The sequence below is a fragment of the Nerophis ophidion genome, linkage group LG21 (assembly GCF_033978795.1).
Source record: "Nerophis ophidion isolate RoL-2023_Sa linkage group LG21, RoL_Noph_v1.0, whole genome shotgun sequence".
NCBI lineage: Eukaryota > Metazoa > Chordata > Actinopteri > Syngnathiformes > Syngnathidae > Nerophis > Nerophis ophidion.
The window spans coordinates 12450945-12523033 of NC_084631.1; the positions used below are offsets into that span (position 1 = coordinate 12450945).

At 45.9% G+C, this 72089-nt stretch overlaps 1 long non-coding RNA gene across 1 annotated transcript; it reads left to right on the plus strand.

Annotated features, from left to right (window-relative positions):
• Positions 1–22058: 22058 nt before the first annotated feature.
• LOC133539447 (uncharacterized) lies at positions 22059–54411 on the plus strand. Its single transcript, XR_009803384.1, has 3 exons — positions 22059–22265; positions 53965–54113; positions 54215–54411. It is a non-coding gene; the product is annotated as an uncharacterized LOC133539447 (long non-coding RNA).
• Positions 54412–72089: the final 17678 nt, after the last annotated feature.

The window sequence follows — 72089 nt, forward strand, 5'->3', positions numbered from 1 at the left end:
TGAGATATTGCGAAAAAAGCAATGAAAATGTATTCAAATATAACTTCTAAACAACACATCCGAATTGGCTAATAATGCCTAGAGATAGTTATATTTGTTAGTTTTACTAGAAAAAAATATATTCCGTAAGGTGTGCTAAGACACGAGTTATTTTTATATTCAATATAACAGTATAACTGTCATACTAAATGTAAAAGGTGTATTAACATAACTCCAAAACCAAACATAAAATCTGTCTAATAAAGCCTGTAATATTGAATTTTTGTGAGTTTAACCAGAATCAGGTATTTTGGAAAGGTTCACAAATACAAAAATTAGGTTTTAATCACTATGACAGTGTACAATAACACTCAATATGACAGTTGTTGAACTATAACATAGCTATAAAAATACACAAGCAAAATTTCTAATAATGCCTGAAGAAAAGTATCTTTGTGAGTTTTACTGCAAAAAAACAAAACAAAAAAAAACATTTGGTAAGGTTTGCAAAAACAAAGAGTTATTTTTTTTTCACAATTTGACAGTAATGTAATTAGAATCCTAAAATAAAGCGAAAAAAAAGCAATACAAATGTATTCCATTATAATTCCTATTCCAAACGTGCAAAATGTCTAAAAATGCCTGTGATATTGAATCCATGTGAATTGTATTAGTTTTTCTATGGTTTGCAAACACAAAAAATAAGTTTTACCAAATATGACTGTATATTGATAATTAATGTTATTTTTACTAGATACAGTTGTTTTTCTATGGTTTGCAAATACAAAATTTAGGTTTTACTCGATATGACTGTATACTGTAACACTCAATATGACAGTTATTAAAACAAAACTTCTAAACTACACATGAAAATGGCTAATAATACCTGAAATAATACATCTATGGGAGTTTTACTCGAAACATGTGGTTTTTTAAATCTCGCAAATGCAAAAAGTAGTGTTTTACTCAATATGACAATAATGTTCTTAGAATCCTGAGATAATGCAAAAAAAGCAATAAAAATGTATTCAAACATAACTTCTGAAGTACATACATGCAAAATGGCTAATAATTCCAAGATATATTTATCTTTGTACTAAAAATATATATATTTAGTAAGTTTTGCAAAGACACATGTTAGTTTTTTTATTCAATATAACAGTATAACTATCATACCAAATATGAAAGGTTTATAAACATAACTCCAAAACCAAACGTAAAATCTGTCTAATAAAGCCTGTTATATTGAATTTTTGGGAGTTTTACCAGAATCAGGTATTCTGTAAAGGTTTTACTCACCATGAAAGTATACGGTCACACTCAATATGACATTTTTTGAAACGTAACTCCAAAAATAAACATGCAAAATGTCTAATAATGCCCGAATAAATGTATCTTTGTGAGTTTTATGGGAAAATAACATTTGGCAAGGTTTGCAAAAACAAAATGTAATTTTTTTACCCAATTTGACAGTAATGTACTTACCATCCTGAGATAATGCGAAAAATGCAATAAAATGTATTCCAACATAATTCCTAATCCAAACGTGCAAAATGTCTAAAAATGCCAGTGACATTGAATCCATGTGAGTTTTACTAGAAACAGTTTTTTGTTTTTTTTTTGGTTTGCAAATACCAAAATTAGGTTTCACTCACTATGACAGCTGAGACAGGCGCCAGCGCCCCCCGCAACCCCAAAAGGGAATAAGCGGTAGGAAATGGATGGATGGCACTATGACAGTAAGGCTCTTTGAGCTGCCACCTTACCGTGGTAGAGGAGTTTGCGTGTCCCAATGATCATAGGGGCTATGTTGTCCAGGGGCTTTCATGCCCTTTGGTAGGGTCTCCAAAGACAAACAGGTACTAGGTGAGGGATCAGACAAAGATCAGCTCGAAAACTTCTATGGATACACAACAAAATGGACTCAGATTTCCCTCGCCCGGACTCGGGTCACCGGGGCCCCCCTCTGGAGCCAGGTCCAGAGTTGGGGCACGATGGCGAGTGCCTGGTGGCCTGGCCTGTTCCCATGGTGCCCCTGCTGGGCACAGCCCGAAGAGGCAACGTAGGTCATCCCTCCAATGGGATTCACCACTCATAGGATGGGCCATAGAGGTTGGGTGCATTGTGAGCTGGGCGGAAGCTGAAGGCAGGGCACTTGGCGGTCCGATCTTCGGCTACATAAGCTAGCTCTTCGGATGTGGAATGTCACCTCACTGGGGGGAAAAGGATTCAGAGCTAGTGCGAGAGGTAGAGAAGTTCCGGCGCACAGCAAGGGCTCTGGAACCAGTTCTCTCTCTCGAGAGAGACTGGACTCTCTTTCACTCTGGCGTTGCCGGCAGTGAGTGTTGACGGGCTGTGGTGGCAACCCGTGTTGCCCCCCGGCTCAATCAATCAATCAATCAATCAATGTTTATTTATATAGCCCCAAATCACAAATGTATCAAAGGACTGCACAAATCATTACGACTACAACATCCTCGGAAGAACCCACAAAAGGGCAAGGAAAACTCACACCCAGTGGGCAGGGAGAATTTACATGCAGTGGGACGCCAGTGACAATGCTGACTATGAGAAACCTTGGAGAGGACCTCAGATGTGGGCAACCCCCCCCCCCCCTATAGGGGACCGAAAGCAATGGATGTCGAGCGGGTCCAACATGATACTGTGAAAGTTCAATCCATAGTGGCTCCAACACAGCCGCGAGAGTTCAGTTCAAGCGGATCCAAGACAGCACGTTGGAGTTCAACCCAGTGGACGAGAGGATAGCTTCCCTCGCCTTCGGTTGGTGGGGACGGGTCCTGACTGTTGTTTGTGCTCACGCACCAAACAGCAGTTCAGAGTACCCACCCTTTTTGGATACACTCGAAGAAGTACTGGAAAGTGCTCACCCAGGTGAATCCCCTGTCCTACTGGGGGACTTCAATGCTCATGTTGGCAACGACAGTGAAACCTGGAGAGACATTATTGGGAAGAATGGCCGCCCTGATCTGAACCCGAGTGGTGTTTTGTTATTGGACTTTTGTGCTCGTCACAGATTGTCCATAACAAACACCATGTTCAAACATAAGGGTGTCAATATGTGCACTTTGCACTAGGACACTCTAGGCCGCAGTTCCATTATCGACTTTGTAGTTGTGTCATCGGATTTACGGCCTCATGTTTTGGACATTCGGGTGAAGAGAGGGGCGGATCTTTGTACCGATCACCACCTGGTGGTGAGTTGAGTGCAATGGTGCGGGAGGATGCTGGACCGACCTGGCAGGCCCAAACGCATTGTGAGGGTCTGCTGAGAACGTCTGGCAGAGTTTCCTGTCTGAGAAAGTTTCAATTTCCACCTCAAGAAGAACTTTGAACATGTCATGAGGGAAGTGCTGGACGTTGAAACCGAGTGGACCATGTTCCGCACCTCTATTTTTGAGACAGCCGATTGGAGCTGTTGCCACAAGGTAAATGGTGCTTTTTGTGGCGGTTACCCCGTTGGCGGACACCAGCAGTATGTGATGCTGTCAAGCTAAATAGGGAGTCCTATGGGGTTCTTTGGGCTCATAGGACTCCGGAGGCAGTGGACGGGTACCGACAGGCCAAGCGGTGTGCAGCTTCAGCGGTCGCGGAGGCAAAAACTCGGACATGGGAGGAGTTCGGGGAAGCCATGGAAAACGACTTCCGAATGGCTTTTAAAGTGATTCTGGAATACCGTCCTCAGGAAGGGGAAGCAGTGCACTGTCAACACCGTGTATAGTGCGGATGGTGTTCTGCTGACCTCGACTGCGGATATTGTGGATTAGGTGGAAGGAATACTTCGAAGACTTCCTCAATCCCAAGTAGTGCCTGGGGAATCTGTGGTGGACTCTCCTATTTCTGGGGCTGGGGTTGCCGAGGTAGTTAAAAAGCTCCTCGGTGGCAAGGCCCCGGGGGTGGATGAGATCCGCACGGAGTTCCTTAAGGCTCTGGATGCTGTGGGGCTGTCTTGGTATAAAAGACTCTGCAGCATCGCGTGGACATCGGGGGGCGGTACCTCTGGATTTGCAGACCTGGGTGGTGGTACATTTCTTTAAGAAATGGGACCGGAGGGTGTTTTCCAACTATCGTGGGATCACACTCCTCAGCCTTCCCGGTAAGGTTTATTCAGGTGTACTGGAGAGGAGGCTACGCCGGATAGTCGAACCTTGGATTCAGGAGGAACAGTGTTGTTTTCGTCCTGGTCGTGGAACTGTGGACCAGCTCTATACTCTCGGCAGGGTTCTGGAGGGTCCATTGGAGTTTGCTCATACTTGTGCTTTGTGCAATTGGAGAAGGCATTCGACCGTGTCCCTCGGGAAGTCCTGTGGGGAGTGCTCAGAGAGTATGGGGTATTGGACTGTCTGATTGTGGCGGTTCGCTCCCTGTACGATCAGAGTCAGAGCTTGGTCCGCATTGCCGGCAGTAAGTCGGACACGTTTCCAGTGAGGGTTGGACTCCGCCAAGGCTGTCCTTTGTCACCGATTCTGTTTATAACTTTTATGGATAGAATTTCTAGGCACAGTCAAGGTGTTGAGGGGTTCCCATTTGGTGGCTGCAGGATTAGGTCTCTGCTTTTTGCAGATGATATGGTCTTGATGGCGTCATTTGGCGTCATCTTCAGCTCTGACTGGATCGGTTCGCAGCCGAGAGTGAAGCGACCGGAATGAGATACAGCACCTCCAAGTCCAAGTCCATGGTTCTTGCCCGGAAAAGGGTGGAGTGCCATCTCCGGGTTGGGGAGGAGACCCTGCCCCAAGTGAAGGAGTTCAAGTACCTGAGAGTCTTGTTCACGAGTGAGGGAAGAGTTGATCGTGAGATTGACGGGCAGATGGGTGCGGGGTCTTCAGTAATGCGGACGCTGTATCGATATGTTGTGGTGAAGAAGGAGCTGGGCCGGAAGGCAAAGCTCTTAATTTACCGGTCGATTTACGTTCCCATCATCACTTATGGTCATGAGCGTTGGGTCAGGACCGAAAGGACAAGATCACTGGTACAAGCGGCCGAAATGAGTTTCCTCTTTTGGGTGGCGGGGCGCTCCCTTAGAGAAAGGGTAAGAAGCTCTTTCATCCGGGAGTAACTTAAAGTAAAGCCTCTGCTCCTCCACATCGAGAGGAACCAGATGAGGTGGTTCGAGCATCTGGTCAGCATGCCACCTGAACGCCTCCCTAGGGAGGTGTTTAGGGAACGTCCAACCGGTAGGAGGCCACGGGGAAAACCCAGGACACGTTGGGAAGACTTTGTCCCCCAGATGCCTGGGAACGCCTCGGGATCCCCCAGGAAGAGCTGGACAAAGTGGCTGGGCTTCCCTGCTTAGGCTGCTGCCCCCGCAACACGACCTCGGATAAGCGTAAGAAGATGGATGGATGGTTGGATGCTTTTGTTCGCATTTTCTCAGGATTCGAAGAACATTATTGCAATATTGAGTAAAAAACTACTTTTTGCATTTGCAAGATCTTAAAAAACATATGTTTCGAGTAAAACTCCCAATGATGTTGTGTATTTGTTCTTTTCCTGTCTTCTCCATTTTGCGTTTGTGTTAATTCTCCTCTATCCATTAGTTACAACGAGGCACACCTGCGACTACTCACGACCAGGCACTATATAAGTTCATCACAGTCAGCTGCTCCTCGCCAGTTAATTTGTCACCTGTGCTCTCCATGTGCTAATGCCTGACGCACTTCTTCGAACTCGGTACGTGCTCTTTCTTTTTTAGCACCATCCCTTACCTTTCGCTTTTTGCTCCCTAGTGCCTCAATAATTGAGAGTCCTCTTTCTTTTAGTATCTCCATGGGTTACACTTCTGCCCCATCGCCTTTGGTTATCCTTTTGTACTAATTAAAGACAATCTAATTTTTGTGACTCCACCTCGCCTCTCGTCTCTGTATCCTGGGGTCCAGTCCTTGTTCAACATACAACATACTAACCGGCCCCGATTATGGACTTCCCAGAGACTGACCCAATCAAAGCGGCACTTCAACAGCAAGCGAGCAGACTCGGACAACAGGAGGAAAACTTCAGCGCGCTCGGCGCATGCTTCACCTCCATGACGGAACGCCAAGACGCCCGTCTGGATGCACTAAAGAGACAATTAAGCAGTGTACTGACCGCTCTGCAGGCAATGACACCCCCCACAGCCGATCCAGAGGCCCAGCGAAGACTTCTTTGCCCAGCAGAAGTTCCGCTGCCAGACAGCCCCCCAGCCGCAGCTTGTCCACCTCTATCCAGGCCCGAGCGTTTCTCAGGCGAGTCAGGTGAAGTGCTCCCTTTCCTCACTCAGTGTGAAATCCATTTCGAATTTTCACCCGCATCCTTTCTCTCAGAAAGAGCCCGCGTGGCATTTGTAATGTCTCATTTGAGTAGGAGAGCCGCAGCTTGGGCAACCGCCGAGTGGACACGCCAATCACCGGTGTGCTCCTCATACGCTGCTTTTTCCAAGGCCATGAGAAGTATCTTTCTACGTGAGTTGCCAGGACGCGAAGCAGCACGCTCCTTACTCCGCTTACAGCAAGGACAACGCAGCGTCACAGATTTTGCAATTCATTTCCGTAGACTAGCGGTGGAGAGCAGATGGCCCACTTCCGCATTAACGGACATTTTTGCGTTCGGATCCGGAAGCAAATGATTCCACTCAAAACTCCCGACAACCTGGAAGAAGTCATCGCCTTGTCAGTAGAGAAAGAGAATCGCCTTGTGGATTGGGAGAGCGAGAGGTTCCGTCGCCAAAGGGGACGCACGTCGAGGTACAGTGAGAATGGCCGTGGAATCCACCAAGCAACATGTGGGCCGATACCCAGTGTCGACTCTGGATCGATATCACGGGAAGACGAGCCAATGCAACTAGGTGGTAATCGCCTCACACATGAAGAAAGTGATCAGCGCATTTAACTCCATCTCCGTTCTTGTATTGCGGAGCAGCGGAACATAACGCCAAGCACTGTCCTCACCTTCTTGTCCATCGTCGTGCTCGGGTTCCTTCACCTCATCGTTCGCCAGCGTCACCATCACACCGCTCCCTAGCCCAGCTTCCCCGCCACACCTCTGCTTCAAATCCGCCAGCTTCCGACCCTGCTCCTCTACTACCACCTACAGGTCAGACTTTTGCTAGACTCCAACTCTCGGGCATGCTCACTTGGGACAAGGAAAAACATTTGGACATTAAGGCTCTTATTGACTCTGGAGTTCATAACAGTTTTATCGATGAATCCTTTGTAAATCAGTTTTCTATACCCATTGTTAAATTGCACAGACCTAGAGTAGTACGGTCCCTCGACCGAGGTCATTTGGCGAGCGTAACCCACCAGACTGAGTTATTATCACTTAAATTATCTGGCAACCATTTTGAGTCAATCCGTTTTCTTGTCATTCCCTCTCGTTCGGCTCCCGTCGTGCTAAAGCTTACCTGTCTAGCGTAACACAATCCACATATTGATTGGGTCAAAACAACTATCATTAATTGTTTTTTTTCTTGCCATACGCACTGCCTACTGTCCGTTTGTCCACGCTAAGGTCCCAAACGCGTCGTCACGCAGGAAGTCATTGACTTGTCGGTCATGCCCGCTGCGTACCACGACTATAAAAAGGTCTTTAGGAAAGACCGCGCGTTGTCATTACCTCTTCACCGTCCCTATGATTGCTGCATTAATCTGCTCCCTGGTGCCTCACTCCCTTCATCACGTCTCTATAATATTTCTAAACATGAAAAAGATGCTCCAGAGGAATATATCTCGACTTCACTCTCATCTGGCCTCATCCGTCCCTCCCGCTCGCCTTTAGCCGCCGGGTTTTTCTTTGTGGAGAAGAAGGATAAAACACTCCGCCCGTGCATGGATTATCGCGCACTCAATTTGATAACTGTAAAGAATAAGTATCCAGTCCCGCTGCTCAACTCCACATTTAACCCACTACACTCTGCTAGACACTTCACCAAACTGGACCTCCGCAACGCATATCATTTAGTCAGAATAAGGCAAGGAGACGAATGGAAGACCGCATTTACCACTCCTCTTTGAGTACCTGGTCATGCCTTTTGGCCTCACCAATGCGCCGGCGTTTTTTCAAAGTCTTTTTAACGACGTTTTGCGCGACATGCTTGACTGTTTTGTGGTCATCTACTTGGACGATATCCTAGTTTCCCCCCCCATTCCCGAACTACATGTCCAGCACGTGCGGTTGGTTCTCCAACACCTTCTTAAAAATCGCCTTTACGTCAAAGCCGAGAAATACATGTTTCAGGCGGAGTCCGTCCCATTCCTAGGCTACATTGTGGAGAAGGGTCAGCTCCGAGTGGATCCGGCTAAGATCCAGTCGGTTGTTGACTGGCCCACTCCCATTTCCAGAAAACACCTCAAAGGATTTATTGGATTTGCTAACTTTTATCGCCGGTTTATTCGCAATTTTAGTCAGGTTGCTGAACCATTAACCAGACTCACGTCTACTAAGCTCCCCGTTTTATGGACCCCTGAGGGTCAGAAGTCATTTGACAGACTCAAACTATTGTTTACGCCGGCACCTGTTCTTGTCCATCCTAACATTTCCTCTCAATTTTAAGTCGAGGTTGACGCGTCCGACTCCGGCGTTGGTGCTGTTCTCTCCCAGCGCTCCACCTCCGACCAGAGGTTGCATCCTTGTGCCTTCTTCTCACGTCGTCTCACCCCAGCGAAATGCAACTATGACATCGGCAATAGAGAGTTACTCGCCGTCGTCATCGCACTTCAAGAATGGAGACACTGGCTGGAGGGCTCGGAGACCCCATTCGTGGTATATACGGATCACAAGAATTCGCACTGCCCAGCCACTCATCCCTAGACAAGCTAGGTGGTCACTATTCCTAACCCGGTTCAACTTCAACCTACCTCCCGGGCTCCCAGAATGGTATACCAGATGCACTATTTAGGACAGGGGTAGGGAACCTATGGCTCTTACCTGACATTGCTTGACACGATAAGTAATGAATAATTCCGCTTTAATGCAACAATCCGTTTTCTATCGCACCTGTCCAAGATGTCGCAAGTATTATATTTATTATTGGTTAACTTTAAAATAACAATTTTATTAAGAAAGAACAAGAGGCTTTTTATATTCTAAAAATGTAGGTCTTACTTAAAGATGCACACATTTAGTTGTATTCAGTCTTAATAAATATTATATGGCTCACGGAAATACATTTTGAAATATTTGGCATTCATGGCTCTCATAGCCAAAAAAGTTCCCGACCCCTGATCTAGGATGTACGCCTGCCCCGAGGAAGAAGTAAGGACTGAAACCATCATCCCCCCCATCACAGGTACTGGGGGCGCTACAGTGGGACATCGAGGGGCAAGTTACTGTAGCACTCAAGAACGTTCCTCCTCCCAAGAGCTTTCCTGAGGGCGCTTGTTCGTCATCCCTGAACTCCGGCCGGAGGTGCTGAACTGGGCCCCCAGCTCCAAAGTCGCCTGCCACCCAGGTATTACCCGAACGGCTACTGTTGTGTATTTGTTATTTTCCTGTCTTCTCCGTATTGCCTTTGTGTTAAGTCCATTAATTCCAACGAGGCACACCTGTGACTACTCACTACCAGGCACTATATAAGTTCATCACAGTCAGCTGCTCCTCGCCGGCTAATTCGTCACCTGTGCTCTCCATGTGCTCATGCCTGACACACTTCTTCGAACTCGGTACGTGCTCTTTCTTTATTAGCACCATTCCTTACCTCTCGCTTTGTGCTCCCTAGTGCCTCAATAATTGAGAGAAGTTTTTCCGTTGGAACCTTTTGCTGACCGACAAGAGTCCTACGTCTGTTAGTATCTCCATGGGTTGCACTTCCGCCCCATCACTTTAGTTCTCCTTTTGTACTAATTAAAGAAAATCAAATTTTTGTGACTCTACCTCACCTCCCGTCTCTGCATCTCGGGGTCCAGTCCTTGTTCAACATACAACAAAAGGTACATTATTTGATGTACCTTTCATGTATCTGTTTCGAGTAAACTTCCCACAGATGCATTATTTCAGGCATTATCAGCCATTTTTCATGTGTGCTTTAGAAGTTATGTTTAAATAACTGTCATATTAGGGACGTGCAGAAACCGAGGGTCCCTGGTTCAAATCCCACCTAGTACGTACCTCGTCACGTCCGTTGTGTCCTGAGCAAGACACTTCACCCTTGCTCCTGATGGGTGCTGGTTAGCGCCTTGCATGGCAGCTCCCTCCATCAGTGTGTGAATGTGTGTGTGAATGGGTAAATGTGGAAGTAGTGTCAAAGCGCTTTGAGTACCTTGAAGGTAGAAAAGTGCTATACAAGTACAACCCATTTATTTATTTATTACATTGAGTGTTACAGTATACAGTCATACTGAGTAAAACCTATTTTTTGTATTTGCAGACAATGGAAGAACAACTGTTTCTAGTAAAACTCACATGGATTCAATATCACAGGCAGTTTTAGACATTTTGCACGTTTGGATTAGGAATTATGTTGGAATACATTTTAATGCTTTTTTCACAATATCTCAGGATTCCAAGTACATTACTATCAAATTGAGTAAAACATTATTTTTTGTTTTTGCAAACCTTACCAAATGTTTTTTTTTTCCAGTGAAACTCACAAAGATACATTTCTTCAAGCATTATTAGACATTTTAAATGTGTATTTCTGGAGTTATGTTTCAAAAACTGTCATATTGAGTGTGACCGTATACTGTCATAGAGAGTAAAACCTAATTTTTGTATTTGTTAACCTTTCCATAATACCTGATTCTATTAAAATTCACATAAATTCAATATTACAGGCTTTTTTTAGACAGATTTGATTTTTGGTTTTTGAGTTATGTTTATAAACCTTTCATATTTATTATGACAATTATACTGTTATATTGAAATAAAAAAACTAACTTGTGTCTTTGCAAACCTTACAAAAGTTCATTTTACTAGTACAACTACCGAAGATAAATATCTCCGGGCCATCCATCCATCCATCTTCTTCCGCTTATCCGAGGTCGGGTCACGGGGGCAGCAGCCTAAGCGGGGAAGCCCAGCCTTCCCTCTCCCCAGCCACTTCGTCCAGCTCTTCCCGGGGGATCCAGAGGCGTTCCCAGGCCAGCCGGGAGACATAGTCCCAACATGTCCTGGGTCTTCCCCGTGGCTTCCTACCGGTTGGACGTGCCCTAAACACCTCCCTAGCAAGGCATTCGGGTGGCATCCTGACCAGATGCCCAAACCACCTCATCTGGCTCCTCTCGACGTGGAGGAGCAGTGGCTTTATTTTGAGTTCCTCCCGGATGACAGAGCTTCTCACCCTATCTCTAAGGGAGAGCCCCGCAACCTGGCGGAGGAAACTCATTTCGGCCGTTTGTACCCGTGAGAGCTGAAGATCCCGGCCAGATGAAGCCATCAGGACGACATTATCTGCAAAAAGCAGAGACCTAACCCCCCGGCCACCAAACCGCCTTCACTGCGCCTAGAAATTCTGTCCATAAAAGTTATGAACAGAATCGGTGACAAAGGACGGCCTTGGCGGAGTCCAACCCTCACTGGAAATGTGTTCGACTTGTTGCGGGCAACATTATTAATATTGCTAATACTAATAATTTGATAAAAAACACCTTAAAACAGCCCACTACCTATAATATAGTTTTTTCAAATATAATATCATTGTCCCTCAAAACGTTATTAGTTAATGAGGTTTTCAGAGACAACAATCTTAACGTTGTCGGTCTCAGCGAAACTTGGCTTAAACCAGACGACTTTTTTGCGCTAAATGAGGCATCTTCTCCTAACTACACTAATGCGCATATTGCCCATCCCCCTAAAAGGGGTGGAGGGGTCGCACTAATATAAAATGAAAACTTTAACCTTAGTCCTAACATAAATAATAACTATAAATTGTTTGAGGTGCTTACTATGAGGTCTGTCACACCGCCGCCTCTATACCTGGCTGTTATCTACCACCCCCCAGGGCCCTATTTGGACTTTATCAATGAATTCTCAGAGTTTGTTGCTGATCTAGTGACACATGCCAATAATATAATTATAATGGGGGACTTGTCATGACCTGTTACCCGGATCATGGCATGATTTATGTTTGGTAGTTTTTCTCTGTTAGTCTGTTTCCTGTGTGCTCCCTCTTTTCCCGTTCACTGTCGGTTTCCATGGGCACTAATTCTCCTCACCCGTCTTAGTTTTGCAATTAGTGTTCCCACCAGGTGTTTTGGTTGATCACCTCCCTTTATAGTGTGCTGTCACCCAGCAATACTTGCTGGGTCAATGTTTACTGAAGGCAACATTTATGTTCTCCTGTTTCTTCTCCTTGCAATACTACTCCTGCTTGCTTCCTGCGTTGCTGAGGAACACAACAATCGAAGCCATGCACCCTCGAAGACGTAACAGATTGACCCAGCCAGAAGAAGTGTTCCTCTCCGACAAGGAGAAGCAAGACATCCTCCGGGAGCTACGAGCGGACGCCCGGCCATGGGAGTGCGAAGACGAGGCGGAGCTGTCCGAAGAGGTTCTTCCTCCAAACGCTATGGTGGCATGGGGACAACTTCTGGTGAAGTTAGCAGACGCAGAGAACCGCTTCCTTCCCCACTCGCAAGCCACCCCGACGTTCTCCTCAGCGCTTTGCCCACCGCATTGTGACGTCACACCACCTGGGAGGCGAGGGCTCCAGTGGCGGCCCGGCGCCGCGCATTAGCACGCGCAGAAGAGGTGCAGGACTTTTCCCCCAGCATGGACTGCCAGGCTCTTCCCAGGCGGCTTCTCCTCCCCGTCACCTGCTGGCAATTGTCCAGAAGGGCGCGAGCGGCGCAAACGCACAAGGCCAGCTCCCAGGCTTCTGAGAGCCCACCCGCCCGTGCCCTCTACTACCGCCGAAGTCGCACAAATGCTCCCCCCACCAGCTGCATTTAGCATCTGGAATCTGCTTCCTGAGGGGGGGCAGGGCTAGTAGCGTGCCAGCGGGACGAGCAGACCTCCTCCCACTGAGGTTGCTGCCCGCCTCTCCTCCAGCGGGGGCGTTGTCGGCTTCACTTCCTGCTCAAGTGCCACAAAGCAAGTCGGACCCGCCAGAAATGTACAGTGCAGAGTGGATGGACATATGGTACCAGGGGGTGCTGAAGGAGCTGGAGAGGGAGGAACAATCCTGTCCAGTCATGCACCCACCTACCGCTCTAGCCCCGCCCATCATGTCAGATGAGACGCCTACTCCCCAGACTCCACCCATCACGACAGACTCTCCACCTGCCACTCTGACACAACCATCAACCCTGGTGGGCCTGCAAATGCCATCCTCTCTACCTCCTGCTCCAGCACTGCCAAGCAAGAAGAATCCTGAAAATTACAGTGCAGAGTGGAGGGGCGAACGGTACAAAGGGGTGCTGAAGGAGCTGGAGTGGGAGGGACAGTCCTGTCCAGTCATGCACCCACCTACCGCTCTGACTCTGCCCATGCCAGCAGAAGAGCCACCTGCCTTGCCTCTGACTCCACCCACGCCGGCAAAAGAGCCGCCTGCCTCACCTCTAGCTCCGCCCAAGCCAACAGACGAGCTGTCTGATCCGCCTCTGGAGCCGCCCACGCCAACAGACGAGCCGTCTGCTCCGCCTCTGACTCCGCCCATGCCAATAGAGGAGCTGCCTCTGGCTCCGCCGATGCCGACAGACGAGCCGTCTGCTCCGCCCACGCCAACAGTTGAGCCGTCTGCTCCGCCTCTGGCTCTGCCCACGCCGACAGACGAGCCGTCTGCTCCGCCTCTGGCTCCACCCACGCCGACAGACGAGCCATCTCTGGTTCTGCCCACGCCGACAGACGAGCTGCCTGCTCCGCCTCTAGCTCCACCTACGCCGACACCTGCTCAAAGGCTTGTTCCCACACCAGCACCTCCTCAAAGGCTGGAGCCCACACCAGCACTTGGTCAAAGGCTGGAACCCACACCAGCACCTCCTTGTGTCCGGCGGGACCACACCACAGCGCCGCTCACCTCCTCGTGTCCAGCAGGCCGAACCACGGCGCTTCCCACTTCCTCATCCCTGGACTACTCATGGGCGCCTTTGGCGCCAACAGCAGCGACGCCCAGGACTTGGGTGCAGGACTCAAAGACAGCTGAGGTTCTGGCGCCAGTCCCGTCCACCTCCTCAACGGACGCTGACATGGCTGTTCCGAGGTCGCCCGCCTCGACCATTGCGGCGGAAATCTACTCGCCGCCGCCACCTGGCTTGTCCCCGGTGGCTTCGGGGACACATGGCCTGGCGGCCCACCGCCAAGTCCTCCCTCCGCCCTCCCTTGACTTTGGACTTATTCCGTTATTTTTTTCTGGGGGGGAGGCATTTTAGTTTGGGACGTCTGGAACCCGCCCCTTAAGGGGGGGGGGGGGGGTGGGGGGTTGGGGGGGGGGGTTATGTCATGACCTGTTACCCGGGTCATGGCATGATTTATGTTTGGTAGTTTTTCTATGTTAGTCTGTTTCCTGTGTGCACCCTCTTTTCCTGTTTACTGTCGGTTTACATGGGCACTAATTCTCCTCAACTGTCTTAGTTTTGCAATTAGTTTTCCCACCAGGTGTTTTGGTTCATCACCTCCCTTTATAGTGTGCTGTCTTAGTTTTGCAATTAGTTTTCCCACCAGGTGTTTTGGTTCATCACCTCCCTTTATAGTGTGCTGTCTTAGTTTTGCAATTAGTTTTCCCACCAGGTGTTTTGGTTCATCACCTCCCTTTATAGTGTGCTGTCACCCAGCAATAGTTGCTGGGTCAATGTTTGCTGAAGGCAACATTTACGTTCTCGTGTTTCTTCTCCTTGCAATACTACTCCTGCTTGCTTCCTGCGTTGCAGAGGAACACAACAATCGAAGCCATGCGCCCTTGAAGACGTAACAGGACTTTAATATCCATATGAATACCCCATTGGACCCACCGTGCGTGGCGCTCCAGACTATAATTGCTAGCTGTGGTCTTACAAAAATACTCAATGAACACACGCATCGCAACGGTAATACGATAGACCTAGTGCTTTTCAGGGTTTCCAAAGTTATGATACTCCCGTATACTAAAGTAATGTCCGATCATTACCTTAAAAAATTTGAGGTTCAGATTCATTTTCGGCAAGCTAATAATAATAATAACTGCTATAGCGGCCGCAACATTAATGCTGCCACAACGACAGCTCTTGCTGACCTACTGGCACCATTCCCAAAGTATATGGGCTCTATTGATAACTTCACTAACAACTTTAACGACGCCCTGCGCGAAACCATTGATAGTATAGCACCGGTGAAGTTAAAAAAGGCTCCAAAAAGGACCCCATGGTTTACAGAAGAAACTAGAGCTCAAACATTATTATGTAGAAAGCTGGAACGCAAATGGCGCATGACTAAACTTGAGGTGCACCATCAAGCATGGAGTGAAAGTTTAATAACTTATAAACGCATGCTTACCTTAGCTAAATATTACTCAAATTTCATCCACCTTAATAAAAACAATCCTAAATTTTTGTGTAGTACGGTATCATCACTAACCCAACAAGGGACTCCTTCCAGTAGCTCCACCCACTCTGCAGAAGACTTTCTGAAATTCTTTAATAAGAAAATTAAAGTCATTAAAAAGGAGATTAAAGACAATGCGTTCCAGCTACAACTGGGTTTTATTAACACAGATACGACTGTATATACGGCGGATACTGTCCTCCAAAATAGTCTCTCTCGTTTTGAGGAAATAACATTAGAAGAAATGTTACAACGTGTAAATGGAATAAAACAAACAACATGTTTACTTGACCCACTTCCTGGGAAACTTATCAAGGAGCTCTTTGTATTATTAGGTCCATCAGTGCTAGATTTTATAAACTTATGACTTTCCTCTGGCACTGTTCCCCTTGCATTCTAAAAAGACCTAACCTCGATCCTGACCTCATAGTAAACTACCACATTCCCTTTATTTCAAAAATCCTCGAAAAAATTGTTGCAGAGCAGCCAAATGAACACTTAGCGTCCAACGATCCATGTGAAACCTTTCAAAACGGTTTCAAGGCAAATCATTCTACGGAGACAACCCTCGCAAAAATGACTAATGATCTATTGCCAACGATGGATTCTGATGCGTCATCAATATTGCTGCCCCTCCATCTTAGCGCTGCTTTTGATACTGTCGATCATAATATTTTATTAGAGCGTATCAAAACACAAATTGGTATTTCAGACTTAGCCCTGTCTTGGTTTAACTCCTATCTTACTGACAGGATGCAGTGCGTCTCCCATAACAATGTGACCTCGGACTATGTTAAGGTAACGTGTGGTCCTTGGCCCTGCACTCTTCAGCATCTACATGCTGCCGCTAGGTGACATCATACGCAAATACTGTGTTAGCTTTCACTGTTATGCTGATAACACCCAACTCTACATGCCCCTAAAGCTGACCAACATGCCGGATTGTAGTCAGCTGGAAGCGTGTCTTAATGAAATTAAACAATGGATGTCCGCTAACTTTTTGCAACTCAACGCCAAAGAAACGGAAATGCTGATTATCGGTCCTGCTAGACACAGACCTCTATTTAATAATACAACTTTAACATTTGACAACCAAACAATTAAACAAGGCGACTCTGTAAAGGTAGAGGAGTTTGCGTGTCCCAATGATCCTAGGAGCTATGTTGTCCGGGGGCATAAAGCCCCCTGGTAGGGTCTCCCAAGGCAAACAGGTTCTAGGTGAGGGATCAGACAAAGAGCAGCTCGAAGACCTTTATGAAGAAGAAACATCATGGACCCAGATTTCCCTCGCCCGGACGCGGGTCACCGGGGCCCCCCTCTGGAGCCAGGCCCGGAGGTGGGGCACGATGGCGAGCGCCTGGTGGCCGGGCCTGTTCCCATGGGGCCCGGCCGGGCACAGCCCGAAGAGGCAACGTGGGTCACCCCTCCAATGGGCTCACCACCCATAGCAGGGGCCATAGAGGTCGGGTGCATTGTGAGCTGGGCGACAGCCGAAGGCAGGGCACTTGGCGGTCCGATCCTCGGCTACAGAAGCTAGCTCTTGGGACGTGGAACGTCATGTCACTGGGGGGGAAAGAGCCTGAGCTAGTGCGCGAAGTCGAGAAATTCCGGCTGGATATAGTCGGACTCACTTCGACGCACAGCAAGGGCTCTGGAACCACTTCTCTCGAGAGGGATTGGACCCTCTTCCACTCTGGCGTTGCCGGCAGTGAGAGGCGACGGGCTGGGGTGGTAATTCTTGTTTCCCCCCGGCTCAAAGCCTGTACGTTGGAGTTCAACCCGGTGGACGAAAGGGTAGCCTCCCTCCGCCTTCGGGTGGGGGGACGGGTCCTGACTGTTGTTTGTGCTTATGCACCAAACAGCAGTTCAGAGTACCCACCCTTTTTGGGAACGCTCGAGGGAGTACTGGAAAGTGCCCCCCCGGGTGATTCCCTTGTCCTACTGGGAGACTTCAACGCTCACGTTGGCAACGACAGTGAAACCTGGAGAGGCGTGATTGGGAAGAATGGCCGCACGGATCTGAACCCGAGTGGTGTTTTGTTATTGGACTTTTGTGCTCGTCACAGTTTGTCCATAACAAACACCATGTTCAAACATAAGGGTGTCCATATGTGCACTTGGCACCAGGACACCCTAGGCCGCAGTTCCATGATCGACTTTGTAGTTGTGTCATCGGATTTGCGGCCTCATGTTATGGACACTCGGGTGAAGAGAGGGGCGGAGCTTTCTACCGATCACCACCTGGTGGTGAGTTGGCTGCGATGGTGGGGGAGGATGCCGGACAGACCTGGGAGGCCCAAACGCATTGTGAGGGTCTGCTGGGAACGTCTGGCAGAGTCCCCTGTCAGACAAAGTTTCAATTCCCACCTCCGGAAGAACTTTGAACATGTCACGAGAGAGGTGCTGGACATTGAGTCCGAGTGGACCATGTTCCGCACCTCTATTGTCGAGGCGGCAGATCGGAGCTGTGGCCGCAAGGTAATTGGTGCCTGTCGGGGCGGCAATCCTAAAACCCCTTGGTGGACACCAGCGGTGAGGGATGCCGTCAAGCTGAAGAAGGAGTCCTATCGGGTCCTTTTGGCTCATAGGAGAGGAGGCTACGTCGGATAGTTGAACCTCGGATTTAGGAGGAACAGTGTGGTTTTCGTCCTGGTCGTGGAACTGTGGACCAGCTCTATTCTCTCGGCAGGGTTCTTGAGGGTGCATGGGAGTTTGCCCAACCAGTCTACATGTGCTTTGTGGACTTGGAGAAGGCATTCGACCGTGTCCCTCGGGAAGTCCTGTGGGGAGTGCTCAGAGAGTATGGGGTATCGGACTGTCTTATTGTGGCGGTCCGTTCCCTGTACGATCAGTGCCAGAGCTTGGTCCGCATTGCCGGCAGTAAGTCGAACACATTTCCAGTGAGGGTTGGACTCCGCCAAGGCTGTCCTTTGTCACTGATTCTGTTCATAACTTTTATGGACAGAATTTCTAGGCGCAGTCAAGGCGTTGAGGGGTTCCGGTTTGGTAACCGCAGGATTAGGTCTCTGCTTTTTGCAGATGATGTGGTCCTGATGGCTTCATCTGACCGGGATCTTCAGCTCTCGCTGGATCGGTTCGCAGTCGAGTGTGAAGCGACCGGAATGAGATACAGCACCTCCAAGTCCGAGTCCATGGTTCTCGCCCGGAAAAGAGTGGAGTGCCATCTCCGGGTTGGGGAGGAGACCCTGCCCCAAGTGGAGGAGTTCAAGTACCTAGGAGTCTTGTTCACGAGTGAGGGAAGAGTGGATCGTGAGATCGACAGGCGGATCGGTGCGGCGTCTTCAGTAATGCGGACGTTGTACCGGTCCGTTGTGGTGAAGAAGGAGCTGAGCCGGAAGGCAAAGCTCTCAATTTACCGGTCGATCTACGTTCCCATCCTCACCTATGGTCATGAGCTTTGGGTCATGACCGAAAGGATAAGATCACGGGTACAAGCGGCCGAAATGAGTTTCCTCCGCCGTGTGGCGGGGCTCTCCCTTAGAGATAGGGTGAGAAGCTCTGCCATCCGGGAGGAACTCAAAGTAAAGCCGCTGCTCCTCCACATCGAGAGGAGCCAGATGAGGTGGTTCGGGCATCTGGTCAGGATGCCACCCGAACGCCTCCCTAGGGAGGTGTTTAGGGCACGTCCAACCGGTAGGAGGCCACGGGGAAGACCCAGGACACGTTGGGAAGACTATGTCTCCCGGCTGGCCTGGGAACGCCTCGGGATCCCCCGGGAAGAGCTAGACGAAGTGGCTGGGGAGAGGGAAGTCTGGGTTTCCCTGCTTAGGCTGTTGCCCCCGCGACCCGACCTCGGATAAGCGGAAGATGATGGATGGATGGATGGAGTCTGTAAAGACTCTGGGTATTATCTTCGACCCAACTCTCTCCTTTGAGTCACACATTAAAAGCGTTACTAAAACGGCCTTCTTTCATCTCCGTAATATTCCTAAAATTCGCTCCATTTTGTCCACTAACGACACTGAGATCATTTTCCATGCGTTTGTTACGTCTCGCCTCGATTACTGTAACATATTATTTTCGAGTCTCCCATTAAAATATTACAGTTGGTACAAAATGCGGCTGCTAGACTTTTGACAAGAACAAGAAAGTTTGATCATATTACGCCTATACTGGCTCACCTGCACTGGCTTCCTGTGCACTTAAAATGTGAATATTAAGGTTTTACTACTTATGTATAAAATACTACACGGTGTAGCTCCAGCCTATCTTGCCGATTGTATTGTACCATATGTCCCGGCAAGAAATCTGCGTTCAAATCACTTTAGTGATTCCTAAAGGCCAAAAAAAGTCTGCGGGCTAAAGAACGTTTTCCGTTCGGGCTCCAGTACTCTAGAATGCCCTCCCGGTAACAGTTCGAGATGCCACCTCAGTAGTAGCATTTAAGTCTCACCTTAAAACTCATTTGTATACTCTAGCCTTTAAATAGAGCCCCTTTTTAGACCAGTTGATCTGTGGTTTCTTTTCTTTTTCTCCTCTGTTCCACTCTCCCTTGTGGAAGGGGTCCGGTCCGGTGGCCATGGATGAAGTACTGGCAGTCCAGATTCGGGACCCAGGATGGACCGCTCGTCCAGAGTCGGGACCCAGGATGGACAGCTCGCCTGTGTGTCGGCTGGGGACACATCTGCGCTGTTGATCCGCCTCCACTTGGGATGGTTTCCTACTGGCTCCACTGTGGACGGGACTCTTGCTGCTGTATTGGATCCGCTTTGGACTGGACTCTCACAGTTGTGTTGGATCCACTATGGATTGAACTTTCACAGTATCATGTTAGGTCCTCTCCAAGGTTTCTCATAATCATCATTGTCACCAAAGTCTCGCTGGGTGTGAGTTTTCCTTGTCCTTATGTGGGCCCTATCGAGGATGTTGTAGTGGTTTGTGTTGTGGTTTGTGCAGCCTTTTGAGACACTAGTGATTTAGGGCTATATAAATAATCATTGATTGATGTTTAAACATAACTTATAAACCACACATAAACATTGCAAAAACACAAAGTAATGTTTTACTCAATTTGAGAGTAGAACCCTGAGATAATGCGAAAAAAGCAATAAAAATGTATTCCAACTGTGACGGACTCCCAGCCGTCCTCGTGTGGGTTGTGGTGACACTGGACACACGACTCATTGTAGCAGGTTTGACTCACATTTATTGGTTCAAACAACCTTAATTCGGGCAAGTCGGGCGCACCCATTTCTAGTGCGCCGGTTCCTATTCCTGGTCGCGCTGCACCTTTCGGTGCTCGCCTGCTGCGTCTGTGGCGGGGACTCATCTTGGTGTGATCTCTATGTCGGGCTTGTGGTCGGGCTGCCGTGGTTTCCATCCCTGTCTCTCTCTCCCAATCTTGCCCCCTTCGCCTCTCTTAAAGTCTAGGAGTAGATGCGCAGATTGTGAGCAGGTGTGTGTCTTACGCACCTGACTCTGATTGCTGTTCTCCTGCCGCTCCGCGTGCGTCACGCCTCTCCTCGCTGCCGCATGCCCCGCCTCCTGGCCTCCATCTTGGTCCAGAACGCCTCTGTCCGCCCGCTGTCAGCCCGTTGGCTGCATCTTTTCACAGACCTCCCCCGCCAGTTTGAGACCGGGCCCCAGTCCGGCCGAGCATACTCCCCCCCACCTTTTCTTCCAGGAGTGGGAAAAAAATTGCTGCGGCCCTCTGATTCCTTTGTCTTTCTTTTCTTTGTCTTCCGTGGGTCTTTCCATGTCCTATTCGTCCTCTTCTTCCTTTTCTTGCATTTCTCCAAGAATTTCTATCTCCTTGTCCTCTGTGAGTCTTTCCTTGTCCTCTTGGTCCTCTTCTTTCTTTTCTTGCATTTCTCAAAGAATGTCTTTCTCCTTGTCTTCTGAGTACTTCCTTGTCCTCTTCGTCCTTTTCTTGCATTTCTCCAAGAATGTCTTTCTCCTTGTCCTCTGTGAGTCTTTCCTTGTCCTATTCGACCTCTTCTTCCTTTTCTTGCATTTCTCCAATAATTTCTTTCTCAATTTCTTGAGCTTTTCCAACCTCATCTTCATCCTCAATTTCTTCCTCTTCCTGTTCGTCTTCATCATTTTCCAGCAATTCTTCAATTATTTCTTCTTTTTCAATTGCTTGAGTTACTTCTTCTCGTTTAAGTTTTTTTCTGTCCTCTTTGCCTTCTCCGTTCTCTACTTGTATTTCTCCAAGTAATTCTTCTTTTCTCTCAATTTCTGGAGGTTCTTCGACTTTGTCTTCATCTTTAATTTCTTCTTCATTTTCATCATCTTCATCTTCTTTATCTTCCAGAATTTCTTCAATTATTTTCTTCTTCATTTTCTTCTTTAACATACATTTTATCATCATCGTCATCTTCATCATCGTCGTAATTTCATCCTCAACATAAACTTCATCATCAACGTAGATTTCACCATTAAAGTAAACTTCATTCTCAACGTAAATTTCTTCATCAAAAACTTCTTCATAGTCTTCTTACCGTAATCTTCATTAACATAAATATCTTCAATGTATAATTCTTCTTCCGGGGGGCACTCGTTCTCCTTATTTTTGGCCAACAGCTCGCTCTGGTGGTTGGTCGCCGCTAATGTCGCCTCTCCAGTCCCGCCTCCCAGTAGATGGCCTCGACACCGGCGTTCTTGGCTTCTTCTTTTGTCGTCTCCAAAAAAGCTAGCATCATCTGGGTTTCCTGATTTTTTTTCTCAAGCAGCCTGGTGTAACTTGCCACGAGAGCCCAGATGACATCATCGTCCTCCGCTTCCAATAGTGTCTTTTGTTGGGCGCCAATGTGACGGACTGCCAGCCATCCTCGTGTGGTTTGGGGTGACACTGGACACATGACACATCGTAGCAGGTTTGATTCACATTTTTTGGTTCGAACAACCTTTCTTCGGGCCAGTCGGGCGCGCCCATTTCTAGTGCGCCGGTTCCTCTTCCTGGTCGCGCTGCACCTTTCGGTGCTCGCCTGCTGCGTCGGTGGCGGGGACTCAACTTGGTGTGATCTCTGGCTCATGGTCGGGCTGCCGTGGTTTCCTTCCCTGTCCCTCTATCCCGATCGTGCCCCCTTCACCTGTTCTTAAAGTCTAGGAGCAGATTGTAAGCAGGTGTGTGTCTTACGCACCTGACTCCGATTGCCGTTCCGCTGCCGCTCTGCGTGCGTCACGCCTCTCCTCGCCGCCGCCTGCCCCGCCTCCTGGCCTCCATCTTGGTCCAGAACGCCTCTGTACGCCCGCTGTCGGCCCGTCGGCTGCTTCTCTCCGCACCAACATAATTTCTAATCAAGACGTGCAAAATGTCTAAATATGCCTGATATTGATTCCATGATTGATTCCATGATTCCAAAAGTAGTTTTTTATTCAATATGACAATAATGTTCTTAGAATCATGAGACAATGCGAAAAAAAAACTATAAAAATGTATTCAAACATGACTTCTAGACTACACATGCAAAATGGCTAATAATGCCTGGAGATATTAATTTTTGTTAGTTTTACTAGAAAAATAATCTTTTGTAAGGTTTGCAAAGAAACAAGTCATTATTTTTTTTATTCAATATAAAATTATAATTGTCATACTAAATAGCAAAGGTTTGTAAACATAACCAAACATAAAACCTGTCTAAAAAAAGCCTGTAATATTGAATTTATGTGAATTCGACCAGAATCAGGTATTTTGGAAAAGTTCACAAATACAAAAATTAGGTTTTACTCATTATGACAGTATATGGTCACACTCAATATGAGAGTTTTTGAAACATAACTCCAAAAATACACTTGCAAAATGTCTAATATTACCTGAAAAAATATATCTTTGTGAGTTTTACTGGGAAAAAAAAATAAAAAATTGGTGAGGTTTGCAAAAACAAAAAGTAGTTTTTTACTCAATTTGACAGTAATGTACTTAGAATCCTGAGATAATGCGAAAAAAGCAATGAAAATGTAATCCAAACGTACAAAATGTCTAAAAAAGACTGTGATATTGAATCCATGGGAGCTTTACTAGAACCAGTTGTTTTTCTATGGTTTGCAAATACAAAAAATAGGTTTTACTCAATATGAATGTATATTGTAACACTCAATATGACAATTATTTTAACATAACCCCTGGACCACACATGAAAAATGGCTAATAATGCCTTAAATAATGTATCTTTGGAAGTTTTACTCAAAAAATATGCTTTTTAAAATCTTGCAAATGCAAAAAGTAGTTTTTTATTCAATATGACAGTAATGTTCTTAGAATCCTGAGATAATGCGAAAAAAGCAATAAAAATGTAATGAAACAGAACTTCTAAACAACAAATGCAAAATGGCTAATAATGCCTTGAGATATTTATCTTTGTTAGTTGTCCTGGAAAAAATATATTTTGTAAGGTTTGCAAAGACACAAATTAGTTTTTTTTATTCAATATAACAGTATAATCGTCATACTAAATATGAAAGGTTTATAAACATAACTCCAAAACCAAACATAAAATCTGTCTAAAAAAAGCCTGTAATATTGAATTTATGTGAATTTTACCAGAATCAGGTATTTTGGAAAGGTTTACAAATACAAAAATTAGGTATTACTCACTATGACGGTATACGGTCACACTCAATATGACAGTTTTTGAAACATAACTCCAAAAAATACACATGCAAAATGTCTAATAATGCCTGAAGAAATGTATCTTTGTGAGTTTTACTGGAAAAAAACATTCGGTAAAGTATTTTTTTACACAATTTGACAGGAATGTACTTACAATCCTGAGATACTGTGAAAAAAGCAATACAATTGTATTTTAACATAATTCCTAATCCAAACGTGCAAAATGTCTAAAAATGCCTGTGATATTGAATCCATGTGACTTTTACTAGAAACAGCTGTTTTTCTGTGGTTTTCAAATACAAACATTTTGTTTTACTCAATATGACTGTATACTGTAACACTCAATATCAGAATCAGAATCAGAAAAGTTTTTAATGCCATTGTTTGAGAATGGGTTCACAAACTAGGAATTTTACCTGGCGCCATTTTGCAACATAAAAGACATATAACACAGAATAGAATAACATGAGCTGTAATTGAGCTATCAGATCCTGGTATTGTTCACGTGTCTGATGGCCTAGGGGAAAAACTGTTTAGGTGGCGGCAGGTGTGGGTCTGGATAGACCGTAGTCTCCTGCCTGAGGGAAGAGGGGAGAATATTTTGTGTCCAGGGTGAGAAGAGTCAGCTGTGATCCGACCCACACGCCTCCTGGTCCTGGAGGAGAACAGGTCCTGGAGGGGTGGGAGTTTGCAGCTAATCACCTTCTTAGCAGCATGTACCATGCGCTGCAGTCGATGCTTGTCCCGGACTGTGGCGCCGGGGAAACACACAGTGATGGAGGAGGTGAGGATGGACTCGATGACTGCTGAGTAGAACTGCACCAGCATCTTAGTCAGGCACTTTCGGTTTTTTCAGCTGCCGCAGGAAGTACATCCTCTGCTGGGCCTTCTTCATGAGGGAGCTGATGGTCGGCTCCCACTGATGGTAGTACCCAGGAAACGGATGGAGTCCACAATGGAGACGGGGGTGGGAGAGTCAATCAGGATGAGGGGCGATGGTGGGGCTGTGACTTTCCTGAAGTCCATGATCATCTCCACTTTTTTCTGGGCGTTCTGCTCCAGGTTATTGAGGCTGCACCAGGAAGCCAGCCAGTCCACCTTTCTCCTGTAGACAGACTCGTCGCCACCCGAAATGAGCCTGATGAGAGTAGTGTCATCCGCAAACTTGAGCAGCTTCACCGACTGGTGACTGGAGGTGCAGCAGTTTGTATAAAGGGAGAAGAGCCAGGGGGAAAGTGCACAGCCCTGAGGAGTACCAATGTTAGTGGTTCGACTGTCTGAGACAATCTTCCCCAGCCGCACCTGCTGTCTTCTGTCTGTCAGGAAGTCATTAATCCAACTGCAGAGGGAGTCGGGCACGCTGAGCTGGTAAAGCTTGTCTCGTAGCAGTCCAGGGAGGATGGTATTGAAGGCAGAGCTGAAGTCCACAAACAGGATCCTCGCGTAGGTTCCTGGGGAGTCCAGATGCTCCAGGATGAAGTGGAGGGCCAGGTTCACTGCATCATCCACAGACCTGTTGGCTCTGTAGGCGAACTCCAGTGGGTCCAGGTGGGGGGCGGTGATGTCTTTGAGGTGGGGCAGGATCAAGCGCTCAAAGGACTTCATGACCACAGACGTCAGCGCCACCATCCTGTAGTCATTAAGTCCTGTGATCCGAGCTTTCTTGGGGGCAGGGACGATGGTGGTGGTCTTGAAACAGGACGGCACACGGCACAGCTCCAGAGAGGTGTTAAAAATGTCAGTGAAGACAGGAGCCAGCTGATCCGCACAGTGTCTCAAGGTGGAGGGGGAGACACCATCAGGCCCGGGGGCCTTCCGCGTGTTCAGCTTCAAGAACTGCCGGCGTACATCCTCCTCTTGGATTGAGAGGGCCTTTGGTGAAGTCCTATGATGTTCTTGGAGTCCTATAATATCCTTGGAGTCCTTTAAGTCCTTTAATGTAGTGCTGGAGTTGGTGGTGGTGGTAGTGGTGGAGGGGGGGGGGGACTTTGCGGTTATAGTTCGTAAGAGCCCTTAATCCTCTCCACACGGCTGCAGAGTCATTGGAGCGGAACTGTTCCTGTAGACAGTTAGAGTACACAGATTTAGCTTTCTCCACTTCCCTGTTGAAGTGGTACTTGGCTTTTCTGTAGGTACTCTGGTCCCCGCTCCTCCACGCAGTGTCCTTTTTCTTGAGCAGTTGTCAAAGCTTGGGTGTGAACCAGGGCTTGTCGTTGTTGTAACAAGCTCTGGTGCGCGTTGGAATTATGCGCGCCTCATTGAATTGTACGTATGAGGTCACAGTGTCCGTATACTCGTCCAGATTGTCTGTGGCCGCTCCAATTGCCTCCCAGTCTGTCGTCTCCAAACATGCGCGCATCTCATCCACAGCTTCAGCGGTGACACACTTAATGGTCTTAATAACAGGTTTTGTCAGTTTCAGTCTCTGTTTGTATGAAGGGATTAAGTGCACCATCACGTGATCTGATAGTCCAAGGGTAGCATGCGGGACTGCATGATATGCCTTGCTTACTGTGGTGTATCCAAAATGTTCTCCTCTTTGGTCGGGCATTTAATACATTGTCTATACTTGGGTAATTCCTGGCTCAGATTTCCCTTGTTAAAGTCACCAAGCACGATAAGAAGGGAGTCCAGAAAAGACCGTTTCACGTGTAAAATCTGCTGAGCGTCACGCACGCACGTCCGCGCTGGGCGGTATGTAGGCAGCCACCAGAATGAATGAAACAATCTCAAGCGGTGAATAAAAGGGCTTACAGTGAATGAAAAGATATTCCAGAGCAGGAGAGCAGTGTTGGGATATCAGCGTCACGTCTGTACACCATTTGTTGTTGATAAAGAAGCAGACTCCACCGCCTCTTCTTTTGCCTCAGAGCCGTGCATCTTGGTCCGCGCAGAAAAGATGAAAGCCCTCCAGTTGAACCACGATGTCCGGAACACTCGCGCTCAACCATGTTTCCGTGAAGCATGAAGCACAAGATGAGGAAAAGTCCTTGTTTCTTCTCATCAGCAACGCTAGCTCGTCCATCTTATTGGCAAGTGAGCAAACGTTGGAGAAATAGATGCCAGGCAAGGGCGTGCGTAATCCTCGTCTGCGGGGACGGACGAGGGCGCCCGCTCTCTTTCCTCTTCGGTGTGGTTTCCCTCTTTTGATCAAACAGTGGACCAAATCCGCAGCTGGCGCTAAGATGTCCGGTAATAAAACGTAGGGGTGATAGATCTGATGTTCAGTAGCTCCACGTGTGTAGGAGCACGCGGACAAACAATTTTCGCAAAAAAATAAACAAAACAGAGCGCACGAGAGCACCGAGGCAACCTTGATCGGCGCCATGATGATGACATGACATGACAGTTATTTAAACATAACTTCTACACTACAGATGAAAAATGGCTAATGTTGCCTGGAATAATCCATCTTTGGGAGTTTTACTCAAAACATATGCTTTTTTAAATCTTGCAAATGCAAAAAGTCGTTTTTTTACTCAATATGACTATAATAGTCTTAGAATCCTGAGATAATGCGAAGAAGTTTATAAAACTATATTCAAACATAACTTCTAAACAACACATGCAAAAGGGCATATAATGCCTAAAGATATTTATCTTTGTTAGTTGTACTAGTAAAATGATGGTTTGCAAGGTTTGCAAAGACACAAGTTAGTTGTTTTTATTCAATATAACAGTTTAATAGTCATACTAAATATGAAAGGTTTATAAACAAAACTCCAAAATCAAACATAAAATCTGTCTAAAAAGCCTGTAATATTGAATTTATGTGAATTTTACCAGAATCAGGTATTTTGGAAAGGTTCACAAATACAAAAACTAGGTTTTACTCATTATGACAGTATACGGTCACACTCAATATAACAGTTTTTGAAGCATAACTCCAAAAATACACATGCAAAATGTGTAATAATGCCAGAAAAAATGTATCTTTGTGAGTTTTACTGGGAAAAAAAAAAAAACATTAGGTAAGGTTTGCAAAAAACAAAAAGTAATTGTTTTACCCAATTTGACAGGAATGTACTTAGCATCCTGAGATAATGCGGAAAAAAAGCAATAAAAATGTATTCCAACATAATTCCTAATCCAAACGTGCAAAATGTCTAAAAATGCCTGTGATATTGAATCCATGTAAGTTTAACTAGAAACAATTGTTTTTATATGGTTTGCAAATACAATATTTAGGTTTTACTCAATATGACTGTATACTGTAACACTCAATATGACAGTTATTTAAACATAACTTCTAAACCACAAATGAAAATGGCTAATAATGCCTGAAATAAGGCATCGTTGGGAGTTTTACTCCAAACAAATGCTTCTTCAAATATTGCAAATGCAAAAAGTAGTTTTTTACTCAATATGACAATAATGTTCTTAGAATCCCGAGATAATGCAAAAAAAACCCAATAAAAATGTATTCAATCATAACTTTTAAAATACACAAAATGGCTTATAATATCTATATTAATCTTTGTTAGTTGTACTAGTAAAATGATCTTTTATAAGGTTTTAAAAGAGAGAAGTTAGTTTATTTTATTCAATATAACAGTACAATTGTCATACTAAATATGAAAAGTTGATAAACATAACTCCAAAACCAAACATACAATCTGTCGAAAAAAGCCTGTAATATTGAATTTATGTGAGTTTTACCAGAATCAGGTATTTTGGAAAGGATCACAAATACAAAATGTAGGTTTTACTCACTATGACAGTATACCATCACAGTCAATATGACAGTTTTTGAAACAGAACTCCAAAAATACGCATGGACAATGTCTAATAATGCCTCAAGAAATTTATTTTTGAGAGTTTTACTAAAAAAAAACATTTCGTATGGTTTGCAAAAACAAAAAGTAGTGTTTTACTCACTTTGACAGTAATGTACTTAGAATCCTGAGATAATGCAAAAAAAGTAATAAAAATGTATTCCAACATAATTCCTAATCCAAATGTGTAAAATGTCTAAAAATGCCTGTGATATTGAATCCATGTGAGTTTAACTCAAAACAGTTGTTTTCTATGGTTTGCAAGTACAAAAATTAGGTTTTACTCAATATGACTGCATACTGTAACACTTAATATGACAGTTTTTTAAACATAACTTCTAAACCACAGATTAAAAACGGCTAAACATTAATGAAATAATGCATCTTTGAAAGTTTTACTCGAAACAAATGCTTGTTTAAATCTTGCAAATTCAAAAAGTAATTTTTAATTCAATATGACAATGATAATCTTAGAATCCTGAGATAATGCGAAAAGAGCAATACAAATGTATTCCAAGATAATTTACTATCCAAACGTGCAAAATGTCTAAAAATACCAGTGATATTGAACCCTTGTGAGTTTTAAAAGAGACAGTTGTTTTTCTATGGTTTGCAAATTTAAAAATTAGGTTTTACTCAATATGACTCTATACTGTAACACTCAATATTACAGTTATTTAAACATAACTTCTAAACCACACATGAAAAACGGCTAATAATGCCTGAAATAATGCATCTGTGGGAGTTTCAATCGAAACATATGCTTTTTTAGATCTTGCAAATGCAAAAAGTATTTTTTTACTCAATATGACAATAATTTTCTTAGAATCCTGAGATAATGCGAAAAAAGTAATGAAAAATGTATTCAAACATAACTTCTAAACTACACGTGCAAAATGGCTAATAATGCCTAGAGATATTTATCTTTGTTAGTTTTACTAGAAAAAATGATATTTTGTAAGGTTTCCAAAGACACAAGTTATTTTTTTTTTAACTAAAATTAACTGTCATGTTTTAAGTAATTAATAACTGTCATATTGAGTGTTACAGTATAGAGTCAAATTGAGTAAAACATATTTTTTGTACTTGTAAACCATAGAAAGAAAACTGTTTCTTGTAAAACTACAGGCATTTTTAGATATTTTGCACGTTTGGATTAGGAATTATTTTAAAATACATTTTAATTGCTTTTTTCGCAATATCTCAGGATTGTAAGTACACTCCTGTGAAATAAGAGGAAAACATTTATTTTTGCTTTTGCTAACTTTACCAAATGTTTTTTTTTTTTTTTTAGTAAAACTCTCAAAGATATATTTCTTCAGGCATTATTAGACATTTTGCATCTGTTTTTTTGGAGTTATTTTTCAAAAACCTAATTTTTGTATTTGTGAACCTTTCCAAACTACTTGATTCTGGTTAAAACTCACATAATTTCAATATTACAGGCTTTTTTAGACAGATTTTATGTTTCGTTTTGGAGTTATGTTTATAAACCTTTCATATTCAGTATGATAATTATACTGTTATATTGTATAAACAAAAACAAACTTGTGTCTTTGCAAACCTTACAAAAGATCATTTAACTAGAAAAACTAACAAGAGAAATATCTCCAGGCCATCCATCCATCCATCTTCTTCTTCTTATCCTATGTCATGTCGCGGGGGCAGCAGCCTAAGCAGGGAAGCCCAGACTTCCCTCCCCACAGCCACTTCGTCTAGCTCTTCCCGGGGGATCCCGAGGCGTTCCCAGGCCAGCCAGGAGACATAGTCTTCCTAACGTGTCCTGGGTCTTCCCAATGGCCTCCTACCGGTTGGACGTGCCCTAAACACCTTTCTAGGGTGGCGTTCAGATGCCAGAACCACCTCATCTGGCTCCTTTCGACGTGGAGGAGCAGTGGCTTTACTTTGCGTTCCTCCCGGATGACAGAGCTTCTCACCCTATCTCTAAGGGAGAGCCCCGCCACCCGGCGGAGCAAACTCATTTTGGCCGCTTGTACCCGTTATCTTGTCCTTTCGGTCATGACCCAACGAAGATCGACCGGTAAATTGAGAGCTTTTCCTTCTGGCTCAGCTCCTTCTTCACCACAACGGATCGATACAACGTCCGCATTACTGAAGAAGCCGCACCAATCCGCTTGTCAATCTCACGATCCACTCTTGCCTCACTCGTGAATAAAACTCCGAGGTACTTGAACTCCTCCACTTGGGGCAGGGTCTCCTCCCCAACCAGGAGGTGGCACTCCACCCTTTTCCGGGCGAAAACCATGGACTCGGACTCGGAGGTGCTGATTCTCATCCCAGTCGCTTCACACTTGGCTGCGAACCGATCCTGTGAGAGCTGAAGAGCCCGGCCAGATGAAGCAATCAGGACCACATCATCTGCAAAAAGAAGAGATGTAATCCCGCGGCCACCAAACCGGAACCCCTCATTCGCATTGACTGTGCCTAGAAATTCTGAATTCTGAACAGAATCGGTGACAAAGGGCAGCCTTGGCGGGGTCCAACCCTCACTGGAAACGTGTCCGACTTACTACCGGCCATGCGGACGAAGCTCTGACACTGATCATACAGGGAGCGAACCGCCCCAATCAGACAGTTCGATACCCCATACTCTCTGAGTCCCACAGGACATCCCGAGAGAAGTCCACAAAGCACATGTAGACTGGCTGGGCAAACTCCCATGCACCCTCAAGAACCCTGCCGAGAGCATAGAGCTGGTCCACAGTCCACCAGGATGAAAACCACACTGTTCTTCCAGAATCCAAGGTTCGGCTATCCGGTGTAGCATCCTCTCCAGTACACCTGAATAAACCTTACCGGGAAAGCCGAGGAGTGTGATTCCACGATGGTTGGAACACACCCTCCGATCCCCTTTCTTAAATAGACGGACCACCACCCCGGTCTGCCAAACCAGAGGTACTGCCCCCGATGTCCACGCGGTGCTGCAGCGTCTTGTCTAACAAGACAGCCCCACAGCATCCAGAGCCTTAAGGAACTCCGGGCGGGTCTCATCTACAGCCGGGGCCTTGCCACTGAGGAGCTTTTTAAACTACCTCAGCTACCCCAGCCGCAGAAATAAGAGCGTCCACCACAGAGCCCCCAGGCACTGCTTGGGATTGAGGAGGTCTTTGAAGTATTCCTTCCACCGATCCACAACATCTGCAGTCGAGGTCAGCAGAACACCATCCGCACTATACACGGTCTTGACAGTGCAATGCTTTCCCTTCCTGATGGTAGTCCAGAATCGCTTCGAAGCCGCCCGGAAGTCGTTTTCCATGGCTTCCCCGAACTCCTCCCATGTCAGAGTTTTTGCCTCCGCGACCACTGAAGCTGCACACCGCTTGGCCTGTCGTTAACCGTCCATTGCCTCCGGAGTCCTATGAGCCCAAAGAACCCCATAGGACTTCTTATTTAGCTTGATGGCATCCCTCACTGCTGGTGTCCACCAACGGGGTAACCGCAACAACAGGCACCAACTACCTTGCGGTCACAGCTCCAATCTGCCGCCTTGACAATAAATGTGCAGAACATGGTCCACTCGGACTCAATGTCCAGCACCTCCCTCGTGACATGTTCAAAGTTCTTCTGGAGGTGGGAATTGAAACATTTTTTCTGCCAGGAGACTCTGCCAGGCGTTCCCAGCAGACCCTCACAATGCGTTTGGGCCTGCCAGGTCTGACCGGCATCCTCCCCCACCAATGCAGCCAACTCACCACCAGGTGGTGATCAGTAGAAAGCTTCGCCCCTCTCTTCACCTGAGTGTCCAAAACATGAGGCTGTAAATCCGATGACACAACTACAAAGTCGATCCTAGGGTGTCCTGGTGCCAAGTGCACATATTGACACCCTTATGTTTGAACATGGTGTTTGTTATGGACAATATGTGACGAACACAAAAGTCCAATTACAAAACACCACTCGGGTTCAGATACGGGTGGCCATTCTTCCCCATAACCCCTCTCCAGGTTTCACTGTTGTTGCCAACATAAACGTCCCCCAGTAGGACAAGGGATTCACCCAGGGAAGCACTTTCCAGTACTCCCTAGAGTGTATCCAAAAAGGGTGGGTTCTCTGAACTGCTGTTTGGTGTGTGAGCAGAAACAACAGTCAGGAACCGTTCCCCCACTTGAAGGCGGAGGGAAGCTACCCTCTCGTCCACTGGGTTGAACTCCAACGTGTAGGCTTTGAGCCAGGGGGAAACACGGATTGCCACCCCAGCCCCTCGCCTCTCACTGCCGGCAACGCCAGAGTGAAAGAGAGTCCAGTCTCTCTCGAGAGAACTGGTTCCAGAGCCCTTGCTGTGCGCTGGAACTTATCTACCTCGCGCACTAGCTCTCGCTCCTTACTCCCCAGTGAGGTGACGCTTCGCGTCCCAAGAGCTAGCGTATGTAGCCGAGGATCGGATCGCCAAGTGCCCTGCCTTCAGCTTCCGCCCAGCTCACAATGCACCTGACCTATATGGCCCCTGCTATGGGTGGTGAGCCCATTGGAGGGATGACCCACGTTGCCTCTTCGGGTTGTGTCCAGCAGGGGCCCAATGGGGACAGGCCCGGCCACTAGGCGCTCGCCATCGTGCCCCAACTCTGGGCCTGGCGGCAGAGGGGGGCGCCGGTGACCCGCGTCCGGGCGAGGAAAATCTGAGTCCATTTTGTTGTGTATCCATAGAAGTTTTCGAGCTGATCTTTGTCTGATCCCTCACCTAGGACCTGTTTGTATTAGGAGACCCTACCGGGGGGCATGAAAGCACCCGGACAACATAGCCCCTAGGATCATTGGGACACGCAAACTCCTCTACCATGGTAAGGTGGCAGCTCAGAGAGCCGTATACTGTCATAGTGAGTAAAACCAAATTTTTGTATTTGTGAACCTGACCAAATTACCTGATTCTGGTAAAGTTCGGTTTTGGAGATATGCTTATAAACCTTTTATATTTAGTATGACAATTATGCCTCACAATACGAAGGTCCTGCAGTCCTGGGTTCAAATCCAGGCTCGGGATCTTTCTGTGTGGAGTTTGCATGTTCTTCCCGTGAATGCGTGGGTTCCCTCCGGGTACTCCGGGTACTCCGGCTTCCTCCCACTTCCAAAGACATGCACCTGGGGATAAGTTGATTGGCAACACTAAATTGGCCCTAGTGTGTGAATGTGAGTGTGAGTGTTGTCGGTCTATCTGTGTTGGCCCTGCGATGAGGTGGCGACTTGTCCAGAGTGTACCCCACCTTCCGCCCGATTGTAGCTGACTAACAATCAAAGATAAATATGTCCAGGCATTATAAGCCATTTTGCATGTATAGTTTAGAAGTTATGTTTGAATGCATTTATATTGCTTTTTTCGCATTATCTCAGGATTCTAAGAACATCATTGTCATATTGAGTAAAAAACTACTTTTTGCATTTGCAAGATTTAAAAAAGCACACGTTTTAAGTAAAACTCCCAAAAATGCCTTATTTCAGGCAATATTAACCAGTGTTTATGTGTGTGTGGAGAGGAGCGTGTCCTACGAGTCCCCTGCGGGCGGAGCATGTGCGGCAGCCGGTCGTGAAGCAGCAATTAGGTGAGCAGATACCTCAGCTGGGACGAGTTATCTAATCACCTGTTTCCTTTATCAGCAGCGTTGAAAACCATGAGGGGGCTTGCAAACGGGGAGTGAGAGCCAGACGGAGGAGCACGCTGTTGAGCGTGAGAGACAGAAGCTGAAAAGCTGAAAAAGGAACTCTGATTGAAACTGTTGTAAAAGAATAAAAGAGATTAAACCACTGAGTCAAGGTGTGGTGTTTCCTGTAAAGGAACGAAGGATCGAGGTCAAAGATCTTCACAGTGGCACCCAACAAAGGACAGGACCCACAAAAATATGTCGGCACCAACCCCGCTGGAGGAGCTTGGCCAAGTGCTGGCTCAGGTGTCAGCGGCGAGTCAGCAGCAGGCGCAACTGCTGAAAACGCTGATGGAGAGGGCAGAGGCAACGGGAGGAACGTCGACCATGAAGCGCATGGTGGAGGGGGGGGATCAACAGATGTTCCTCGACGTCTTCGAGGCGACTGCGGTGTCGAGCAGATGGCCGGAAGAGGAGTGGGGCGTGAAGCTGCTGCCGCTCCTGGTGGGGCAGGCGCAGCGGGCGGTGATGAGTCTCCCGGCAACCGCCCGCATGCAATACGCAAACCTCTTTCATTCCATTCTGGACCGGGTTGGCAGCAGCACAGAGGACCACAGAAGAAGGTTCCGGGCGATAAGGCTGGAGCCAGAGGACCGCCCATTTGTTTTCGCACATCGGCTGAGAGACGCAGCAACCAGATGTCTCCAGCCAAATGGACAGGACCCGGAGATGCTGGAAGCCATAATCCTGGAGCAGTTCCTGGACGCCATCCCGACGAGGACCGCAGCCTGGGTCAAATACCACAGCCCCACAAACGTCAAGGTAGCCGTGAAACTAGCGGAGGAACACATGGCAGTACAGCGGAAGGCGACACCAAGAATTGCCACGGGACCCGCTGCAGCACCCCGCCGTCGACTCGCCCCACGATGGGGAGGGGTGGAGGGAGCGAAGTCGTCCGGTCGCCACGGACAGGTTACCCAGGCCGACACAAAGCAAAATACACACACACACACTCACACCTACTCACACACCACAAAAGGGGGGAAATGGGAATGTTATAAACCTGCTTGTGTTTACATGTTGCAGGGTGCCGACGCTGCGGATGGGGGGCTTCCACAACAAAGTGCACCTCAATTACCGGGCCCGGTGTATTGGGGGTGCGGACAGCCCAGTCGCGTGTGCAGGGCGTGCTCCCTGATGGAGGTGGGGCAGGTGATGCGGGTTGTCGGGCCTCCAGCAACTGCGCCCGATCACAGAGAGATGTACCCTATACCGATAAGGTTACAAGGGGGTACATACCGGGCGATAGTGGATTCCGGCTGTAAACAGTCCTTGATCCACCAGAAACTGGTTCGGCCCGGGGTTTTGAGGCAAGCAACACGGGTGAAAATCAGGTGTATTTATGGGGATGTGCACAAATATCCGACTGTACCAGTGGAAATTGCATATGGCAAAAAAAAACATAAAGTTGAGTTAGCTGTAAGTACGCACCTCTTGCACCACGTAATTTTGGGCACGAATTATTGGCACAATGTGTGGGGGTGCGTTCATGGACAGTAGGAGAGGGGAATATTCACACTTTTCTTTGTGGCGACGCGGTTTCATCCGGGAAAGCCGAGCGGGAACCGGCGGGGGCTTCGCGGGAGGCCCCCCGGCTCCTCGATGGTCACCTACGGAGGACTTTCCCCTCGAATAGTCCCGTGATGAAACCTTGCTTGCGGCCTGGGACCAGGTCGACTTTATTAACAGTCAGCTGGTGCCCGGGGAAAACGCGGGTAGTCCCTCATTTTTCAGTAATTAGGGATAGACTTTACCGATGGTCCGTGACACGCAAACAGGGGAGGAATGCACCCAGTTATTGGTGCCACAACGCCACCGGGAAATGGTTTTCCAGATGGCTGGACATATGGGATATGACAAGACACTAAATCTATTGGCCAGGCCTCCGGGCGGATGTGCGCCGCTGGTGCGCCGTCGGCCCGGACTGCCAGCTGGTGAATCCAGCGGCCACCCCAAAGGCACCATTACGCCCATTACCCCTCATAGAGGTCCCATTCGAGAGAATGACTATTTCACCCGAGCACACAGTGATATCGCTTTGTTTTAGTCATAGTGGACGCGCTATCCCGAGGCAGTGCCGCCGCGCTCCATTTCCGCCAAAAGTGTTGTGCAAGCATTGTTTAAGGTAATTTCGCAAGTTGGGATCCCGAAAGAGATCCTAACTGACCAGGGCACGTCCTTTATGTCGCGCATAATAAAAGAACTGCACGGATTATTGGGGATAAAATCGATTCGCATGTATCATCCGCAAACGGATGGGCTGGTGGAGCGGCTGAATAAAACGCTGAAAACAATGATTTGTAAATTTATTCACAAGGATAAACCAAATTGGGATAAATGGTTGCATCCCCTCATGTTTGCGATGCGGGAGGTACCCCAGGCCTCGCTTGGTTTTGCACCGTTCGAGTTATTGTATGGCCGGAGGCCTCGCGGAGTCTTGGACATTATTAAAGAAAGCTGGGAGGAGAGTCCAAGCTCCAGCAAAAGTGAAATACAGTATGTTCTTGACATGCGAGCAAATTCCACCAGGTGGGGCACTTGTCACGCGAGAATTTGCTCCGTGCTCAAGAGCGTCAGCGCCGCACGTACAACAAGGGGACTCAACTGTGTAATTTCACACTGGGAGAAAAAGTGCTTGTATTGCTTCCAACTTCAAGCTCTAAATTACTTGCAAAGTGGCAATGACCCTTTGAGGTCACACAGCAAGTGAGTGATGTGGACTACGAGGTTCAGCGCTCGGACCGTCGGGGGGACACACAATTATATCATATCAATCTGCTGAAGGCATGGAAACAGGCGACGGTGGTGAAGGAGGAAGAGGAGTTGGGGCCAGAGGTCCTGCACTCTGGACCCACCCCTCTGCTTTCCTGTGACAACCAGCTCACATTGGCACAGCGGGCGGAGGTAGCTGAGTTACAGCGGCGTTTTTCTGACGTGTTTTCCCCGCGGCCCGGCCGCACGAAGCTTATCCAACACCACACTGGGTTACGGTGCGGTCTCGGCCATATAGGCTCCCCGAACACAAGCGTAAAGTTATGCGACAGGAATTTAAAAAAAAATGCTTGAAATGGGAGTGATAGAATATTTTCACAGCGCATGGTGTAGTCCCATTGTTTTGGTAGGGAAAAAGGATGGGACTACGTTTCTGTGTAGATAACCGCAGGGTGAATGATCAGTCACGTTTTGTCGCATACCCAATGCCTCGGGTCGACAAGCTCCTAGATCGGCTGGGCACGGCTAATTTTTCCACCACGCTGGATTTAACCAAGGGCTACTGGCAGATTCCCTTATCACCAGAGTCCAGGGAAAAAACGGCCTTCTCCAATTCGGACGGTTTGTACCAGTTCGTAACACTACCGTTAGGCTTGTTCGGTGCGCCTGCTACGTTCCAGCGACTCATGGACCGGGTGCTGCGGCCCCACGCTGTATACGCGGCTGCTTACCTGGATGATGTCATCATCCAGAGTGACAGCTGAGAATAGCACATGCAGCGGGTGGGGGCGGTGCTCGAGTCCCTGAGGCGGGCGGGGCTCACTGCCAACCCGGCGAAGTGCGCGGTTGGATGGAGCGAGGTACAGTATCTGGGGTACCACTTGGGGGGAGGGCAAGTGCGGCCGCAGGTGGACAAAACGGCGGCGATCGCAGCCTGTCCACCTCCCAAGACAAAAAGTGAGGTGAGGCAGTTCTTGGGACTGGCAGGGTACTACCGGAGGTTCATTCCACGGTTCGTGGATTGGACTGGTCCATTAACTGACCTCACCCGACAGGGTGCTCCCGAACTGGTCCAGTGGACGGAGCAGTGCCAGCAGGGATTTGAGAAGGTGAAAAAAGCACTTTGTGAGGAGTCGGTGCTACACATGCCTAATTTTGACATCCCTGTCTGTCTGCAGGCGGACGCGTCGAGTCGGGAGCTGGGGGTTGGGGGTGGTACTGTCCCAGCAGGTGGAGGGGGTTGACCGCCCCGTGTTATATCTCAGCCGTAAGCTTCCGGACCGAGAGGCGAGGTACAGCACGGTGGAGAGGGAATGCCTCACTATCCGGTGGGCGGTGGGGGCCCTCCGTTACTACTTGTTGGGGCGCGCCTTCAGCCTCTTTTCAGACCACAAACCGCCCCAGTAGCTCCACCGCATGAGGGATACCAACGCAAGGATCACCCGGTGGTACATTGCGCTAAAGCCTTACAACTTCTGGGTGGTCCACAGGCCGGGGAGTCAGATGGCCGTGGCCGACTTCCTCTCTCGCCCAGGGGAGGGGGGGGAGTGGCCGCGGCCGGACGACTGCCCGGCCTGAATCGGGCGATGGAGGCATGTGGAGAGGGGCGTGTCCTACAACCCCCCTGCGGGCGGAGCATGTGCGGCAGCCGGTCGTGAAGCAGCAATCAGGTGAGCAGATACCTCAGCTGGGACGAGTTATCTAATCACCTGTTTCCTTTATCAGCAGCGTTGGAAACCATGATGGGGCTGGCAAACGGGGAGTGAGAGCCAGACGGAGGAGCACGCTGTTGAGCGTGAGAGACAGAAGCTGAAAAGCTGAAAAAAGAACTCAGAACGTTGTAAAAGAATAAAAGAGTGTAAACCACTGAGCCAAGGTGTGATGTTTCCTGTAAAGGAACGGAGGATCGAGGTCAAAGATCTTCACAGTGTGGTTTAGATGTTATGTTTAAATATCAATCAATCAATGATTATTTATATAGCCCCAAATCACTAGTGTCTCAAAGGCCTGCACAAACCACAACACAAACCACTACCACATCCTCGGTAGGGCCCACATAAGGACAAGGAAAACTCAAACGCAGTGGGACTTCGGTGACAATGATGACTATGAGAAACCTTGGAGAAGACCGCATATGTGGACGGAAAACGATCTGTAGCCCGCAGACTTTTATTGGCCTTTAGGAATCACTAATAAGCCGGAGTCCTTTGAACGAAGATTTCTTGCCGGGACATATGGTACAATACAATCGGCAAGATAGGCTAGAGCTAGACTGTGTAGTATTTTATACGTAAGTAGTAAAACCTTAATATTCACATTTTAAGTGCACAGGAAGCCAGTGCAGGTGAGCCAGTATAGGTGTAATATGATCAAACTTTCTTGTTCTTGTCAAAAGTCTAGCAGCCGCATTTTGTACCAACTGTAATCTTTTAATGGGGAGACCCGAAAATAATACGTTACAGTAATCGAGGCGAAACGTAACAAACGCATGGATAATGATATCAGTGTCGTTAGTGGACAAAATGGAGCGAATTTTAGCGATATTATGGAGATGAAAGAAGGCCGTTTTAGTAACGCTTTTAATGTGTGACTCAAAGGAGAGAGTTGGGTTGAAGACAATACCCAGAGTCTTTACAGAGTCCATCCATCCATTCATCCATCCTCTTCCGCTTATCTGAGGTCGGGTCGCGGGGGCAACAGCCTAGGCAGGGAAATCCAGACTTCCCTCTCCCCAGCCACTTCGTCTAGCTCTTCCCGGGGGATCCCGAGGCGTTGCCAGGCCAGCCGGGAGACATAGTCTTCCCAACGTGTCCTGGGTCTTCCCCGTGGCCTCCTACCGGTTGGACGTGCCCTAAACACCTCCCTAGGGAGGCGTTCGGGTGGCATCCTGACCAGATGCCCGAACCACCTCATCTGGCTCCTCTCGATGTGAAGGAGCAGCGGCTTTACTTTGAGTTCCTCCCAGATGGCAGAGCTTCTCACCCTATCTCTAAGGGAGACCTCTATGAAGAAGACAAAACATGGACCCAGATTTCTCTCGCCCGGACGCGGGTCACCGGGGCCCCCCTCTGGAGCCAGGCCCGGAGGTGGAGCACGATGGCGAGCGCCTGGTGGCCGGGCCTATTCCCTTGGGGCCCGGCCGGGCACAGCCGAAAGAGGCAACGTTGGTCACCCCTCCAATGGGCTCACCACCCATAGTAGGGTCCATAGAGGTCAGGTGTAATGTGAGCTGGGCGGCAGCCGAAGGCAGGGCACTTGGCGGTCAGATCCTCGGGTACAGAAGCTAGCTCTTTACAGAGTCGCCTTGTTTAATTGTTTGGTTGTCAAATGTTAAAGTTGTATTATTAAATAGAGGTCTGTGTCTAGCAGGACCGATAATCAGCATTTCCGTTTTTTTGGCGTTGAGTTGCAAAAAGTTAGCGGACATCCATTGTTTAATTTCATTAAGACACGCCTCTAGCTGACTACAGTCCGGCATGTTGGTCAGCTTTAGGGGCATGTAGAGTTGGGTGTCATCAGCATCACAGTGAAAGCTAACACCATATTTGTGTATGATGTCACCTAGCGGCAGCATGTAGATGCTGAAGAGTGCAGGGCCAAGGACCGAACCCTGGGAAACTCCCCATGTTACCTTAACATAGTCCGAAGTCACGTTGTTATGGGAGACGCAATGCATCCTGTCAGTAATATAGGAGTTAAACTAAGACAGGGCTAAGCCAGACATACCAATTTGTGTTTTGATACGCTCTAATAAAATATTATGATCGACGGTATCGAAAGCAGCGCTAAGATGGAGGAGCAGCAATATAGATGACGCATCAGAATCCATTGTTGGCAATAGATCATTCGTAATATCTGCGAGGGCTGTCTCCGTAGAGTGATTTGCCCTGAAACTGGATTGAAAAGTTTCACATAGATTGTTAGACGCTAAGTGTTCATTTAGCTACTTTGCAACAATTTTTTTGAGGATTTTTTAAATAAAGGGAATGTGGTAGTTTACCATGAGGTCAGGATCGAGGTTAGTTCTTTTAAGGAGAGGATGAATAATCGCTTTTTTGAATGCTAGGGGAAAAGTGCCAGAGGAAAGTTTATAATATTTAGCACTGATGGACGTAATAATACAAAGAGCTCCTTGATAAGTTTCCCAGAAAGTAGGTCAAGTAAACATGTTGTTTTTTTTATTCCATTTACATGTGTAACAATTCTTCTAATGTTATTTCCTCAAAACAAACTATTTTGGAGGACAGTATCTGCCGTGTATACAGTCGTATCTGTGTTAAAAGAAACTAGTTGTAGCTGGGACGCATTGTCTTTAATCTCCTTTCTAATTACTTTAATTTTCTTATTAAAGAATTTCATAAAGTCGTTTGCTGAGTGGGTGGAGCTACTGGAAGGAGTCCCTTGTTGGGCTAGCGATGCTACCGTACTTAACAAACATTTAGGATTTTTTTTATTAAGGTGGATGATATTTGAGTAATATTTAGCTTTAGCTAAGGTAAGCATGCATTTATAAGTTATTAAACTATCACTCCATGCTCGATGGTACACCTCAAGTTTAGTCATGCGCCATTTGCATTCCAGCTTCCTACATGAAAATTTCTGAGCTCTAGTTTCTTCTGTAAACCATGGGGCTCCTTTTAGGAGCCTTTTTTAACTTCAGCAGTGCTATACTATCAATGTTAAAGTTGTTAGTGATGTTATCAATAAAGCCCACATACTTTGGGAATGGTGCCATTACGGAGGGCAGTAGATCAGCAAGAGTTGTCGTTGTGGCAGCATTAATGTTGCGACTGCTATAGCAGTTATTATTATTGTTAACTTGCCGAACATGAGTCTGAACCTCAAATTTTATAAGGTAATGATCGGACATTACTTTAGTATACGGGAGTATCATAACTTTGGAAAAACTGAAAAGCACTAGGTCAATCGTATTACCGTTGCGATGCGTGGATTCATTTAGTATTTGTGTAAGACCACAGCTATCAATTATAGTCTGGAGCGCCACGCACGGTAGGTCCGATGGGGTATTCATATGGATATTAAAGTCCCCTATTATAATTATATTATCGGCGTGTGTCACTAGATCAGCAACGAACTGTGAAAATTAATTGATAAAGTCCGAATAGGGCCCTGGGGGGTGGTAGATAACAGCCAGGTATAGAGGCAGCGTTGTGACGGACCTCAAAGTAAGCACCTCAAACGATTTATATTTATTATTTATGTTAGGACTAAGGTTAAAGTTTTTGTTGTATATTAGTGCGACCCCCAACCAAAGGGATGGGCAATATGCGCATTCGTGTAGTTAGGGGGAGATGCCTCATTTAGCGCCAAAAAGTCGTCTGGTTTAAGCCAGGTTTTACTGAGACCGATGACGTTAAGATGACCTCATTAACTAATAAGGTTTTGGGAGATAATGATCTTATGTTTAAAAAACCTATATTATATGTAGTGGGCTTTTTTAAGGAGTTTTTGATCAAATTATCCGTAGTAGCAATATTAATAATGTTGCGTTTATTATACGTAGTGCACTTAAAAAAATTACGACCATTTCTAGGTTTTGATATAACGGGAATTTTCTGATTGTTTGCTTGGTGCTTTGATAAACTGAACGCATCATAGTTTGCCAGCTCAGTAGAACACATGTCAGTCATAACAGAACAAAATTGTTCTAACTTAACTGACTCCTTACCCAGACCAGTAGGCTCGTGTCTTCCATTTAAATCCGGCTTCAGGATGGAGGGAAGTGGTGTTCTGTGGGGATTGGCCTTTTGCTTTGTTTTTAGCCCTGCTCAGAATCTGCGTTTCTGCTTCCGATCACACCGCTAGCATCTGTTCCGTAGACGGCCTCCGCTGGTACTATACTCCGCAGCTTCACAGGCCGCTGGATGTAGCCGGCGAAGTATTTCCATGCTAGCAAGTAGGTTCAACAAACACGCGTCTTTCAGTCCAAAACGGCCCGATCAATCCACATCCAGAATTGTCTGGCGGTTGTAAGTGATCACGGAGTGTCCAGGCTGTAAGCTAGCCATGAAATTTGCAGAATTGTCCAGTATTTTTGCCAAATGTTCCATTTCTACCCAGAGCTCCTCCATGCTGTAGCCCGTCAGGGCGCCGCCTTCTTGGAACAACTTGGAACAACATTTTGGAATAACTGTCATATTGACTGTTACAGTATACAGTTAAATTGAGTAAACCCAATTTTTGTATTTGCAAACCATAGAATAACAACTGTTTCTAGTAAAACTCACATGGATTCAATATCACATGCATTTTTAGACATTTTGCACGTTTGGATTAGGAAATATGTTGAAATACATTTTTATTGCTTTTTTTTCGCAATATCTCAGGATTTTAAGTACATTCCTGTCAAATTGAGGAAAAAATTACTTTTTAATTTTGCAAACCTTACCAAACACACAAAGATACATTTCTTCAGGCATTATTTGACATTTTGCATGTGTATTTTTGGAGTTATGTTTCAAAAACTGTCATATTGAGTGTGACCGTATACTGTCATAGTGAGTAAAACCTAATTTTTGTATTTGTGAACCTTTCCAAAATACCTGATTCTATTAAAATTCACATGAATTCAATATCACAGGGTTTTTTTTAGAAAGATTTTATGTTTGGTTTTGGAGTTATGTTTATAAACCTTTCATATTTAGTATGACAGTTATACTGTTATATTGAATAAAAAATAACTAACTTGTGTCTTTGAAAACCTTACAAAATATAATTTTACTAGTACAACTAACAAAGATAAATATAACTAGGCATTATAAGCCATTTCGCATGTGTAGTTTAGAAGTTATGTTTGAATACATTGTATTTCTTTTTTCACATTATCTCAGGATTCTTTTTTTTAAATTATTTGTATTTTTTTTAATTTTTTTTTGTCCTGTCCAGCTTCTCAGACAAATCATATAGTTGATGTAGATGCCCATATCGGCTGTTCAGATTTACTTTACAAAAGAGAAGTGTAGGATACTTCTCTTGTTGCCTTATTTGAATTTGACTTTATTAAATATATTTATATTATCATTTGGTGCAGCCGGGCCGGAGCAGGAGGGGATAGAAAGAGAAAAAAAGGAAGACAGAGGGGAAATTGTGGGGATAAGAGGGGGATTAGACAGAGAGACAAAAACAACAACAGCAAACACCACAATAACAACAAACACAACAACAACAATAGAACAACACCAGCACATACGATATTACAAATCTGATCGTAAAAGTGATAGCAAAGAAACAGTTAGTAAAATAAATAATAATATAGAAATGACAATGAGCATTTTTACACTACAACTGGAGCAATACAAATACCAATAGAAAAAGCGCTATTGATTATGAAAAATACCAATAGTTTACCTCTATTATCAACAATACAGTTGAACAAATGCAACAATACGTATACAAAATGATAACTAGGAAGATAAAAAATAAATAGATTAAAAAAAAGGAATACCAAAAGATGGAGGGGAAGAGAGATAGGCAACCTATATTAATCTTATAGGTTGTTATAGTAACAATAGGTTAAGCTTTGTCAGTATGCCATGTGTTACCCAGTTTACCCTAGGATATATGTTTGATGAAACGTGATTATGTGCATGAGTGTATGTATATATATGTACGTGTATATGAACAGAATGTGTATATGAATGTTTGTACAGTACATGTATATGTACAGTATATCTATGTTTGTACCGTGAATGTGCGTGTAGATGGACGAACTTGGAATATGTAGGTATGTACTGTATTTGTGTATGTATGTGGGAGTGTAGGTACCTATGTACAGTATGTACGTTTGTATGTATGAATAACGGTGTGTGTGTGTGTGAGTATATGTGTGTTTGTATGTACACTATCTTTGACTCCCAGTGTGCGTTGCAGCCAGAGTACGGCCCCAGCCGCCCAGAGAGCCCAACCCAAACAGCAGGTGTGGCGCCCATGGAACCAGGGACCACCGGCCCCACGAAGGTAGGCCGCCACCGACGGGAACCCCAGAGCCCGGCCCACCGCGCCGCACGAAAGAGCCAGCAGCAGGCCTCAGACAGACGCGCCCTGCAGAGGACAGGGCACGAGAGAAGCAGTGGACGGCCAGACCCCAAGCCAGCGAGAGACAACCCCCCACCCGGGCAGAAAGACGGGACGCCCCGCGCGGGGGAACCCAGAGAATCCCCGCAGCCGGACGGGAAGACTGCCCCTGCCCCACCAGCACCCGGGCCACCACGACCCCACCCGCGGTCCACACCAGGCCACCCAACCGAAGTCAGCCGCCACAGGACCACCCAGCGGAGGACTGCTGGAACCACCCACCCCACCCGCAGGGACCCCAAAGATGGAGATGGAACAGCCAGCAACCGCCTTGTCGAAGTCCCCCCCTGAGGGAGTGGGAAAAAACAAAAAACAAAAAACAAACAAAAAAAAACATAATTAAGGTATCAATTTTTTTTTTTATAATTAAATACATTTTTTTTAAATGAATAAAAAAATAAAAAAATAAAAAAATATATATCTATATTGCTTTTTTCCCATTATCTCGGGATTCTAAGAACATTATTGTCATATTGAGTAAAAAAACTACTTTTTGCGTTTGCAAGATTTTAAAAAGCATATGTTTTGAGTAAAACTCCAAAATATGCATTATTTCAGGCATTATTAGCCATTTTTCATGTTTGGTTTAGGAGTTATGTTTAAATAACTGCCATATTGAGTGTTACAGTATGCAGTCATATTGAGTAAAAACCTAATTTTTGTATTTGCAAACCATAGAAAAAGAACTGTTTCTATTAAATCTCACATTGACTCAATATCACAGGCATTTTTAGACATTTTGCACGTTTGGATTAGTTATTATGTTGGAATGCATTTTTATTGCTTTTTTCGCATTATCTCAGGAATCTAAGTACATTACTGTCAAATTGGGTAAAAAATTGCATGAATCCAGCAGTCTAAGCAGGGAAGCCTAGATTTCCCCTCCCCCAAGCCACTTCATCTACCTCTTCCCAGGGGATCCCGAGGCGTTCCCAAGCCAGGCGGGATACATAGTCTTCCCAATGTGTCCTGGGTCCTCCCGTGGCCTCCTACCAGTTGGACGTGCCCTAAACACCTCCCTAGGGAGGCATTTGGGTGGCATCCTGACCAGATGCCCGAACCACCTCATCTGGCTCCTCTCGATGCGGAGGAGCAGCGGATTTAAGTTGAGTTCCTCCCAGATGACAGAGCTTCTCACCCTATCTCTAAGGGAGAGCCCCGCCACCCGGCAGAGGAAACTCATTTCGGCCGTTTGTACACGTAATATTGTCCTTTCGGCCATGACCCAAAGCTCATGACCATAGGTGAAGTTGGGAACGTAGATCGACCGGTAAATTGAGAGCTTTGCCTTCCGGCTAAGCTCCTTCTTCACCACAACGGATCAATACAACGTCCGCATTACTGAAAACGCTGCACCGATCCTTCTCTAGATCTCACGATCCACTCTTCCCTCAATCGTGAACAAGACTCCTAGGTACTTGAAGTCCTCCACTTGGGGCAGGGTCTCCTCCCCAACCCGGAGATGGCACTTCACCCTTTTCCGGGCGAGAACCATGGAGGTGTTGATTTTTATTCCGGTCGCTTCATACTTGGCTGCGAACCGATCCAGTGAGAGCTGAAGATCCCGACCAGATGAAGGCATCAGGACCACATCATCTGCAAAAACCAGAGACCTAATCCTGCAGCCACCAAACCGGAACCCCTCAACACCCTGACTGTGCATAGAAATTTAATCCATACAAGTTATGAACAGAACAGGACAGCCTTGGCAGAATCCAACCCTCACTGGAAACGTGTCCGACTTACTGCCGGTAATGCGGAACAAGCTCTGACACTGATTGTACAGAGAGCGAACCACCACAATCAGACATACTCGCAGAGCACTCCACACAGGACTTCCCAAGGGAAACAGTTGAATGTCTTCTCCAAGTCAACAAAGAACATGTAGAATGATTGGGCAAACTCCCATGCACCCTCCAGAACCCTGCCGAGAGTATAGAGCTGGTCCACAGTTCCACGACCAGGGCAAAAACCACACTGTTCCTCCTGAGTCCAAGGTTCGACTATCCAGCGTAGCCTAGAGGTACCGTCCCTGATGTCCACGCTATGCTGCAGAGTCTTGTCAACCAAGACAGCCCAACAGCATCCAGAGCCTTAAGGAACTCCGGGCGGGTCTCACCGAGGAGCTTTTTAACTACCTCATCAACCTCAGCCTCAGAAAAAAGAGAGCCCACCACAGAGCCCCCAAGCACTTCTTCCTCATAGGAAGACGTGTTAGTGGGATTGAGGAGGTCTTCGAAGTACTCCTTCCACCGATCCACAAAATCCGCAGTCGAGGTCAGCAGAATCCCCACCATACACGGTGTTGACAGTGCACTGCTTCCCCTTCCTAAGGCGGCGGCTAGTAGTCCAGAATAGCTATGAAGCCGTCCGTAAGTTGTTTTCCATGGCTTCTGCGAACTCCTGCCATGTCCGAGTTTTTGCTTCTGCAACAGCTGAAGCTGCACACCGCTTGGCCTGTCGGTACCTGTCCGCTGCCTCCGGAGTCCTATGAGTCAAAAAAATTCGATAGGACTCCTTCAGCTTGACGGCATCCCTCACCGCCAGTGTCCACCTATTGGTTCTAGGATTACCGCCACGACAGGCACCAACTACCTTGCGGCCACATTTCCAATCAGCTGCCTTGACAATAGAAGTGCGGAACATGGTCCACTCGGACTCATTGTACAGCACCTCCCTCGTGACATGTTCAAAGTTCTTACGGAGGTGGGAATTGAAACTCTCTCTGACAGGAGATAGTGCAAAACAAGCAATAAAAATGTATTCAAACATAACTTCTAAACAACACATGCAGAATGGCTAATAATGCCTACAGATATTTATCTTTGTTAGTTGTACTAGAACAGTGGTTCTTAACCTGGCTTCGATCGAACCCTAGGGGTTCGGTGGGTCGGGATCAGGGGATCGGCGGAGCTTCTGCCGCGGAGGTCAAGACACATCCAACTCATCGTGAAAATAAAACTTCTCCATGTCAGAATATTATGGATACCTCCAAACAATGTTCCCTCTAATTTCCATCTGATTTTTACTGTGTTGGTTTTGTTTTTTCTAACAAGGTGATGCTCATGCACGCTTCATTTTGTGCACCAGTAAAAAAAAACAAATAACTTTGTGTTGAATTTGAAAACAAAAAACATTATATTTTTCACTAAAAAAGGGTTCGGTGAATGTGCATTTAAAACTGGTGGGGTTCGGTACATCCAACAAGGTTAAGAACCACTGTATTAGAAAAATGATTTTTGTAATCTTTGCAAAGACACAAGTTAATTTTTTATTCAATACAACATTATAATTGTCATACTGAATATGAAAGGTTTATAATCATAACTCCAAAACCAAACATAAAATCTGTCTAAAAAAGCCTGTAATATTGAATTTATGTGAGTGTTAACAAAATCAGGTATTTTGGAAAGGTTCACAAATACAAAAATTAGGTTTATTCACTATGACAGTAAATGGTCACACTCAATATGACAGTGTTTGAAACATAACTCCAAAAATACACATGCAAAAAGGTCTAATAATGTCCGAAGAAATGTATTTTTGTGAGTTTTACTGGAAATAAAAACATTTGGTAAAGTTTGCAAAAACAAGAAGTAATGTTTTACTCATTTTGACAGGGATGTACTTACAATCCTAGGATGTATATGCTTTTGTAATTTGTAAATAGTAGTTTTTTACTCGATATGAATAATAATGTTTTTAGAATCCTGAGATAATGCGAAAAAAGCAAACATAATTCCAAAACCAAACATAAAAGCTGTCTAAAAAATTCTGTGATATCGAATTTATGTGAGTTTTACTAGAATCAGGAATTTTGGAAAGGTTCACAAATAGAAAAAATTGGTTTTACTCACTATGACAGTATACGGTCACACTCAATATGACAGTTTTTGAAACATAACTCCAAAAATACACATGCACTATGTCTAATAATGCCTGAAAAAAATGTATATGTGTGTGTTTTACTGGAAAAAAAACATTTGGTAAGGTTTGCAAAAACAAAAAGTATTTTTTTTTACACAATTTAACGGTAATGTACTCAATATCCTGAGATAATGCGAAAAAAGCAATAAAAATGTATTTAAACAAAATTCCTAATCTAAAAGTGTAAAAAGTCCAAAAAGGCCAGTGATATTGATTCCATGTGAGTTTTACTAGAAACAATTGTTTTTCTATGGTTTGCAAATACAAAAAATAGGTTTTACTCAATATGACTGTATACTGTAACACTCAATATGACAGTTATTTAAACATAACTTCTAAACCACACAAGAAAAATAGCTAATAATGCCTGAAATAATGCATCTGTGGGAGTTTTACTCAAAACATATGCTTTGTCAAATCTTGCAAATGCAAAAAGGATTTTTTTTACACAATATGACAATACTGTTCTTAGAATCCTGAGATAATGCGGAAAAAAAGCAATAAAATGTATTCCAACATAATTCCTAATCCAAACGTGCAAAATGTCTAAAAAGGCCTGTAATATTGAATCCATGTGTGTTTTACTAGAAACAGTTGCTTTTCTATGGTTTGCAAATACAAAAAATTGGTTTTACTCAATATGACTGTATACTGTAACACTCAATATGACAGTTATTTAAACATAACTTCTAAATGCACACATGAAACATGGCTAATAATGCCTGAAGAAATGTATCTTTGTGAGTTTCACTGTAAAAAAAAAAAAAACATTTGGTAAGGTTCCAAAAAAAAAAAAAGACAAATGTTTTACTCAATTTGACAGTAATGTACTTAGAATCATGTGATAATGCGAAAAAGCAATACAAATGTATTCAAACATAACTTCTAAACAACACACGCAAAAAGGCAAATAATGCCTGGGGATATTTTTATTTGTTAGTTTTACTAGAAACATGATCTTTTGTATGATTTGCAAAGAAACAAGTTAGTTTTTTTAATTAAACATAACAGTATAACTGTCATACTAACTATGAAATGTATATAAACATAACTCAACACCAAACATAAAATCTGTCTAAAAAGACTGTAATATTGAATTGATGTGAGTTTTACAAGAATCAGGTATTTTGGAAAGGTTCACAAATACAAAAATGTAGTTTTACTCACTATGACAATATACGGTCACACTCAATATGACAGTTTTTTAAACATAACTCCAAAAATACACATGCAAAATGTCTAATATTGCTTGAAGAAATGTTTCTTTGTGAGTTTCACTGGAAAAAAAAAACATTTTTTAGTAAGGTTCTCAAAAACAAAAAGTAATTTTTTACTCAATTTGACAGTAATGTATTTAGAATCCTGAGATCATGCGAAAAAATTAATAAAAATGTATTCAAACATAATTCCTAATCCAAACGTGCAAAATGTCTAATAATGGCTGTGATATTGAATCCATGTGAGTTTTACTGGAAACAGTTGTTTTTCTTTGGTTTGCAAATACAAAAATTCGGTTTTACTCAATATGACTGTGGAGAGGCGGAGCCGACGAGCCGACAGCGAGCCGGGGCAAACGGTGGTCCTGCCCAAGATAGCGGCCAGGAGGTGGAGAATGCAGCAGAGCGGAGAGTCGGGGGACGGCTGGATCGATACTACACCCATCAGAGTCAGGTGCTTACACAACACACCTTTGCTCAATCCCTGCATCTTCTGCTGCAGCATAAAAGGGGAGAGGGAGGGGCAATCGTGGCAGAAGTAGCAGAGGAATGACCAGACAACAAAGACCACGAGAGCGACGAGATCAACCCAGAGCGAGATGCCACCCCGCGGAAGACGCAGCCACCGGCCACCGAAAGGTGCGCCGCGATGAGCAGGAAGAGCCGACGCGCTAGAAATTGGCGCGCTAGAAATTGGCGTGACCGACGGGCAAGAAGACATGATTATTGAAATAATAAAGCAGAGTCGAACCTGCTACGATGCGTCTTGTATCGAGTGTCACAACAACCCACACAATGACGGCTGGAGACCCGTCACAGAAGCGCCCACGTTGTGGCGCCATTCAAAAGCGGAGGACGATGACGTCATCTGGGCTCTCGTCGCCAGTTACACCAAAATGCTGGCAGAAAAGTGTCAGGAAACCCAGAGACTGCAGGCGCTGGTGGACCGGATGGGGGGAGGCGACCAGTGCCCCCCGGAATAGAAGCCGACACCGTCCACTGGGAAGGCGAAACAGGAGGTAGTGGCATCGGCAGACCAACAGGGCGAGCTGTCGGCCGAGAAGAAGAAGGAAGAGTGCCCCTCCGAAGAAAAAGCCGGGGAAGACACCGGGGAAGCCGGCGCCGAGACCGCCCACTTAGAACGCGGACCTGAACAGGCGGCAGTAACATCTGCAGACCACCAGGGCAAGCTGTCGGCCAGGAAGAGGAAGGAAGAGTGTGACCTGCTAGTTGATGAGAACGGCAGTGCAGCGGAGGCGCCCTCGACTGACAACAATAAGAAAACTCAAGAAATTGAGAAAGGAGAAGCACTTGAAGATAAAGAAAATAATGAAGATAAGGAAGCTAAAGAAGAAGAAAAAGTTAAAGAATCTCAAGAAAGTGAGAAAGAAGAGAAAATACTTGAAGACATTCGGGAAAGTGCTGGAGAAGAATCAAACAATGGAAAAACTCAAGAAATTGAAAAAGGGGTAGCACTTGAAGATAAAGCAAAGGACGAAGATAAAGAAGAAGATGAAGATGAAGGAAAAGGCTAAGGAACTCGAGAAATTGAGAGAGAAGATATGTCTGAAAGAATTCAAGGAAATGATAAGGACAAGGAAAAAGTCAAAGAGACTCAAGAAATTGAGAATGAAGAAATGCGGTAAGATGAAGACAAGGTCGAAGAGACTCACGAAAGTGAGAAAGAAGAAATAATTGAAGAAATTTGGGAAGATGATGAAGAAAATGATGAAGATGAAGAAGAAGTTGAAGTAACCCAAGAAATTGAGAAAGAAAAAGATATACTTGGAGAAATGCAAAAAAAGGACGAAGAAGAAGTCAAAAAGGACAAAGGAAAAGTAAACAAGAAGAAGTGGAAGGAACTCAAAAATTTGAGAAAGAAGAATAAATACTTGGAGAACTGCAAGAAAAGGACAACGAAAAAGTCAAAAAGGACAAAGAAAAAGTTAAACAAGAAGAAGTGGAAGGAACTCAAGAAATTGAGAAAGAAGATGAATCCGATGAGGAAGAGGAAGATGATGATGAAGAGGAGCATGGTGAGGATGAGCCGGAGGAAGATGAAGAGGGCAAGAAAGACAAAGATAAAGAAAGGGATGAAGGAAAAGACAAAGAAAAAGTCGAAGAGGTGTCAGAAGAAAAGGACAAGCCCCCCCACCCCCCTTCTTCAAAAGAAGTATTGGGGGGGGGGGGGGGGGGGTAGCCCAGCTGGACTGAAGCCCGGCTTGAGTTTTGCGATGGAGGCCTGTGGAGAGGCGGAGCCGATGAGCCGACATCGGGCCAGGGCAAATGGTGGTCCTGCCCAAGATGGCTGCCAGGAGGCGGAACATGCAGCAGAGCGGAGAAGCGGGGCACCGCTGGAGCGACACTACAGCCATCAGTCAGGCGCGTATGCAACACACTTGTGCTCAATCCCTGCATCTTCTGCTGCAGCATGAAAGGGGAGAGGGAGGAGCAATCGTGGCAGAAGTAGGAGAGGAACGACCCGACAACAAAGACCACGAGAGCGATGAGATCAACCCAGAGCGAGATGCCACCCCGCGGAAGACGCAACAACCGGCCACCGAAAGGTGCGCCGCGACGAGCAGGAAGAGCCGGCGCGCTAGAAATTGGCGCGACAGACGGGCAAGAAGACATGATTATTGAAATAATAAATCATAGTCAAACCTGCTACGATGCGTCTTGTATCGAGTGTCACAGCAACCCACACGATGACGGCTGGAGACCCGTCACAATGACTGTATACTGTAACACTCAATGTGACAGTTATTTAAACATAACTTCTAAACCACACATGAAAAATGGCTAATAATGCCTGAAATAATGCATCTTTGGGAGTTTTACTCGAAACATATGCTTTTTTAAATCTTGCAAATGCAAAAAGTATTTTTTTACTCAATATGACAATAATGTTTTTAGAATCCTGAGACAATGTGAAAAAAAGCAATAAAAATGTATTCAAACATAACTTCAAAAATACACATGCAAAATGGCTAATAATGCCTAAAGATATTTATCTTAGTTAGTTTTACTGGACAAATGCAATAACTCCAACACCAAACATGTCTAAAAATGCCTGTATTATTGTACCTATATAAGTTTCCCTAGAATCAGTTGTTTTTGTAAGGTTTGCAAAACAAAAATGTGTGTTTAACTCATTGTGACAGTATCCAGTCACACTCAAAATGACAGTTATACAAACATAATTCCTAAATCAACAGTGCAAAATGGCTAAGATTGCCTAGAGAAATGTATCTTGGTGAGTTATACTAGGGAAAATTATATATTGTACGGTTTGCAAAAACACAACTATCTTTTTACTCAATAGAATCCTAAGATAATGCAAACAAAGCAATACAAATGTATTCCATTATAATTCCTAAACCACACATATAAAATGTCTAAAAATGCCTGTAATATTAAATCCATGTGAGTTTTAATAGTATTAGTTGTTTTTGTAAAGTTTGCAAATACAAAAATTAGGTTTTACTCACTGTGACAGTATACTCCCACACTCAATATGACAGTTTTTTAAACATTATGTTGTGACACACACAATCCGTGCTTCCCTCTGCTGGGAACACCAGACACGCCCCTGCGCTCATCAAGAAGACCGCGCCCACTCTCCGCCGCAGCCGACGGCAATCAACGTCTGACACACCTGGCATTGATGAAGGAGGACAGTATAAAGACGGTCGACGGTGACTCTTCGATGTCGGAACGTAATCTACTACCTGTAAGCTACACATCTCTGACAAACCTCCTGATCTCACTCGTTGCCTGTTTCCTTGTTGCCTTTCGTTCCCCTGATCCTGGTTTCTCCCGCTCTTCCCACAGCGCTCGTGTCACCACTGCTGTTTCCCTCCTGGACCTGTTTGCCCTTCTGGATCCTCGACCTAACTTTGGACTTTCGGACCCTCTCTCCGGCCTTTGACCCCCGCTTGGACCTTGGACTTCCCCTGGCTTCTTCCCCACTCGGATTTGGACGCTGAACATCCAACACGCACCTCAACAAACCTCACGGTATTCCCATATGGTAATTCTACACAGGCATTCATGCAAACACATATTAGCATACACACTCCACGTAATCATCAAGTATCAATAAATCTGTTGACGTTGACATCCCGTTGCTGTGCAGTCTCCTTCCCCAGTATAACATAACAGTACGTTCCGACCAAGATGGAACCAGACAGCACACCAAAGTGAGTTACCGACCTGTCCACCATCCAGTCTGTCCTGCATCAACATCAGACCCGTTTTTCCACCATAAGACAAGTTGGACGTTGCTTTTGCCAGTCTGTTGTCCAGATTTGACAACCTCTGCAATAGTCAGGTGACACCCTCCATACCAGTTGTTGGTATAGCTAGTACACTCGCCACCGGGGGAGCTACATCCCTCCGTGAACCTAAGATGGCCAATTCTCAAAATTTTTAGGGTAATTTCGAACTTTGCCGTGGCTTCCTGGTTCAATGTGAGTTCATTTTTTACACCAACCTTCTAGGTATGCTGACGATGGTGCTAAAATTGCCTTTTTGTTTTCCCTATTCTCGGGACCTGCGCTGAAATTGGCCACGTCAGTACTCGGCAAAACTTTGGGGCTAAACACTAATTATGTCGCTTTTCGCAAAGAGTTTTTGGCGGTCTTTGATCATTCCGTTGATGGCGGGGACGCCGCCTCAAAACTCCATTCTATTCGACAGGGCTTCCGTTCTGTTGCAACTTACACATCGGAGTTTCAAACCCTGGCAGCAGAGAGTGGATGGGAGGACAAGGCTCTTCTGAGCGCATATAGAAGAGGACTTAATGAAACTGTTAAAACCATTAAGGATGATTTGTTACGGGACAGAACTTGCTCTTGTCAGGACCTCATTGAGTTAGCGCTACCTCCGTTCCCGTTCCTCGAAGGTAAGTTGGGACCTGCCAATTTGCATAGGTTTAGAAGGTGTGGTTTGAACCGGTCCAACTGAACCAGACTGCTTGTAGAGCGTTTGGTTGGAATAGCGAGAGTGTTTATCTGAAGATGTGCTGCCATAGTCACTCCTCCTCTCTGCCTTTTGGCAGAGAGGAGGAGCTGCTTCCCAAGAGGCAGAGAGGAGGAGCGACTATGGCAGCACAGCTTCAGATAAACACTCTCGCTATTCCAACCAGGATCCTGTAACACCAAAGCTGATGCACTCTCTTGCCAGTTCTCAGAAAAAAAACACCGACAAGACCCCAGAAACAGAAACTATCCTTCCACCTTCCAGGATTATCGGCATGGTCCCTTGGAAAGTGGAGGGTCTTGTGGAGGACTCTTTGAGAAAGAAACGGGGATCTGGTGGCAGACCTCCCAACAGACTCTTCGTTCATTGTGAACTACGTCAGCAAGTTTTGGAGTGGGGGCATTCCAGAGTTTTTTCTTGTCATCCAGGATTTTAACGCACACTTTCCTTCATCCGCCGGCGGTTCTGGTGGCCGTCCATGGCTAATGATACCCATGAGTTTATCGCCGCATGCAGTAAAACCATCCCACAGACCGCCAGCAGGGCTGCTATGTCCTCTTACCATCCCCAGTCGCCCATGGTCTCACATATCCATGCATTTGATTACTGGCTTTCCTCCATCCCAAGGTAATACCACCATACTTAGATTTACTGACCGTTTTTCTAAAGCCGCACATTTGGTTCCCCTTCCCAAACTTCCATCTTCCTCTGAGCCTGCTGACCTTCTTACGACTCATATTGTTAAACTACATGGCTTTCGGGTGGACATTGTCTCGGACCGTGGCCCCCAGTTCACATGCAGGTGTGGCAGGTCTTCTGCAAGGGAATTGGGGCCACGGTCAGTCTCACTTCTGGTTATCATCTGCAGAGTAATGGTCAGGCTGAGAGAGCTAACTAAAGTGCGGAGACCATGTTGCGCTGCATTTCCGCTCAACAACCTTTTTCATGGAGCGAGTTTCTTCCCTAGGTCGAGTTTGCCTATAACTCCATGAAGAGTTCAGCTACAGGGTTATCACCATTCGAGTGCTCCCTTGGGTACCGACCCCCTATGTTTCCCTGGCAGGAGATTGAAGCATCTGTGTCATCCTCTCGAAAGCACAACAAGAAAGGCCATCAGGTGTCAAAGGCTGCCTGTGCGTCTCTTCTTAGATCATCTGAAAGAATGTGCAACAGTGCCAACCAGCGACGCATTCCAGCCCCCGTTTACTCTCCTGGCCAGCAAGTTCTACTACGTAGCAAGGACCTTCACCTTCAAGTACCATCCCGTAAACTCGCACTCCGTTTTGTAAGACCCTTCACCATTGAAACCATCATCAATCCTGTTGCAGTCAGATTATCTTTGCCACCTTCTGTTAAACAAAACCCCACAGTCCACGTTTCTCAGATAAAACCGGTTGCTAGTTCCCCACTTTCCTCCCCCAACCCCATCCCTCCTCCTCCTAGAATTTTGGACAATGGGGAATCTGTATGGACAGTTAATTTATTTGGTAGTGTCAAAGTTTGTTGTTGACGAACCCCAAGATGCAGAGATGGAGGCAGGCATGGAGTGAGAAAACATGGTTTTAATATAAATTACTAAGACAAAAACCAACAAAGGGTACAAACAAAAAGCGCGAAGGTGGGCAGATAACAAACTTGGCTATGAACAAACAAACTTGGAAGCAGGGAACAAAAGACAGTAAGCTAAACACATCTAACTAAATACAGCGTACCGCAACGCTGCATTGACATGACCAGAGCGACATGAAGTGACATTGACAAGAGAATAATCCAGCCAGATTCGAACCCCAGCGGGATGTCTATGGCGGAGAGGCTTAATTTATCGTTAGAAGTAATTGCTAATTTAAAGAGGAGTTCGGCCGCGTTTCAAGCACTCTCCCACGCACTCCTGTTGACTGTGGGCCCATCTGGAGACGTCTGGGATCCGTCTTCCCTGAGGAGGGGGCTATGAGTAGCTGCGCAGCTGAGGCACAGCTACTTCTCGCCCCAGAGGGTCTGCAACAGACGGCACCATCATCACTAGTGGGTCTGCAACAGACGCGGCCACCATCTCCGTTGGGCCGGCAGACGCCACCCTCATCTCCGGTGGGTCTGCAACAGACAGCGCCATCATCTCCGGTGGGTCTGCAACAGACAGCGCCATCATCTCCGGTGGGCCGGCAGACGCCACCATCATCTCCGCTGGGTCTGCAACAGACGGCGACATCATCTCCGGTGGGTCTGCAACAGACGCCACCATCACCTCCAGTGGGTCTGCAAACTACGGCGGCACCATCACTTCCGGGGGACCAGCAGCAGGGGGCGCCACCATCCTCTCCGGTGGACCAGCAGCGGGAGGCGCCACCGCCATCCTTTCCGGTGGGCCAGCAGCAGGGGACGCCACCACCACCCTTTCCGGTGGGCCAGCAGCAGGGGACACCACCACCATCCTCTCCGGTGGGCCAGCAGCAGGGGGCGCCACCACCATCCTCTCCGGTGGGCCAGCAGCAGGGGGCGCCACCACCATCCTTTCCGGTGGGCCAGCAGCAGGGGGCACCACCACCATCCTGTCCGGTGGGCCAGCTGAGGGCGCCACCATACTCTTGTCGGCCACAGAGGTTGTCGTTTCATAGGCGACCGCCTCGAAAAATGCAGCGGCGTTCTATTTGCCGTCGCCACTTGACTCTTCCCGGCTAGGTGCGGGGACACTTGGCCTAGTGGCCCTCCGCCTTGTCCTCCCTCCACCCTTCATTGACTTTGGACTGTTTTTTTTTTCTAGAGGAAGGGGATCGTAAAACGTCTGGTATACGTTATGAGAGGGGGGCTACTGTCAGGCTTGCCACTGACAGTTTGTGTTTTAGTTTTTCCTCTGTGTTTAGTATTTCCTGTCTTTAATTCCTGTCAGCGCTCTTATTTTGTTGGTCTCCTGTCTTTCTCCCTGAGTGCTCTGTTCCCCCTCAGCTGCGGCTGATTGACATCTGGCCACACCTGTTGTCAATCAGCCTACTCCTATTTTACCTGCTTTGTTCCTCCAGTCAGTGCTGGATTATTGTCGCTCTTGTGTCGTTGCCACATGTCGCACCTGTCTTTGCTACCTGTCGTGTCGTATCTTGATGTGTCAATGCAGCGTTGCGGTAAACTATGTTTGATAGCGGTTTTTAGCTTACTGTCTTTTGTTCCCTGCTTCCGTTTTGTTTTCTAAGTACAAGTACGACTTCTGTTTTCCATGCTAAAGTTCCTTTTTGTTTTTAGCTCCCATGCTAGTTCTCTTAGTTTGTTATCCGCCTACGTGCGTGCTTTTTGTTTGTACCCTTTAATTGGTTTTGTCTTAGTTTTCTAATTAAATCATGTTTACTTACAAAATGCCTGCCTCCTTCTCTGCATCTTCGGGTTAGTCAACAACAAACTTTGACAGGTAGACTAGGAGGGTTATGGACCCAAGGATAGGTCTTGGGTTCCTGCTTCCTACCTTGCTGACCACGAACTTTTAAAGGAGTTTTATCTGGCCACTCCTGGAGCCCTTCGGCGCTCGTCGGGGTCCTTGCATAAGGGGGTGGGGGGGGGGGGGGGGGGAACTCTTGTGACACACACACAATCCGTACTTCCCTCTGCTGGGAACACGAGACACGTCCCCGCGCTCATCACGCAGACCGCGCCCACTCTCCGCCGCAGCCGACGGCAATCAACGCCTTCTATTTTCAATGCTAAAGTTCCCTTTTTGTTTTTAGCTCCCATACTAGCTCTCTTAGTTTGTTATCCGCCCATGTGCATGCTTTTTGTTTGTACCCTTTAATTGGTTTTGTCTTAGTTTTCTAATTAAATCATGTTTACTTACAAAATGCCTGCCTCCTTCTCTGCATCTTCGGGTTGGTCAACAACAAACTTTGACAGGTAGACTGGGAGGGTTATGGACCCGAGGATAGACTTTGATCGGGAGGATATGAACTAAACTACATTAACAGAACCAACAACAATGAAGGAGGAGTAGCTGTGTATGTGATGAAGAACCTGAACTACAAAGTGGTAAAAAACATGTAATTTGCTATAGATAATATCCTAGAATGTATAATCATTGATATATGTCAAGAAAAAAGCAAAAACATATTCATCAGTTGTTTATATAGATCACCTAAGTCAGGGGTGTCAAACACGAATACAGAGTGGGCCAAAATTTAAAACTGAACAAAGCCGCGGGCCAAGGTTGAACAAATTAACCGTTTAATAGGGGCCCAAACAAGTTTTGCATTGAAAATTGAATGTGCAAGGGTTATATAACTTTATAGTGACATGCAAAATCGAGTTTTAAATAATAATAATAATAATAATAATAATAATCAAAAAATATCAATGGCATATCAAATAAAATAAAAAAAAAAATTGAATGCCTCTTTTCTATTTGCAGCCTTCTGAGGTAAACATCAACATTAACTTTTTCCACAGGCTAATAAATGTGAAAATAAAATAATGAATAAATCAACCATTCAGGCCTCTTTACTGCTCAGTTTGCAACACACTCTTCTAATCTGATGTGCCCAAGCCATCTTAATTTTCCTGAAGGAATCAATAAAGTACTATCTATATATCTATCTATCTATCTATCCATCTATCTATCTATCTATCTATCTATCTATTTGTCTATCTATCTATCTATCATCTATATTTTCTTGGATCCAAGTTAATTAATGTCAGGGCTCAGGCTTTGAGCTGAGGCAACCTGAGGTGGGCGGGGTTTGGTGGGAAGGGTGTGTATTGAAGCGTCCCGGAAGAGTTTGTGCAGCAAGGGCTCTGGTGTTTTTTCTGTTGTGTTTATGTTGTGTTACGGTGCAGATGTTCTCCCGAAATGTGTTGGTCATTCTTGTTTGGTGTGGGTTCACAATGTGGCACATATTTGTAAGTGTCAGAGTTGTTTATACAGCCACCCTCAGTGTGACTTGTATGGCTGTTGATCAAGCATGCCTTGCATTCACTTGTGTGTGTGTGTGTGTGTGTGTGTGTGTGTGTGTGTGTGTGTGTGTGTGTGTGTGTGTGTGTGTGTGTGTGTGTGTGTGTGTGTAAAAGCCGCATAAATTATGTGGCTGGGCCAGCATGCTGTTTCTATTAAAGTTAAAGTTAAAGTACCAATGATTGTCACACACACACACTAGATGTGGCGAAATTATTCTCTGCATTTGACCCATCACCCTCGATCACCCCCCTGGGCAGCAGCGGTGCCGAGCCTGGGAATCATTTTTGGTGATTTAACCCCTAATTCCAACCCTTAATGCTGAGTGCCAAATAGGGAATGGGTCCCATTTTCATAGTCTTTGGTATGACTCCGCCGGGGTTTGAACTCACAACCTACCGATTTTAGGGCGGACACTCTAACCACTAAACCACTGAGTAAGGCGTGGCTATGTAGGGAAAGCGGACGTGACAAAAGGTTTTAGAGGACGCTTAAGCAGTGCCTTTAAACCACGCCCTCAATATGGTTTTCCGGGTGGAAATTGGGAGAAATTCGGGAGAATGGTTACCCTGGGAGATTTTCGGGTGGGCCACTGAAGTTTGGGAGTTTCCTGGGAAAATCGGGAGGGTTGGCAAGAAGAGTATCAGCGGTGAATGCAGTGTTACAATGGCACTGCCGCTGTATAATGTTGGCGGGCAAGCTCTAATGTTAATTTGATATTGCCTCAAGGGCCAAATTAAATTACACGGCCTAAGTCAAGTACAGAAACATTTGAAGAAAGGATCAAGGCAACTTACATGGACAATGGTAAAAAAAAATTATGTTCTTATGCGGTGAGTTTAATATTGACTTATTGAACCCTAACAATTAAAAGTCTATAGATACAATGTACAGCATCAGTTTATATCCTAAAATCACAAAGCCAAGCAGAATCACAGGACATGGTGCCACGCTTATTGATAATTTTTTTTTACCAATGATTTTGATAGTAACACTACAAGTGGTCTACTTATAACCGACGTTAGTGATCATCTGTGAGTTTTTACAATATATGATGGAAACTATAAAAAGAGAAGAGAAGAGAACGATTGCTTTCAAAATTTAGCTACAAAAGCAAGATTGGGACAATGTGTACAATGAAAAAGAGGTTGAGTAGCATATGAACATTTTTTAAACAAGTTCATAATGCTTTATGACGAACATTGTCCATGGAAAAAACTCAGTAGTAAGCAGAAAAAGAATAATCAACCATGGATGACAAAACGATTAAAAAAATGCTTGTAAGAAGAAGAATATAGAAAATGTATATCACAAAGATCTACAGAAGCAGAAATTAAGTACAAAAAGTATAAAAACTATTTGACAAACATACTACTATAATGTAGAAAAGAATATTACAGTGAATTATTGGACAGGAACAAAAATAATATGAGAGCAACATGGGGCATCCTCAACAGCATTATTGAAAATGGCACTAAGAGGGATTACCCCCAATACTTCTTAGATGGAAATAAAAATAATGACGACGTAAAGGAAGTAGTTGAAAGCTTCAATAATTACTTTGTAAATATTGGACCAAAATTGGAAGAAAGGATTCCAGACCCTGTTTCAATTGAGGACTATAATGATAACATTGAGCGAAATCCCAACTCCATGTTCCTCAGTAATGTGACACAAGAGGAAATAGTTAAAATCGTGAAAAAATTTAAATCTAAGACTTTAACTGATTGTAACGGAATTGATATGGAAACGATAAAAATTGTTATTGAAGAGATCTCAGGACCATTAATGTAATTTAGTAACCACTCATTTCCAACAGGTAAATTTCCAGACAAAATGAAAATATCTAAAGTTGCACCAATTTATAAGACTGGATACAAACATCAATTTACAAATTAAAGACCTTTGTCTTTACTTTCACAATTTTCTAAAATCATTGAAAAATTGTTCAACAGATGACAGAGTTTCACAAATAAAAATTGAATACCTGAAGAGAACCAATAAGGATACAGAGCTAAAGTTTCAGCTTCAATGGCTTTAATCGAAATAACAGAATAAATTACCAATGCAATAGACAGTAAAAAAATGTGCGGCAACAATGTTTATGAATCTAACTAAAGAATTTGACACAATTAATCACAACATTTTAATAACAAAAATATAACGATATGGCATCAGAGGGTTAGTCTTAAACTGGATAAGAAGTTATCTAATGAACAGGAAACAATACTTGAAGATAGGCGAACACATTTCTATCAGCGACCCTGATAAAGAGAAAGAGCTAGAGGACCCTCAGTGCCTTATTGGACATACCATCTCCCACTGTCAATTTCATCACCAGCGAACCCACCTGGAAGGAAATCCAGGAGGTTGTTAGTGCAGCCAGAGCCAGTTCAGTTCCAGGACCCAGTAGAGTACCCTACAAGGTTTACAAGCGATGCCCAGTTCTCTTTAGAATCCTTTGGAGGATCCTGCGAGTGATTTAGTGCAGAGGAACTGTTGCAGACCAGTGGAGGCAGGCAGAGGGTGTTTGGATACCTAAAGAAGAGAATTCCACCAACCTGGAGCAGTTCAGGACCATCTCGCTCCTTAGTGTTGAGGGAAAGATCTTCTTCAGCATCCTTTCCAAAAGGCTGTCTGACTTCCTCCTCAAGAATTCCCACATTGACACCTCAGTCCAGAAAGGTGGAATCCCGGGTGTGTCAGGATGCCAGGTGTAATTTTCCCGGCTGATCAGGGAGACGCGGGAGGGAAAGGGAGATCTTGCTGTGCTTTGACTTGACCTTGCCAATGCGTATGGGTCCATACCCCACAAACTCGTGGAGACTATCCTGGACCGACACCATGTACCCAAAAAGATTAAGGACCTCATCCTGAATTACTACGGGAACTTCAGGCTCAGGGTCACTTCCGGGAGCATAACATCAGTTTGGCACAGGCTTGAAAAGGGCATTATAACTGGGTGTAAAATCTCAGTTTGCTTCTTTGCCCTAGCCATGAACATGGTAGTCAAGGCAGCTGAAATGGAATGCACAGGCCCTCTGTTGAAGTCTGGAACTCGACAGCCCCCCATCAGAGCCTTTATGGACAATTTCACTGTAACAACTACATCAGTGCCCGGCGCAAGATTGGTACTCCAGGGCCTGGAAAAGCTCATCTCCTGGGCAGGAATGAGCTTTAAAACAACAAAATCCAGGTCGATGGTTCTGAAGAAAGGAAAACTGGCGGACAATTTCCGCTTCTTCGTGGATGGCACAGCAATCCCATCTATCACTGAGAAACCAGTCAAGAGCCTGGGAAAGGTCTTTGACTGTAGTCTCAGGGATACTGCAGCAATCCAAATGACCATCAAGGAAGTGGAGACGTGGTTATTGGCTGTAGACAAGTCTGGCTTACCTCACGGGTTAAGGCGTGTTTTTACCAACATGGCGTCTTTCCCCGGATACTCTGGCCTCTGTTGTTGTATGAGGTTTCTCTGTCAACCGTGAAGACTCTGCAGAGGAAGATCAGCAGCTACCTCCGCCGATGGATGGGCTTTCCATGCAGCCTGTGCAATACAGCAATTTATAGGAAGACCAACAAGCTCCAGCTCCCTTTTAGTAGCCTGGAAGAGAAGTTCAGGGTCTCTTGCACTCGATAGGCTTTGCTCTATCGTGACTTCAAGGACTCTAAAGTGGCATCTGCAGGCATCGTGGTGCGAACTGGCAAGAAGTGGAGGGCTCAGGAAAGCCTGGAGGTAGCTGAGTCTCGGCTGAGATATAGGGCCCTAGTGGGCACGGTGGCAACCGGCCGTGCTGGGCTGGGATCCTTCCCCCAACCCCACTATGAGAAGGCATGAGGTAAAGACAAATACCGGCTAGTCCTGAGGGAGGTGCGTGCAGAGGTTGAGAAGGAGCGAAATAGCAGGATGGTGGGTATGCAGCGGCAGGGAGCATGGACAAGGTGGGATGGTGCACTGGAAAAGAAGGTAACCTGGCCTGGGATCAGGTTTGCTGAACCCCTGCGCATTAAGTTCTTGGTTCAAGCTGTCGACGAAGCCCTACCCAGCCCAGCCAATCTCCATCTCTGGGGCATGAATGTCTCTCCAGCCTGTGTGCTGTGATCCATGAAAGGCTCTCTGGAGCACATCCCAAGCAGCTGCTCTAAAGTTCTGGGGGAGGACCGCTACCGCTGGCGGTACGACCAAGTGCTGAAGACCGTTGCTGAAGCTATAGCTAAAGCCGTGGCCAAAAACAACAGCAGCAAACAACAACTTGGCAAGAGGAGGATTGCCTTTGTCAGAGCTGGAGAGCATCCACAGTCACAGCCATCAAGCCAGCAGCCGGTCTCCTCACCTCAGCATTGGACTGGGATCTTCGAGTGGACTTGGGCAAGCAGTTCAAGTTTCCGGAATACGTCACAACAACTTCGTTGAGGCCAGACATCTTGCTGACATCAGTATCTTCATGGCAGGTGCTACTGATAGAGTTGACAGTTCCTTGGGAGGATCGCATAGAGGAGGCAAACGAGCGGAAGCAGTCAAAGTACTAGTAGCTTGTCGAGCAATGCCGCAGAGGAGGCTGGAAGGCACTCTGTGAGCCCATTGAAGTGGGGTGTAGAGGCTTTGCTGGCCGCTCACTGTGCAAGGTGTTTACTCTACATTTGCATCACAGGTGATGGGAAAAGGAAGGCCATCAAGGCCACCATGGAGGCAGCAGAGAGAGCCTCTAGATGGCTTGGATCAGGAGGAGCGAACTGTGGGCCAATGCTACTGGGACACGAGCTGGGGTCTGATCAACCCTGGCTGCGTCACCTGAAGGAGGGGGTATGATGTTAAAAGACCCGAAACCCCCAGTGATCTCAGGCACAACACTGAGGATGTGTCCCAGTGCATCTGAGGATGTGTTTTACAATAAAAAAAACTTTGAAAAAAACTCACATAGATTCAATATCACATGCAGTTTTAGACATAATGCATGTTTGGTTTTGGAGTTATGTTTATATAACTTTCATATTTAGTATGACAGTTTTACTGTCATATTGATTAAAGAAACTCACTTGTGTCCTTGCAAATATTAACAAAATAGTTTTTTTCCATTAAAACTCACACATACACACATGTTTGCAGGCATTATTAGCCATTTTGCGTGTGTGGTTTATGAGATTTGTTTAAAAAACTGTCATATTGAATGAGGCAGTATGCTGTCATAGTGAGTAAAACCTAATTTTTGGAAATGCAAATCTAACAAAAACAACTGATTCCAGTAAAACTAACGTAGATACAATATTACAGGCATTTTTAGACATAGTCCATGGTTGGTTTTGAAGTTATAATTATATAAGTTTCATACATTGTATGACAGATATATTGTCATATTGAGTAAAAAGAAAAAAATAATAATGTGTGTCTTTGCAAACCTTACAAAATATATTTTCGTAGTGAAACTAACAAAGATACATTTCTCCAGGCATTATTAGCCATTTTGCATATGTGGTTTAAGAGTTATGTTTAAATAACTGTCTTATTGAGTGTGACAGTATACTGTCATAGTGAGTACAACCTATCTTTTGTATTTGCAAACCTTACAAAAAAACGGATTCTAGTAAAACTCAAATAAGTATAATACTACAGGCATTTTTAGACATAATGCATGTTTGGTTTTGGAGTTATATTTATATAACTTTCAGATTAAGTATTAGATTAGATAGATTAGATAGTACTTTATTTATTCCGTCAGGAGAGTTCCTTCAGGAAAATTACAATTATTAATTATTAATGACGGTTGTACTGTCATATTCAGTAAAAAATAAAAAAATAAAACTAACTTGTCTCTTTGCAAACTATAAAAATATATATATTTTTGTAAAACTAACAATAATATATTTCTCCAGGCTTTATTAGCCATTTTGGATTTGTGGTTTAAGAGTTATGTTTAAATAACTGTCTTATTGAGCGTGACAGTATACTGTCATAGTGAGTAAAACCTCCATCCATCCATTTACTACCGCTTATTCCATTTCGGGGTCGCGGGGGGCGCTGGCGCCTAAAACCTAATTTTTGTAAATGCAAACTTTACAAAAACAACTGACTCCAGTAAAACTCAAATAAATACAATATGAATGGTTTTGGAGTTATGTATATATAACTTTCATATTTATTAACAGTTCGAGATGCCACCTCAGTAGAAGCATTTACGTCTCACCTTAAAACTCATTTGTATACTCTAGCCTTTAAATAGACTCCCTTTTTAAACCAGTTGATCAGCCGTTTCTTTTCTTTTTCTCCTATGTCCCACTCTCTCTTGTGGAGGGGGTCTGGTCCGATCCGATGGCCATGGATGACATACTGGCTGTCCAGAGTCGGGACCCAGGATGGACCGCTTGCCTGTGTATCGGCTTGGGACATTCCTGCGCTGCTGATCCGGCTTCGCTTGGGATGGTTTCCTGCTGGCTCCGTTGTGAACGGGACTCTCGCTGCTGTGTTGGATACGTTTTGGGCTGGACTCTCGCGGCTGTGATAGATCCATTATGGATTGAACTTTCACAGTATCATGGTAGACCCGCTGGACATCCATTGCTTTCGTCCTCTCCAAAGTTCTCATAGTCATCATTGTCACCGACGTCCCACTGGTTGTGAGTTTTCCTTGCCCTTATGTGGACCTACCAAGGATGTTGTAGTGGTTGGTGTTGTGGTTTGTGCAGCCCTTTGAGACACTAGTGATTTAGGGCTATATAAGTAAACATTGATTGATTGATTGATTGATTGATTGATTGATATTTAGTGACAGTTATACTGTAATATTTTTTACCAAAAAAAACAACTTGGGTCTTTGAAAACATTTCGAAAGATCATTTTTCTTGTAAAACTAACAAATAAACATTTCTCCAGGCATTGTTAGCCATTTTCCATGTGTTGTTTACGAGTTATGTTTAAAAAGCTGTCAAATTGAGAGTGGCAGTATACTATCATAGTGAGTAAAAGCTATTTTTTGTGTAAATGCAAACCTTAAGAAAACAACTGTTTCTAGTAAAACACAAATAAATACAATATTTTAGGCATTTTTAGACAGATTGCATGTTTGATTTTGGAGTTATGTTTATATAACGTTCAGATTTAGTACTTTAACACTGTCAAATTGAGTACAAAAAAACCTAACTTGTGTATTCCCAAACATTACAAAATATGTTGTTTCCTACAAAACTCACATAGATACAATAATCCAGGTATTATTAGCCATTTTGCATCAGTGGTTTAGGACTTATGTTTAAAAAACTGTCTGTGGACGTTTCCTGCGTCTCGCCCGACTTCTTCTGACCACAGTATCACACAGCTCAGGATACAGGTTTGACACAGTATTTAATACATCTTTTACTTTACACAATTGTCCGTCTGTTCAGCTTCTCAGGTTTGACACAGTCTTTAGTACATCTTTTACTTTACACAATTGTCCGTCTGTCCAGCTTTTCAGCTGTCCCTTGTTCGTCTCTGTGCGTCTGTCCTGCGTCCTCCTGCGTCCTCATGCCTCTCCTCATTTCATGGTCTCCAGCGCTGCTAATAAAGGGAACAGGTGATTAGATCACTCGTTCCAGCTGAGGTATCCACTCACCTGTTGGCTGCTTCATGACTCAGGGGACGCGCGGAACACGCCCCTCTCCACATGCCTCCACCGCCAGACACAGGCCGGGCACCTGTCCGGCCGCACACCCCCCCCACCCACCCATAGCGGAGCGAGAGAGGAAGTCGGCCACGGCCATCTGAGCTCCCGGCCTGTGGACCACCCGGAAGTTCTAGGGCTGCAATAAGAGATACCACTGGGTGATCTGCGCATTTGCGTCTTTCATACGGTGGAGCCACTGGAGAGGTTTGTGATCCGAGCAGAGACGGAAGGCCCGCCCCAGCAGGTAGTAGCGGAGGGCCCCAACCGCCCATCGGATGGCGAGGCACTCCCTCTCCACCGTACTGTACCCCGCCCCCCGGTCCGACAACTTCCGGCTGATGAAAAGTATGGGGCGATCGACGCCCTCCACCCGCTGGGTCAAAACTGCCCCCAGTTCCCGGCCCGACGCGTCCGTCTGCAGACAGAAAAGGATATTAAAATGTGGCATGTGCAGTACCGGCTCCTCACAGAGTGCTTTCTTTACCTCCTCAAACACCTGCTGGCACCGCTCCGTCCACTGAACCTGGTCCGGAGCACCCTTTCGGGTGAGGTCTGTCAGTGGGCTGGTCAGGTCCGCAAACTGGGGAATAAATCAACGGTAATAGCCCGCCAGACCCAAAAACTGCCTCACCTCTTTTTTAGTCTTGGGGGGTGGACAGGCCGCAATAGCCGCCGTCTTGTCAACCTGCGGCTGCAGCCTCCCCCCCCCCACCAAGTGCTACCCCAGATACTGTACCTCCCTCCGGCCAACCGCGCACTTCGCCGAGTTGGCACTGAGCCCCGCCCGCCTCAAGGACTCAAGCACCGCCCCCACCCGCCGCAGGTGATCTTCCCAGCTGCTACTCTGGATGATAACATCATCCAGGTAGGCAGCCGCGTATGCAGCGTGGGGTCGCAGCACCCGGTCCATGAGGCGCTGGAACGTGGCAGGCGCACCGAACAACCCGAACGGGAGCGTCACAAACTGGTATAAACCTTCCGGAGTGGAGAAGGCCGATTTTTCCCGGGACTCTGGTGATAAGGGAATCTGCCAGTAGCCCTTGGTTAAATCCAGTGTCGTGAAAAAACGAGCAGTGCCCAGCCGATCCAGAAGCTTGTCGACCCGAGGCATTGGGTACGCGTCAAAACGTGACACCTCATTCACCTTGCGGTAATCCACACAGAACCGCACAGACCCATCCTTCTTCCCTACAAGAACGATAGGGCTGCACCCCGCACTGTGGGATTCTTCTATTACTCCTAATTCCAGCATGGTTTTTAATTCGTCCCGAACTATTTTGCGTTTATGCTCGGGAAGCCTGTATGGCTGACACCGCACCGTAATCCCCGGGCTGGTCTCAATATGATGTCGAATGAGATCCGTGCGCCCGGGCCGCGAAGAGAACACATCTGCATAGTGCCGCTGTAACTCAGCCACCTCCGCTCTTTGAGCCAATGTGAGTTGGTCATCACAGGGAAGAGGAGAAGTAGAGGCAGAGTGCGGGATCTCTGGCCCCAACTCCTCCTCCTCTCTCACTACCGTCACCATGGAGACAGGCTCGGCCTCCCTCCATGCTTTCAGTAGGTTTACATGGTAAATTTGTAAGCCTCCTCCTCGGTCCGAGCACCGAACCTCGTAATCCACATCATTTACCTGCCGTGTGACCTCAAAGGGTCCTTGCCACTTTGCTAGCAATTTTGAGCTGGAAGTTGGGAGTAGTACAAGTATTTTTTCTCCCGGTGAAAATTTTCTCAGCTGGGTTCCCTTGTTGTACGTACGCTGTTGCTGTTGCTGGGCGCGGAGCAAATTTTCGCGTGACAAGTGCCCCACCTGGTGGAGTTTTGCTCGCAGGTCCATAACGTATTGTATTTCGTTTTTACTGCGGCTTGAACCTTCCTCCCAGCTTTCTTTAATTAGATCCAATACCCTGCGCTGCTTCCTACCGTATAACAACTCGAACGTTGCGAAACCGGTAGAGGTCTGGGGTGCCTCCCGCATCGCAAACATTAGGGGATCCAGCCATTTATCCCAATTAGGTTTGTCCTCGTGCGTGAATTTACGGATCATGGTTTTTAACGTTTTATTAAACCGTTCTACCAGCCCGTCAGTTTGTGGGTAGTATACACTGGTGCGGATCGCTTTAATCCCCAATGACCCGTACAGTTATTTTATCGTGCGTGACATAAAGAATAGAATAGAATAGAATAGAATAGAATAGAATAGAGTTTTATTGTCATTATTGCAATGAACAGGTTCAAAGAACAACGAAATTGGAGCAGCTCCTCCTAAGGTGCATATACAATATGGTAGTATAAATGGTAAAAAATAAATAAATAAATAAATAAATAAAAAAATTTAAAAAATAAGATAGAGATGACAGATGTATCTATGTATATGTATATGTATCCACACAGATGCATATCTGCATGCATATGAATACATATACACACATACATAAAACATTATTGCACATTGTAGTCCGAAAAAAATAGAAAAACATTTAAACATTACACATGAGGACATGATGGACATATTGTGCTCACTCAATGCCTGTGTAGTGCTACTATGGCTCTTGGGTAAAAGCTATTTTTTAGTCTATTGGTGCTCGCTTTTAGCACCCTGTAGCGTCTGCCTGAGGGTAGCAGTTCCAGGTGGCTGTGCCCGGGGTGGAATGGGTCTTTCAGGATGCTCTGTGCTTTCCTGAGACAGCGGGAGCTGTACAGGTCAGCTAGGGGGGGGAGGGGGCATCCGATTACCTTCTGGGCGGTCTTTATGACTCTCTGGAGCGCCGTTCTCTCTGCGGCCGTGCAGCTGCTGAACCACACGCAGATGCAGTAGGTCAGGATGCTCTCAATGGAGCACCGGTAGAAGGACACCAGCAGTTCCTGAGAGAGGTGGTTGTTCCTGAGTATTCTCAGGAAGTGCAGTCTCTGGTGTGCCTTCTTGATGGTAGCCGTGGTGTTGGTGCTCCAGGATAGGCCGTCGGCCAGGTGGACTCCCAGGGAGCGGAAGTCGGAGACCCTCTCCACACAGTCACCACTGATGATCAGGGGCAGGATGTCCGTTTTTTTCCTCCTGAAGTCTATGACCAGCTCCTTGGTCTTGGAGGTGTTCAGGGCCAGGTTGTTGACTTTGCACCAATCCGACAGCTTCTCCACCTCATCCCGATATGCAGCCTCGTCTCCCTCCGAGATGAGCCCCACTACGGTGGTGTCATCCGCAAATTTGATGATGGAGTTGCTGGAGTGGGCAGGTGTGCAGTCGTATGTGTAGATGGAGTAGAGAAGGGGGCTCAGCACGCAGCCTTGTGGAGAGCCGGTACTGAGGTGCAGGCTTGATGACATGTGGCGACCCAACTACACCCGCTGGGGGCGGTTGGATAAGAAGTCCTTAATCCACATGCAGATGGAGTTCGAGAGACCCAGGTCTGACAGTTTGGACACCAGTCTATCAGGAATAATGGTGTTAAATGCCGAACTATAATCCACAAAAAGCAGCCGCACGTAGCTCCCCCCCGTCTCCAGGTGACCCAGGGAGGAGTGTAGGGCTTTGGCGATGGCGTCCTCTGTGGACCTGTTGGTTCTGTAGGCAAACTGGTGTGGGTCGAGCTCGGGAGGGAGGACTGAGGTGATATGGGTCCGTACCAGCTTCTTGAAGCACTTCATAGCTATAGGTGTAAGTGCAACTGGACGGTAGTCATTCAGACATCTGACAGAGTTCTTCTTCGGCACCGGGATTATTGTGGTGGTCTTCAGGCATGATGGGATGACGGCCTGGGAGAGGGACTGGGTGAAGATCTTCGTAAATACTCCAGCCAGCTGGTCTGCACAGTCTCTTAGTACCTGACCCGGGACTCCATCTGGGCCCGTAGCCTTCCTCGGGTTCACTGCCTTCAGCGTGCGTCCCACCTCATGCTCCTCCAGTATAAGGGTGCAGCTGCTGTGGGTGTTGGGTGGGAGTGTTGTGACGGCTGCAGGTGTTTTTCTCTCAAATCGGGCGAAGAAGCTGTTTAACTCCCCCGCTCGAGAGGCGTCGCCGTCAGCCGAAGGGTTACTGGGTCTGAAGTTGGTCATGTCTTTTATTCCTTTCCATACCTCCTTGGTGTTGTTGCTCTGCAGGTGGGCTTCCATTTTCCTCCTGTGTTCGGCTTTTGCCTCTCTGATGCCTCTCTTCAGATTGGCTCTGGCA